This window comes from Papio anubis, chromosome 20 (genome assembly GCF_008728515.1).
Source record: "Papio anubis isolate 15944 chromosome 20, Panubis1.0, whole genome shotgun sequence".
NCBI classification, from domain to species: Eukaryota; Metazoa; Chordata; class Mammalia; order Primates; family Cercopithecidae; genus Papio; species Papio anubis.
Window position 1 is genome coordinate 28,769,256 of NC_044995.1, and position 72,089 is coordinate 28,841,344.

Here is a 72,089-nt window from a genome sequence, read left to right on the forward strand (position 1 = left end):
ATTTTAACATATCACTGGGCCTTATATGCAGGTGATGTGAATCTCCTCTCCTGCTTTGCCACTGCCCACAGTGGGCATTTTGACATATAACTGAGCCCCACACCCAGGTTATGTGACTCTTCTGTCTGTGTCTGGCCCATATCGGCCCTTGTGACAAGTTGCTTGGTCTAACACCCAGGTTGTGTAACTCTTATGCCCTGGCCCTGCCTACAGAGAGCATTATGAGGTATCTCTGTGTCCACCACAGAAGTGATGTGACGCTCTTCTCTTGACTGTTCCCATCTTTTCCCATCTTTATAGGTTCTGCCTACAAAGAAAACTGTAACATATTGCTGCACTCAACACCAAGATGATGTTACTTTTTTGGCTCTGCTCTCAAAACGTACTGTGATATATTACTCATCCTACCACCAAGGTGATGTGAATTTCCTGCCTGGTCCCTGTCCACAAGGGGCAATGTGATATATCTCTGGGCTCATCAACCACTTGATGTGACTCTGCTCTCTTGCCTGAGCATTGCCCAAAAAGAGACTGAGACATACCTGTGAATCCGGAGCTTAGGTAATATGACTCTTCTCTCCTGCCTGGTCCATGAGTAAAAAAGAGAGAGTGACGTATTGCTTAGTCCAGCACACAGGTTGTGTGATACTTCTTTGCCTCTGTCCAAACAAGTAACTGTGACATAACTCAGGTTTTGTTACCTAAATGATGTGACTGTCCTCTTTTTCCTGGGGTCTGTCCACAGTGAAGGTTGTGGTAAATGGCTCGGCCCAGCACGTATGTGATATAACTCTACCCTCATGCCTGGGACCTGTCCACTGGGGTGATTGCAACATATAGCTGGGCCCAGCTTCTAGATTATGTGACTCTCTTCTTTTTCCTGAGTTCTACCCACGGCGGGTATTGTGAGATATTTCTGGGCCCCTCACCTAAGTGATGTGATTCTCTTGCCTGTACCCTCCCCTGAGCAGGTATTGTGACACATTGCTGAACCCAGCACCTAGGTGATGTGACTCTCCTCTACTACTCAAGCTTTGCCCAAAAAATGATTGCATAGCTGGGCTCAACAAATAAATGAAGTAACTGTTGTCTCATGCCCCAGCCCTGCATACTTTATATATTGTGACATATTTCTGGGTCCAACACCTAGGCTATGTGACTATCCTGCAGGGGTCCTGCCCACAAAACTATTATAACACGTATTTTCATTCATCACCTAGGTGATGTAGCTTTTCTTTCTGCCTGGGCCCTGCCAAAATAGAAAATTATAATATATCATTGGACCCAGTACCTAGGTGATGTGACTCTCCTTTTTTTGCCTAGGCTGTGCATAATTTGGGTATTGTGACGTATCATTGGACCCAAACCCTAGCGGACAGAAGGCTTCAGTCTGGACCCTGCCCACAGGAGCCTTGTGACATGTCTCTGCATCCATCACCTATGAGATATGACTCTCCTCTTCTGCCTGCATCATGTCCACAGGAAAGACTGTAATATATCCCTAGTTAAGCAACCAAGTAATGCATTTTGACTGCCTGGGTCTTTCATACAAGGCATTGTGACATATCTCTGATAACACCTACTATCTGATGTTACTCTTCTCTTATACCTGGGTTTGACCCATGTAAAAGATTGTGACATATCTTTTGGCCCAGCAATTAGGTAATGTGACTCTGCTGTTCTGCTTGGGCCATGACCAAATAAATGAGAGTGACTTACCACTAGGCCCAACACACAAGTGATGTAATTCTTCGGCCTGGTCTCTGCCTAAAGAGGTCATTGTGATGTGTCTCTGGGCCTATCACCATGGGGATTTTGACATATCACTTTACCCAGCACCTACGTGATGTGACACTCTTCTCCCTAATGGACTTGCCCACTAGGGTGATTGTGTCATAGAACTGAGTCCAGCTTCTAGGTAATAGGACTTCCTTCATTTTTGTGAATACCAAAAAGTGGAATTGCTACATATCTCTGAGATTCTCACCAATGTGACTCTCTTTCCAGGGCCCTCTTCTCAGGGGCTATTGTGATATATTGCTATATTCCAAACCTAGGTAATGTGATTCTTTTTTACTGCCTGAGCTTTGCCCAATAAGTGATTGAGATGTATTGGTGGGCCTAGCACCTAAGTGATGTGACTCTCCTCTCTTTCTAAAGTGTTGCAGACCTTGTAATATATCGCTGAGTCCAACACCTAGAAGATGCAAATTTTCTGCACAAGCCCTGCCCACAGGGAAGTAATGACAAATATTTTCATTCATTACCTAGATGATGTGACTCTTCTCTTCTACCTGGGCCCTGCCAAAAAAAAGAAAAAGAAGAAAAGAAAACAAAAAAAGGTTATTGTAACATATCACTGGATTAAGCGCCTAGGTAATATAACTCTTCTTTTTTGCCTGGGTGCTGCGTATGCTGGGTATTGTGACTTAATACTGCTCCTAACTTACCATGAATGAGAGACTCCTGCCTGGGCTGTGCCCACCAGAGGCCTTGTGACATATCTTTGCATCCATCACCTAAGACATATGACTCTCCTCCTCTGCGTTCATGCTGCTTAAAGGAAAGATTGCTACATATCGTGAAACCCAGAAACCAGGTGATGTGTCTTTCATGCCTGAGTATTACCCAAAGGTCACAGTGTGACATTGTCACTGAGCCCTGAATCTGAGTGATGTGTTGCTGTTGTCTTTGCCCTGCTTTCAGTGGGGAATTGTAACATATCCTTGGCTGAGAACCCAGGTGATGTGTCTCTTTTGTCTGGTCCCTCCTTTCAGAAAAGATTGTCACATATCCCTGGCCCAGCACTTAGGTGACGTGACTCTTCTGTTTGCTCCCTACACGTAGGTAGGGTTTTGACATATATATAGGCTCAGTAAACAGGTGCAATAATGACTCTAATATTTTGAACCAGCCAAGAGGACAAATACTGTCTGTTGTAGCTGTGTATGAAAATGGGTAAGATCCTGGATTTCCTTTCTGTATGAAGGTTATAACAGGTTAACACTCTCTCACATATTTTTTCTCACATATTGTATAAAGCCCTTGGGTGGTAGAGAGAGTGGAGTGTCATCACAAGGCCCAGCATGCAGATGAGATTGTGTTTCTTGTGTACTCACCCTGACAACCATTAGGATTGTCACCCTCACACGTGGACAAAGCCCACCAGTGAGGAACTTAATCTCACACATGGATGCAGTCCACAGTTAAAATTGTGACATTCATTTGTGAATTTCTATCCAGAGTTGTGATGATGACTCATTTTTAAACCCAGCTCTGGCAGGTTAAAAACTCTCCTATCTGGACCTTGCCAATTAGAAAGATGTTGACTGTCATACCTGGGCTTAAAGCTACAGACACTATCACGGGTCCATACCAGCGCAAAGGATTTAGAGGAAATTGTGACTCCCATGCATACCATATAAAGCCCTTGGGTGATACAGAACATGTCTTAACATGACCCTGAACAAATGTAAGATTGTGACACTTTTACACACACACAGCAAACAGTAAAGATGATCATCCTTTCACAGCCCACTGTTGAAGTTCTGAATCTCATACCTGAAGACAGTCAAAAGTTGGAAAATCGACTATCATAAGTGGATCTTGTCCACAGACTGATTGGTGTCTCTCAGACAAAAATCTAGCACACCTGTGAGACTGTGATTCTATTAAGGGAACACAGTACACAGAAAAATGTGAGACTCTCATGAGTGGATTCAGTCCATTGTAGAGACTGTGGATCACGTATATAGAAGCAACATACAGGAGGCATTGACTCTCGTACCTAGAACTTGGACATGTGTGGAATTTTTAATCTCATTCTTGGACTTCCTTACAGGTGTGAAATATGCCTCTTCCCAGCACCCAAGTTATTTGACTCTCCTTGTTTGGGCCCAGCCCGCAGAAGGGATTGTGACATATCACTGAACCCTGCAGCTAGGTGATGCGACTCTCCTGCATGGGTCCTGCCCACAAGGTTATTAGGATGTGACTTTTTGATCATCCCCTAGCTGTTTCAGATTTCCTCTTCTGCCTTGACCATCCCAATAAAAAGTGTTGTGACACATCACTGGAGCCAGCACTAGGTAATGTGGCTTTGCTGATTGGACCTAGCCACAGAAGACATTCTGACATATTGTTTGGCCCAGCAACCAGCTGAAGGGACTCTGCTGCCTTAGTCCTGCTTTCAGGAGGGGATTGTAACATATCCCTGGCTGAAAACACAGGTACTGTGACTCTCCTATGTGAATCTGATCCACAGGTATGTTGATGACTTTAAGACCAATATTCAGCACACCTGCGAGGCTGTAACTCACTCAGCTAAAACAGGACACAGGAAGGATTGTGCCTCTCATGCACAGATCCAGTTTATTGTTGAGATAAACTTATGTACTAAGACCCAGCATACGTAAGGCGTTAACTCACATACTCAGAAACAAGACATGTGCTGGATTGTAAATATCATTTTATGACCTTCCTACAAGTGTAAATGTGATATATGCCTCTGGCCAGCACCTGAGTGATTTAACTTTCTAGCCTGGGCTCAGCCCACATACAGGATTGCGAGTTATCACTGGACCCAGCACCTAGTGATGTGGCCTTATTATCCTGCCTTGACAATGCCCACAGGGGACATTGTTGGGACTCACTTCTCCTGCCTGGTTCCAGCTCACAGTGGGGATTGTGACCTATGACTTATTCTGTTTCTCTTCTACCTCTGCTAGACCTATTAATCGATAGGAATCCCATCTGATAAGTCAATAATCAAAAAGTGTACTTTAATTTTCACACCTTATTGGTTGTTAGCTTTTTTACATGGAAACACACTCAGCATGATAGCAGTAAGAGCAGAAGTCATAAGATCTAACAATTATTAAGCACTAGCTACCGGCATCCTTTTTTTTTTTTTTTTTTTTCTTTTTTAATGCATCGTCTTTTTCATTCATTACAATTCTATGACAGAGGGATGTGGATGTAATTATTATCCTCAGGATTCACATGAGAAAAGAGGGACCCAGAGAGGGGGCCAGCTATTAGAACTCAAACAGTTAAGTTTGTCTCCAGGGCTGTGCTTCTGATCCCTGCCAGACTACCTACCATAGAGACACGATTCATTCACCAAACAAATGCTAACTGAAAACCTCCTGTGTGCAGAGTTCTCCCTGTTAGGCACATCAAGGGAAAAGATGGGCACACCAAGGAAAAAGTGTAAGTGTGCCAGGACAGGGTTCTGGTTTCCAGAAATAAATCACAGCTAACCTATTCAACAGCTGATTTTAGCTAATATTTGAGGACATAAGTTAGACCTTCCCTTGTGTGATGATCAGGAATGGAGACTGGTGTTCTGTGGACTGAGGGGCTTGCAGAGGTCGTGTTAGTACATGAACTGACTGACTTGGATTTGTGTGGCCTTAAAGAGGGGGAGTTCAACAAGACACTAAAGCAGAATGCTGGCAGACTGAGACCCACTGGGAAAGTAGAGTGAAACCCTGAACAAAGCCTATCAAGGATCAAATTTTTACTATGTTCTCATTGGAAAGGATAGTGTGTGAAAAACAGGTGGTCTTTCACATGGGGGGAAATATTCCAGAAGTGAAAAAGGGTGGGCATGGACTCTGCGATCTGCTGGTCTGTGTGGTGGGTAGTGGGGGACTTTCTTATCTCTTGAAACCTTTTTTGTGGACACCCACTTTTAACCTCACTGAAAGTGCTGAGCCCTGTTCAAGGATTCATAGGAAGCCTACTTTTGAAGAGATTTGAAGCTGTAAACTCGTAAGTGTTTGGGAAATTTAGTTTTGCTTTGGGTAGGGCCAACGCCTTGAGAATAGGTCTATTGGTTTGTTATAATAGGTTATTGTTACTTTACATAATAAAGAAACTCGAAGTTTTGCCTCAGAATTTGCATTGGGATGATCCTAAGAAGTTCATAACATATGATATGAGCCAAGGAAGGGCAACAATTGAATTGACTTGACTACACACCTAATTTAAAGATTTGTCCAAGATCAACTGTGATAGCCTCTGGGAGGTATGATTTCTTTGTTGTTCTGCTTTTTAAGCAGGAGCCATATGTACTGGAGGACAGTGAGAGGAAGACCTTCTGTCTTTTTTGAATGTGTTTGAGATGGGGTCACCAGTGTGCCTAAGTTCTTTCATGAGGGTACCTGAGCAAGTTATGAAATTGGCAAATCTTGCATTGTGATAGGCACTTGAGGGTCTGTTTCCTGTTTCTTTCTACCTGTGGATAAGGACTATTTTGAAACTAGGAATAAATAGAGAATTGAAGTCATGCATGTTACCAGCTCAATTTTAACTGACTTATCTTCTGTATTTACTACTAGTATTATCAGTTATTTTTCTCATGACTTTGGTAGAGTTTCAGCAAAACAATAGTGAAAAGCAATCTGGATGAGTAGACCAGCATTCTGGCTTCTTTCTTTTCTCATCTGTTGAATATCACTTTCAGCAAGCTTGCATTGGGAACCATTTTTTGACACCCACACCTGGTACCAGGCTCTAGAACTACAATGATGGGTATAATACGGTTCTAGTTCTAAAATTCACCAGTGCCTCACAACCAGCAAGAACAAGTGGAGAATCGACAAGTGAGAAATTGCAGTGGAAAGAAAAGGTGATACCCTCAAATATGCAGGTTTTTCATGTGTAGAAGAAGAATGCGGGAAAGAATAAATGCAAATTTGGGCAAAAAAGCAGTTTAAGTACAGGACTTGAAGTATTAAAATATGAGACTTATATGAGCGCAGGATAGGACAAGAAGTAGAGTGTGACAAGAGAATATCATTTGGGAGTGTTGTGTAGCGTTGACATGATAAAAGACGTTTGGCCTTAGGAAAATGGATGGGGACTCAGCTGTGTAGGCTGTTATGAGCCATCAAATGGGATTTGGAGGCAGGCTGTAATGTGAGCAGCTCTGTGTTTTAGAGAGAACACTGCTAACCTTTTAGAAAGTTTAAGCTTGAAAAAAGACACTGTGTTCAGCTAGGTGATGTGACTCTACTCTTTTTCGTTACCAATATCCACAGGGGCATTGTGACGTACTGGTAGGCCTTGCCCCCAGGTGATGTGAGTCTCCTGTTCTGCCTTGGTAATGTTTATAGGAAGCATGGTGACAAATCACTGGACACAACACCGAAGTGATATCACTTTTTGCCTTATCCCTGCTTCTAAAGGCACTATTACAAATTGCTTGGACTATTACCAAGGTGATTTGAGTTTCTTGCTTGGATCATCCCCACAGTAGGCATTGTGACATAACACCTGGAAAATGTGACTCCTCACTTCTGCCTGTGCCCAGACCACAGAAAGAATTGTGACATATCACTGGATCCAGAAACCAGATGATGTGTTTCTTTTGCCTGGAACTTTGTCAGAAAAAGCATTGTAACATATCTCTGCGTCTCTTAGCTAGGTGATGTGACTCACTGTCCTGCCTGGGGTCTTCACTCAGAGGGTATTGTGACATATTGCTGAACCAAGCTTTTAGGTGATGCGACTCTCTCAACATCTTGGACTCTGACCAATAAGGAATTTTTATGTGTTGATGTGCTCCACACCTAGGTGATGTGACTCTCCTCTCCTGCCTGGGCCCTGCATACATTGTGTGTTGCGACATATTGCATGTTATCACACCTAGGTGATAACTACTATCTCACGTAAGTCCTGCTCACAAAGGCATTTTAATATATTTTTTGTGTCTATTTCCTATGTGATGTGTCTCTCCTCTTCTGCCTGGGTCTTACAAAAAGTGGGGGTTGTGACATATTACTGGACACAAACTCTAGGTAACATGACACTCCTCTTTTGTCTGGGCCCTGGATATTTAGGATATTGTGACCCATTTTTGCACTAAACATCTAGAAAATAAAAGGCTCCTGCCTGGGCCCTGACCATAGAAGACCTGTGACATATCACTACATCTATCACTTAGGAAATGTGACTCTCCTCTTCTGTCTGCACCCCGTGCACAGGGGAGATGGTGACATATCACTGAGCCCGGTAAGCATGTGATGAAACTCTCCTCTCCTGCCTGGGCCCCACGTATATTGTGCATTGTGAAATATGGCTGGGTCCAACATCTAGGTGATGTGACTGTCCTGCATGGGTCTGCCCACAAGGTTATTAAGATGTGTCTTTTTCTTCATCACCTAGGTGTTTCAAATTTCCTCTTCTCCCTGAGCCATGCTAAAAGCATTGTGACACATCACTGGAGCCAGCACTTGGTCATGTGCCTTTGCTGATTGGGCCTAGCCACAGAAGACACTATGACACATCGTTAGGCCTGGCAACAAGGTGAAGGGACTCTGATGCCTTAGTTCTGCTTTCAGGAGGGGATTATAACATCTCTGGCTAAAAACACAGGTACTGTGACTCTCTTGCCTGGTCCCTACTCTCAGAACAAATTATGACGTAATTCCAGCCCAGCAACAATATGATGTGACTCTCCCACCGGGTCACTGCCCTCAGAGAAGGTTGTAAATATCTCTGATACAGCACCCAGGTGATGTGATTCTCCTGCTCACTCCCTCCTTACCCAGTTGTGGGATTGTCACATATGTCTTCATTCAGTTTACAGGTGTCATAATGACTCTTACAACTTGAGCCAGCCAGTATGAAAGATACTGTCTGTCTTAGCTACTGATATGCCCTGGTCTCCTGCAGTATGCTCAGGCTTACTGGGATTGAGAAATTCCAGCCTGGTAAATTTTGGTCAGACTGGTTATCTGTTCTTGAACCCCGTTTCCTATTAAAATGTTTATCAAGACAATATGTGCACAGCGGAACATAGATCCTCATCAGTAATTCTAATTTTGCCTTTGCCTTGTGATCTTTATTGCCCTTTGAAGCATGTGATCTTTGTGACCTACTCCCTGTTCGTGCATCCTTTCCCCCCCCTCCTTTTTTAAAAAAGTTATACTTTAAGTTCTAGGGTACATGTGCACAACATGCAGGATTGTTACATATGTATACATGTGCCATGTTGGTGTGCTGCACCCATTAACTTGTCATTTACATTAGGTATATCTCCTAACGCTATCCCTTCGCCCTCCCCCTCTCCCCTCCCCCGCTCCCTCCTTCCCCCTCTCCCCTCCCGCCTCCCCACAATAGGCCCTAGTGTGTGATGTTCCCCTTCCTGTGTCCAAGTGATCTCATTGTTCAGTTCCCACCTATCAGTGAGAACATGCAGTGTTTGGTTTTCTGTTCTTGCGATAGTTTGCTGAGAATGATGGTTTCCAGCTGCATCCATGTCCCTACAAAGGGCACGAACTCATCCTTTTTTATGGCTGCATACCATTCCATGGTGTGTATGTGCCACATTTTCTTAATCCAGTCTGTCACTGATGGACATTTGGGTTGATTCCAAGTCTTTGCTATTGTGAATAGTGCCGCAATAAACATACGTGTGCATGTGTCTTTATAGCAGCATGACTTACAATCTTTTAGGTATATCCCCTCCCCTTTTAAAATCCCCAATAAAAACTTGTTGGTTTTGCGGCTCAGGGAAAATCACCGACCTACCAATATGTGGTGTTACCCCGGAGGCCCAGCTGTAAAATTCATCTCTTTGTACTCTTTCTCTTTATTTCTCAGACCGACTGACACTTAAGGAAAATAGAAAGAACCTATGTTAAAATATTGAGGCCTGGTTCCTCCAATAGTCATCTTCCCACATGAACACAGCCCATTGTTAAGGCTCTGGATTTCACAACCAAAAGCAGTCAAACGTTGGAAAATTGACTCTCATATGTGAATCTGATCCACAGGTAGGTTGATGACTCTAAGACCAATATTCAGCACACCTTTGAGGCTGTAACTTCACTCAGATAAAACAGCACACAGGAAGGAATGTTCCTCTCATGCACAGATCCAGTTTATTGTTGAGATGAACTCATGTACTTACACCTAAGATACATGAGGTGTTAACTACATACTTAGCAACAGGACATGTGCTGGATTGTAAATATCATTTTATGACCTTCCTACAGGTGTAAATGTGATATATGCCTCTGGCCAGCACCTGAGTGATTTGATCTGTAGTCTGGGCCCAGCCCACATACAGGATTGTGACTTATTGTTGAACCCAGCACCTAGGTAATATGACCCTATTATCCTGCCTTGACACTGTCCAAAGGGGACATTGTTGGGACTCACTTCTCCTGCCTGGTTCCTGCTCACAGAGGGGATTGTGACCTATGACTGACCCAGCACCGAGCTGATGTGACTCTTCTTCTTCTTTTTCTGTTCTTGCCTCAGGGGACATTGTGATGTATCACTGGTCCCAGAAGCCCAGGAGATGTGTATCTCCTTCATGTTCCTTGCTAATAGAGAACATTGTGATTTACTGCTGGGCTCGGCATCCAGGTGAGGTGACTTTGCTGCCCGTGTCCTGCTTTCAGGAGGGGATTGTAACATATCTCTGGCCCAGGTGAGATTGTGACACTCTTATGCACACAAAGCTCATAGTAAAGATTTCCATTCTTGCACATGAACTCAGCTTACTGCTGAGGTTCTGAATCTCACATTAGGAGGAAGTTAAAAGTTGGATAATTGACTCTCATACTTGGATGTAATTCCCAGGTGGGTTGGTGAATTTCAGACTAAGATTCAACTTACCTGTGAGGCTATTACTCCATGAATAAGATATGGTCCAAAGAAGGGATTGAAGTTCTCAGGCACAGATTCAGTCCACTGTTTATATTGGGAATTTTGTACTTAGACCCAACATACAAGAGGTGTTTGCGCTCATACCCAGAATAGGGACATGTGTAAGATTTTCAGTCTTATCCTTGAACCTACCTACAGCTCTGATTGTGACATGCACTTCTTCCAAGCACTTGAGTGAGGATGTCACAATAAAGACATATACCCTAGGTGTTAGGTCCAGGAATGTCACATGAAATTGTGACATATTTCTGCACCTAGCACCTAGAGTATATGTTTTTTATTCTTTTGTCTTGACATTGCCCAAATTGCATCTTGTGATGTATTTCTAGGTCTAAAACCCAGGTGATGTAAGTCTCCTGCCTAGATTCTGCCTACAAGGGGAATTGTGACATATTTCTGGACCCATAATCTCTTTGATGCTACTCTCCTCTCTTACTTGGTATTTGCCAGCAGGTGACATTGTGACATATCTCTGGCCCAGCACCTAGATAATGTGACTCTCCTTTTTCCTGGGCTCTGATCACAGATCTCTGATACACAGAAGGGAGCATAAATTATCCCTGGACACAGCCCATAGGAGATGTGACTATTCTACCTGATTCTTGTCCATAAGGACAAGAGATAAATACATTGTGATGTATCTCTGTGACCATCAACTGGATTATGTGATGCACCTTTATTTCTGGAGACCTGTCCACAGTGTGAGTTGTGACATATCACTTGGCACAGTGTCTGTGTTATGTGACCCTCCTCTCATACCTGGGCCCTGCTCACTGAGGTTGTTGTAACATATGACTGGCCCCAGCCCCTAGGTTATTTTTCTCTTCTCTTCCTGAGCCTTACCCACAGGAGGCATTTTGACATATTGCTGGAACCCTCCTGAAGCGATGTGATTCTTCTGCCTGGGACCTTTTTCAGGGTGTATTGTGCCATATTTTTGGGTCCAGCAGCAAGGATTACCTCTACTGCTTGGGCTTTGCCCTAGAGGAGATTGTAATGTATTGCTGGGAGCAGTACCTAGGGGATGTGACTGTCCTCTCCTTTCTGGGCTCTGCATACATTCTGTATTACAAAATATGCAGCACTTGTGTGGTGCAGCCCTCCCCCTGTGTTTGAGCTCTTCCCACTAGAGTGATTGTGACATACAGATCAGCCCACTTATTAGGTTATGTAACTTCCCTCTTCATTCTGTTCTTTACCCACACAGAGAATTGTGACATATTTCTAGACCTCTCATGTACAAGATGCTACCCTTTTACCTGGGTCATCCTCTCAGGGGTCATTGCAAGGTATTGCTGGACCTAAAGCCTAGGTGGTGTGACTCTCCTCTGCTGCTTAGCCTTTGCTCGAGGAATAATTGTAATGTTTTCATGGATCCAAGACCTAAATGATGTGACTATCATCTCTTGCCTGAGCCCTGAATACATTGTGTATTGTGACATATGGCTATGTCCAACATCTAGATGTTAAGACTCTCTTGCATGGGCCCTGCCAACAGAAGGCATTATGACGTATCTCCGGCTGCATCAATTATTTGATGTGACTCTGCTGTTTTACGTGGACTTTGCCCATAGAAGACATATTTCTGGGCCAAGCAGCTAGGTGTTGTGACTCTTCTCTTTCGCCTGTGCCAGGCCCACAGAAGGAATAATGAACTATCACTGGGCCCAGCACACAAGCAATGTCATTCCTCTGCCTGGTTATTGCTCACAAGGGCCATGGTGACGTATCTCTGGGCTCATGACCTACATGATTTGATTCTCATTTTCTTTGTTGGACCTGTCCACAGTGGAAATTATGACATATTGCTTGCTGCAGCACCTACATAATATTACTCTCCACTTTTGCTGAGCCCTGCCCACTGGTGTGATTGTGACAGATAAGTGAGCACTGACCCTACATTATGTGATGCATCTCTTTTTTTCTAGCCCTACTGCCAGGGACATTGCCCCATATTTCTTCACCTCACCAAGGTGATGTGACACTTCTGCCTAGGCCTTTCTCTCAGGAAGTATTGTGACAAATTGTTGTACCTGGTACCTAAGTAATGTGACTCTTCTCTACTGATTGGGCTCTGCTCAAGGAGGCATTGCGATGTATCCCTGGACACAGGACTTAGGGGATGTTACTCTCCTCTCCTGCCTGGGCCCAGTACACATTGGGTATAGTAATATATGGCTGGACCCAACAAGTAGGTGATGTGACTGTTTTCCATGAGCCTTGAAGACAGGGGTATTAGATGATACTGTTTATTCATCACCTAGGAGATGTGACACATTTTTGTTGCCTGGGACCTGCCAAATAAGATTGTGATATACCGTTTGACCCGGCATCGAGGCAAGGTGAGTCTCTCTCTTTTTTTGTTTGTTTGTTTTTCTTGGCCTGGTCCCCACATGTTTTGGGTTTTGTGACATATCACTGGGCCCAATACCTAGAAAGTAGAAGGCTCCTGCCTGGGGCTGTCCACAGTGGACCTGGTGACATATCTCTGCATTCATCATCTGAGAGATGTGGCTGTCTTCTTCTGCCTGCACACTGCCTACAGGAAAGACAGTGACATATTGCTGGCCTCAGCAAACAGATGATGAGTCTCTTGTAATTGGGCCTTGCCCACAGAAAGCATTTTGACACATCACTGGGCCCATTACCGAGGTAAGGTGACTCTGCAGCCTGCACCCTGCTTTCAGGAGGGGATTGTAACATATTCCTGGCTGAGTACCCAGGTGATGTGACTCTTCTGCCTGGTCCCTTGTGTCAGAGAATATTGTGACATATTCCTGGCCCAGAACACAGGTGATGTGACCCTCCTGTTTGCTTCCTACACACAGTTAAGACTGTGACAAATATCTTGGTCCAGCCAGCAGTTGCAATGGTGACTGTCATACCACACACCAGCTAATAGAAAAGACACTGTCTTTTTTAGCTGGAATTAGAGAAACAGGTAAGATCCCATGTGTCCTCTTTTATGAAGGTATAGAAAATTACCACTTTCTCACACACTGTATAAAGCCCTAGTGTGGAAAAAAATGTCATCACAGACCCCAGCATCCAAATGAGTTTGTGTTTCTCATCCTACTATCCATCAGGATTTTCACCCTTCCACATGGACAGAGCCCACAGGTGAGATCCTGAATCTCACAGGTTGACACAGTCCACAGCTGGAATTGTTTCTGTCATATGCTACAGTTGACAGTGACTCATTTCTAAACCTAGTTCATTGGTAGGTAAGGAAACTTTCATTTGGACCCAGCCAATTGGAGAGAAGTTGACTCTGAGACTAGAGGTTAGGATACAAATTATAACCATGGGTCCCACCAGCACGGAGGTCTCTGATCATATTGAGACTCTCATGCATAAAGCCCTCAGGTGCTACAAAGAGTTTCCTGACAAGGCACAGCCCAGGTGAGATTTTAACACTTGTATGCACATCCAGTTGACAATATTGCCATACTGCCACATGAACACGGCCAACTTTTGAGGTTCTGAATGTCACATTTGGAGATGGTCAAAACGTGAAAGAGTGACTGTTACATGTGGATCCAGTGCACAGGTGGGCTGGTGACTCTCAGATCAAGATTCAGCCCACCTGTGAGGCTGTGACTCTACTAAGGAGGTTTAGTGCACTGAAGAAAGCGAGCTTCTCATGCAAAGGCCAAGTCCATTAAGATTGTGACTTGGCCAGACGTGATGGCTCACACCTATAATCCTAACACTTTGGGAGGCTAAGGCAGATAGATCACCTGAGGTCAAGAGTTTGAAACAAGACTGACCAATATGGTAAAACCCCGTCTCTACTAAAGATACAAAAATTAACTGGACATGATGGCATGAGCCTGTAGTGCCAGCTTCTCAGGAGGCTGAGACAGGAGAATCACTTGAACCTGGGAGGCGGAGGTTGCAGTGAGCCAAGATCATGCCACTGCACTCCAGCCTGGGTGACAGAGTGACATCCCATCTCAAAAAAAAAAAAAAAAAAAAAGATTGTGACTCATGTACTTAGACTTAACATAGAGGAGATGTTGACTCCCATACTTAGAACTGGTTCATATGCAAGAATTTTGATTTTATGTCTGTATCATTCTGCATCTGAGATTGTGTGACATATGCCTCTATCCAGCAACTAAGTGATTTGACCCTTCTGCCTGTGCCCATCCCACAGATGGAATTTTGACATCTTGCTAAACCCAGCACCTTCATGATGGGACGCTAGTCCACTGCCTTGGCACTGCCCACAGACAGCACTGTGACATATCACTGTCACTAGGCCTTATATCCAGTTAATGTGAGTCTACCCTTGTCTTTTGTCACGGTGCACAGAAGGCATTGTGATGTAGCACTGGGCCCCACACCCAGGTTATGTGATTCTCCTGCCTGTACCCTGCCCAAATGACCCATTGTGATATATTACTGGGTCCAAAACCCAGGTGATGTAACTCTCCTGCCTGGGCCCTGCCTTCAGGAGGCATTGTGACATCTCTGCACCCATTAGCCAGGTGATGTGACTCACTTCTGCCTGATCTCTGCTCACAGGGAATATTGTGACCCATCACTGGGCCCAGCATTGAGTTGATGTGAATCTTCTATTCTTTGTAGGTTCTGCCTGCAGGAGAGTTGTGATGTGTCTCTGGACCCAACAATAAGGTGATGTTACCCTTTTGCCTTGGTCCTGACTTCAGAAAGCTTTGTGACATATTGCTGGGCTCAGCATCAAGATGATGTGAGTCTCTTCCCTGGACCTTGCCCACAGGGGGGCCCTGTGACATATCTCTAAGTTAATGAACTATTTGCTGTGACTCTTCTCATTTACTTGGGCTTTGCCATTAGAAGAGATGGTGACATGTCTCTGATTCCAGCACCTAGGTGTTGTGACTCTCCTCGTTTGCCTGTGCTATGCCCACAACAGTTAGAGTGAATTATCCCTAAGCCCTACACATAGGCGATGTCCTTCTACTGCCTGGCCATTGCCCACAGGGGTCACTGCAACGTATCTCTGGGCCCATTACCTAGATGGTGTAATTCTCCTTATTTTTCTGCTTCGGTCCCCAGTGGGGATTGTGGCATATCCCTTCAACCAATATTTATGTGATGTGATTCTCCTCTCATGCCTGGACTCTGACATCTGTTGTAATTTTGACATAGAGCTGGTCTCATCTGTCTAGATTATGTGACAGGTTATGCGACTCTTTCTTTTCTCCTAAGCCCTACATACAGAAAGAGTTGGTACATATCTCTTGGCCCCTCACCAAAAATGATGGAATTCTTATTCTTGGGCCCTTTCTTCAGTGAGTATTGTGACATGTTGATGGACTCAGCACCTAGGTGAGGTAACTCTCTTCTACTTCTTGGGCTCTGACCAAGGAGGTATTGTGATGTATCACTGAGCCCAGCACATAGGTAATGTTATTCTTTTCTCCTGCCTGAGCTCAGTATAAATTGTGTACTGTGATATATGACCTATCTTAACAACGATGAGACGCACCTCCTCTGCAAGAGCCCTGCCCACAGGGGTATTACACCATAATTTTTTAACATATCACTTGGCCCAGCACCTATGTGATGTGACTCCTTTATCCCAGACCCCAAATATTTGGTGTATTGTGAAATAACGTCAGGTCCAACACCTAGAAAATAAGAGGTTCCTGCCTGGGAACTGCCCATAGGGGGCCTTGTGATATATATCTGCATACGCTACCTAGGAAATGTGATTCTTATTTTCTGCCTGGATCCTCCAACAGAAAAGATTATGACGTATCACTGGACCCTGCAACAAGGTGATGAGGCCCTTTTGACAGGGTCTTGAATACATAGATCATTGTGACATATTGCTGAGCCCTGAGAGAAGATTGTGACATACATCTGGCCCCATACCCAGGTAATATTACTCTCCTGCTTACTCCTAAACCAGAGGGGTATTGTGACATATATCTTGGCCCATCTCACAGGTGTGATGATGACTGTCATATCTTGAACTAGCCAATAAGAAAGATAACTAGGCTTAGGGAAAAGGTAAGATCCTGGGTGTCCTCTTTGTATGAAGATCACAGAGGTTTACCACTCTCTTGCATATTGTGTAAAGCCCTCAAGTGGTACAGAGAGTGTCATCACAAGTCCAAGGACACACGAGATATTGTGTTTCTGGTATACACACTCTGCCAATCCTTAAAATAGTCATCCTCACACATGGACACAAGCCACTGGTGACATTCTGAATCTCACGCATAGACACAGTCTACAGATGGAATTGTGTCAGTCATATGTTAACGTCTGGCCACATATGAGATTAGTGACCCATTCCTAAACCCAGCTCATAGGCAGATGAGTACTTTTCTATTTAGACCCAGCCAACTGGGGAAGTGTTGACTCTCACACCTGAGCTTAGAATTACACATACAATCATGGGTCCATATCAGCATAAAGGTCTTAATACAGATTGCAACTCTCATGCATATCATATTGTACTAGTTCATTTTCACACTGCTATAAAGAACTCCTCAAGACCAGGAAATTTATGTAGAAAAGAGGTTTAATTGACTCACAGTTCCACATGGCTGAGAAGGCCTCAGGAAATATATAATCATGGCAGAAGGGGAAGCAGGGACCTTCTTCACAAGGTGGCAGGAGGGAGAAAGTGATGAAGGAGGAACTTCCAACACTTAAAGAACCATCAGATCTCCTGAGAACTCACTCACTTTCACAAAAACAGCATGGGGGAAACTGCCCCATGATCCAATTACCTTCCTCCCTTGACACGTGGAGATTACAATTGTAGATGAGATTTGGGTGAGGACATAGAGCCAAACCATGTATCTCATAACTTCTTTGAGTGGTACAGAGAGTGCACTAACAGAGCCCAGCTCAAAGGTGAGATTGTAACACTAGTAAGAGACACAGTCAAGAGTAAAGATTGTTGTCCTCTCACATGACCATGGCCCGCTGTTGAGGTTTTGAATCTTATATCTAGAGGCAGTCAAGAGTTGCAATGGTGACTCTCATACATGGATTTGTTATGCATGGATTTGGTGACTCTCAAACCATCATTTAGCACACGTGTCAGGCTGTGACTTTTCTAAGGGGACACAATACCCAAAAAACATTGAGAAGCTGCTGCACAGATCCAGTTCACAGTTGAGATTGTGACTCGTGTACTTCGCACAACATACAAGACATGTTGACTCTCAGACCTAGAACCAGGACATGTGAGGGACTGATAATCTCATCCCTGGATTTTTCTGAAGGTGAGATTTTGACATACACCTCTGTCAAATACCTGATTTGACTCTCCTGCCTGGGCTCAGTTCACAAATAGAATCATGATATATTGTTGGACCCAGCACCCTGGTGAGATGACTCTATTCTCAAGCCTTGGTGCTTCTTACAGAAGGCATTGTGATATACCACTGGGACTTGCACTCAGGTGATATAAGTTTTCTCTCCTACCTTGGTGTTGCCCACAAAGGGCATTCTGACATATTGCTCATTTTAACACCCAGGTGATGTGACTCTTCTGCCTGGGCCCAGCCTAAAGGGGGGATGGTGACATCTCTCTGCACTCATCACCCAGGTAATGTACTCTTGCCTGGTTTCTGCTCACAGGAGGGAAGGTGACATATCTCTGGGCTCAGCACCTAGCTAACGTGACACTTCTCTTCTTCCTAGGTTCTGCCCACAGGGGAGATTTTTACACATATGCTGGGCCCAGCTTTAAGATGTTACTCATTTTCCTTGGCCCTGTCTTCAGAAGGCAATGTGACCTATTGCTGGGCCCAGGACCAAGGTGATGTGACTTTCTTGCCTCGACTCTGTCAAGAGGAAACATCATGACGTATCTCTGGGTCCATAAAATATTTGATGTGTCTTTCTTTTCTTACCAGGGTTTTGCTTATAGAAGAGATTGTTACATATCTCTGTGCCCAGCATCTAAATGATGTGACTCTCCTCATCTGCCTGGGCCATGTCCACAGATGAAAACTTGACTTTTCCCTGGGCCCAGCACACAGGCAATCTGATTTATTTCTCCTAGTCTATTTCTACAGGGGGCATTGTGAAGTATCTCTTAGCCCATCAACTATTTGATGTAAATCTCTTCTATTACCTGGGCTTTGCCCATAGGGGATGTTGTAACATATCTCATGGCCCAGCATGTAGGAGATGACACTTTTCTCTGATTGTTACATATTGCTTTGCTCAGCACCTACTTGATGTGACCCTCCTCTCATGCATTGTCCCTGCCCCTTGGGGTGATTGTGACGTATAGCTGGCGGTAGCCCCTAGGTTATGTCACTTTCCTCTTCTTCCTGAGCCCTACCTACAGAAGGCATTGTGCCATATCTCTGGGGCTCTAACTTAGGTGATGTGGCTCTCCTGCTTTGGTCCTCCTCTCAGAAAGTATTGTGGTGTATTGCTGGACCTAGAACCTCGGTGATGTGACTCTCCTCTACTGTTTGAACTCTGCCCAAGAAGAGATTGCGATGTATCACTGGGCCCAGCACCCTGCTCTCTCCTAAGCACTACATATATTGTGTCTGGAGACATATGGCTGGATCCAAAACCAAAATAATGCAACTCTTTTGCATTGACAATGTCCGCAGGTGTATTACCACATATCTTTTCCTTTAGCTCTGAAATTATCTGGATCTTTGTGCCCATCTTTCCTATTGAGTTTAAACTTTAATCCAAAAGCCATGAAAATAGTCATCATTACTAAACACCACAAATTGATAACTTTTTTCATCTCCTTCTCCTTTTCTCTTCCTCCTTTCCATCTTCTCTGTTCCTCTTCCTCTTCTGCTCCTCCTCTCATCCTTCTCCTCTCTCCTCCTCCTCTCTACTCTTCCCCTCCTCCCCTCCTCCCCCTTTTTCTCCTCTTTGTCTCCTCCTCTTCCTCTTCTCATCTTCTCCTCTTTCTCTCTTCCTCCTCCTCTCCTTTTCTTCCTCTCTTCTTTCTCTCCTCCTCCTTCTCTCCTTTCCTCCTCTACTCCTCCTCCTTCTCCTTTCCCCCCTCTTCCTTTTCTTTTTCTCTTCCTCCTTCTCCCCTTCTCCTTCTCCTCCTCTCCTCCTCCTCCACTCTTCCTCCCACTTCTCCTCTTCTCCTCCTCTCCTCTTTTCCATTTCCTCTTCCTCCTCCTCTCTTCCTCCTCCTCTTCCACTGGTCCTCCTCCATTTCTCCTCTCCTCCTCCTCTCATTTTATCCTTCCCATTTCGTCCCTCCTTCATTCTATAACTGTTTCCATCACTCCACTCATTATTTGTCATCATTTATATATCATCATCATTTCTCATCTCATTTCTTAACTCCTTCCTCCTCTTCTTCTCCTACTCATTCCCTCCTTCCTCCTCTTCCTCATTCCCTCCATCTTTCCTCCCTGATCCTTCAGCCTCCTTCCTCCACTCCTCTTCTCCTCTCTTCCTTTCCTTTTCTTTCTCCTCCTCTCCTCCTCCTTCTCTTCCTCATCCTTTCCTTCTTCTCTCCTTTTCTCCTCCTACTCCTCCTTCTCGTCTCCTCCTCATGCAATTTCTCTCCTCCTCCTTCTCTTCCTCCCTCCTCCTTCTTTCCTCTTCCTGTCTTCACTGCTTCTCCACATCATCCATGTCTGTGGTCATCGCTCATCTTCCATCCTCATCATCATCATTATATCATATCTTCATCTCCTTTATTTCTCCTGTCATCCTCCTGTCTCCGGCTCTGCTCATCATCGACGCTTAATATATGCGGTTCCACTGATCATCATCATCTTCATCATCATTATCATCACATCATCGTGCATCATTACCATCGTATGTAATCGTAATGTTCATCATTTAATAAATGTCATAAAGTCGCCGCGGTATCATCATCGGCCATTTTATCGGCGCTTGTTTCCATGGCATGGCCTGGTACCGACAAATTTCGACAATAATGTCCGTCATCATCATTTTGTCATGTCATCGTACAACCATGCTCAGTCATCACATCATTGGCTGAAACCATCATCGCCAAACATCATCCTCTGTTCATCATTTTCCGGGTTTCAATCATCATCATCATCATCTGTCATTATGTCATCATCATCATCATGTTCCATTCTTCTCCTCATCATCACGCATCACATCATCATTTCTGTCATCATTTCCTGTTTACGCCCATCATCGTGTTTTGTCATCATCATCATCGTTCATCATGGTAGTTATCTCCTGCCTCCCTCTCTTCTTCCTCTTCCTCCTTCTTCCTCTTCTCCTCCTCCTTCCTCTCCATCTCCTTTCCTACTTCTCCTTTTCTTCTCCTCTTCCTCTCCTCCATCCTCCCCTATCTTCCTCCTTCTTCTCCTTCTCTCCTTCTTCCCTGTTTATTTCCTCCTCTGCTCCTCCTCTCATCTTCCTCCTCCCCTCTTCTTCCTTCCCTCCTCCTCCTCCTCTCTTCCTTCTTTTCTCCCTCTTCTCCTTCTGCTCTTCTCCTTCTCCCCTCCTCCTTTTTCTCCTCATCCTCCCCTCTTCTGCTCCTCTCTTCCTCTCTCCTCCTTCTCCTCTCCTCCTTCTCATCTCTTCCTTACTCCCTCTCTCCTTTTCCTCTTCGTCCTTCTCCTCCCATCCTCCTTCTCCTCTTCCTCTCCTACTCCTCTTCCTCCTTCCCTCCTTTTACTCTCCTCCTCCTTCTAGTCCTCCTCTTTTTGCTATCATATATTTTCATCCCTCCTCCTTCTTTCCTCCTCTCCTTCTCCTCTCCTTGTCCACTTCCTTCCTCCTCTCTTCCTCCATTCCCATTGTCCCCCCTCCATTTTTCCTCCACTTTCTCTGTTCTATCTTTCTCTTTCCACCCTCTCTACTCTTGTTCTTCTTGTTTCTCCTCCCTTTTTCTGTCTTCCTTTTCCTCTTCTCCTTTACTTCTCCCCTTCTTTTTTCCTCTGCCCTATCTCCACTCCTCCACTGCTACTCCTCCTCTTACAGAGCCACTGCCCATGCCAGTCAGCATCCAGCACACATAGTGGCAGCCTCTGCAGCGCTGCGCTAGCAAGACGTGATGTGCATCAATATTAGCTTGTGGAGGGTAGGAATCCGGCCCAACCCCGGCGGCAGAGTTTGTTTGTTTATTTATTTATTTATTTATTTATTTATTTATTTATTTAATGAGAAAGGGTCTTGCTCTATCACCTAGGTTGAAGTGCAGTGGCACAAGATTATGACTCACTGTAGTCTCAAGAGTTCATCTCACCTCAGCCTCCTGAGTAGCTGGGAATACAGGCGTGGCCCATCACACCTGACTAAATGTTTTTTATAGTGACGGGGTCTCACCGCATTGTCCAGGCTGATCTGAAATTTCTGGGCGCAAGTGCTCCACCTGCCTTGGCCTCCCGGAATAATGGGGTGAATTCATTTGTTATAGTACCGCCAGGACTCGGAAGGTGCAGCCTTGAATGCCAGAAACATCTTCCCGACGCTGCTCACCATCTTCTGCCCTCTGTCTCCCAGCATCCTTCCCCTGTGGAATGAGGAACTTTCCTCCTGTGGTCTTTCCAGGCCCTTTCTGGCAGGGAAGCCTGGAAACTAGAGCTTCTGCTTTCCCCTGAAGCCGCAAAGCACTGGGGGTGCCAGCCATGAGGTGGCCTCCCGGGGTGCTCTCGCCAGGGTATTTGGTAGAAGCCCCTGCCGCACGCTACTCTGTGGATTTGATCTTCCTGGGCAGAGGACACTGGCATCGAGGGGGCAGCAGGCACCCTTCCACCCTGGCCTTTTCCTGGCTGGCGGTTGTGGTGTGGCCGACTACCACCTAAGGCGCTCAGGAAAGAAGGGTGCCAGGGCCTTACCATGGGGGCGCCTATCGTTCCTCTCCCTTCTGTTGGAGGGGATCCATCCAACAGATGGGATCCATCAGTGTGGCGTGCACCTTCCTTGCGTGAGTCGGGGGCTGGGAGCCAGGAGCCACTGTGAGTCCAGGAAAAAGGCAAGGGGGGCTTCTCCCGCTGGAACCATTTGTGGCTAGTTCCAGTGCTTCCCTTCCTCCTCCCACATCAGCCCTCATCATACTGTGGCTTCCTCTGCCCCCAGCACCAGCCTCGCCTAGATCCCCTCCCCACATCCCACTCGCGTCTCTTAGGAAATCGCAACCCTAATGTTTGCTAAGGAGCAGGGGAGGTCCTTCCCTTTGCCAACGCCCTCCCTGGGAAGCGGCGCGTTTTCTGGGCCGAGGGCACATCGAGGATGTGCCCTGCTCCCTGGCCAAGGATGAGGACGGGGCGCGGCGTCCGATTCCACTGCCTGGTGGGACCACTTCCTTTCCAGGCAGGGCGGAGACATGCAGTGCGCGGGGACCCAGCTCGGCGCAGAACGCGCTGGCCATTGGGCGACTTGGTAGCGGCCCCGTGCCCTGGCCACCCTCCTCAACGCTGCATCCCTGAAAGGATATAATGAGGAGGAAAGACTTTTTTCCTGCTCAGCGGATTTGTCCTCCCTCTCTCCTTACTGGTTAGGAGGTAGAACACGAGCCCAGATCCGGGGCAGCAGTTCACACTCCATTACAAAACTCTACGCAGCTTCCAAGCTAGCAACAGCACACATTGGGGGAACGTTGGAGGGATTTTCTTCTTCTTTTGTGGGTGGTAATGTTAGTGGTTATGGAGAGAGAGAGAAGGGTGAATAAAAAGTGTAACTATTTGGTAGGTTGAAAAACCTGTCTGGGATTTTCATTAATAAAAAGTTGAACCCTCATTCTTGTTTATGAGTTTAGATTTAAGTTTAGCCCTTTCAAAGTCAATGGAAACAGTTTTCCTGTTAGGTAAGAAAGCTGAAAATAGTAAGACACTTTTGTCTGGAGGAAACAAAAATGATCTCTGTAAAGGCAAGATTGCCAGTGCATCCCCATATATTTGAGAGTTTTTTCCTTTTTTAGAAATGTAGTGGTCTCTGAACCTAGGCACAATGATGCTGAAGTATATTTAATAGAAGTGGAAGGTGAGAAAAAGTGAATTGCAAAAAGAAGAATGTGATTTTGCTTTCATTTTTTTACACCCGTGAAAAGCATTCTGTAGATTTGATGCTTTTTCAAGTAGGCAGGTATCGTTTCTAAACCATATTTTAATCAGGGAGTCTGTTAGAGACCAAAGTCTTGGCTAAAATCTCTTTGGAAACACACACAAAAGAACGCTTAGTTCTGTGCTGCCTTCAAGAGTCCCAGAACTTCTGCAGGAATGGGTATGAATTCCTTGAAAAAGAACTTGTGCTCCGTTTCAGATAAACGAAGCTGCACTGTCTTATCAGTCTGAAAAATATTTCTGGCCGGGCACGGTGGCTCACGCCTGTAATCCCAGCACTTTGGGAAGCTGAGGTGGGCGGATCATGAGGTCAGGAAATCAAGACCATCCTGAGTAACACGGTGAAACCCCGTCTCTACTAAAAAATGAAGAAGAAGAAAAGAAGGAGAAGGAGAAGAAGGAGAAGGAGGAGAAGGAGAAGGAAAGAAAGAAGAAGATAGCGGGGCATGACGGCGGGAGCCTGTAGTCCCAGCTACTCGGGAGGCTGAGACAGGAGATTGGCGTGAACTCAGGAGGCGGAGCTTGCAGTGAGCGGAGTTCGCGCCACTGCACTCCAGCCTGGATGAGAGAGAGATAGTCCGTCTCAAAAAAAAAAAGAAAGAAAAAAAGAAAGAAAGAAACAAAATTGCTACACTGGCTGTATATTAGGATATCTTGTTTTTAAAGGATTTGCTGGATGTATGAAACTTTTAAGAAATGAAATGCTACTGATGCTTATGGATATATGGACTATCATTCTCTGGGGTTTTTTACATGCCGCTCTATTTCTCATCAGAAATTCAGACTCTAAGCCTTTAGTGTGGCAAACACGTGTTTGTTATGTGATGGTAAACATTCATCTCACTAAGTTGGTAAAGGTGGTACATTCATACCTAACTTGTTACACCATCCAAGTGATTGTTTGATGAATGGGTTTTCTATTTTATGTTACTTCAGGCAGATTCCGGAGGTCTTATTTGCATCTGACACAAGTACAGCATGTTAAAGAAGAAAAAAAACAAACTTCACCTTATTATTCCTGCATTAGATCAAAAGCTGTTTATTGGCTACCTGGTGTATGCCAGAACTGTACAACATAGGTGTCCTGGTAATAAATGTAGTTGCCATCCGGGCATGGTAGCTCGCACCTGTAGTCCCAGCATTTCGGGAGACTGAGGTGAGCAAATCCGCTGAGGCCAGCCCATGCCATCACCAGCCCCGGGTATGCCTGACCATTGAGGTCCAGGAAGTTAACTGTCTCCTGGACACTGGCGTGTCCTTCTCAGTCTTACTTTCCTGTTCCGGACAACTGTCCTCCAGATCTGTCGCTATCCAAGGGGTCATAGGACAGGCAGTCACTAGATACTTCTCCCAGCCACTAAGTTGTGACTGGGGAACTTTACTCTTTTCACATACCTTTCTAATTATGCCTGAAAGACCCACTCATTTGTTAGAGAGAGACATCCTAGCAAAAGCAGGAGCCACGATACACTAGAATTAGAATGAAAAAGGATAAATATATATACAAACTCTAAGTATGTTTACCTAGACCTCCATGCCCCCACAGCAATATGGAGAAAAAGGGAATTCCTAACTTCCGAGGGAACACCTATCAAACATCAGGAAGCCATTAGGCCCCAAAATTCTCCTTACCTCTGAGCCTACATCCTCCAATCCCTGCCTAAAGATAATTTTATAGGGAAGGGGATTTGCTTGTGTCTCTCTAAGTGACAACCAGATGCCTATGTGGGTGCCCACCAAGCATCTAAAGATCTATCGTGAGCCACAGCATCTAGTGGACCTACCTGTACAGTGTGAATTGAAGGTTTGAAAAGCCTCAATTTGCTTTCTCTATACCTTCTGTTAATCAGAAAAGGTCTGTTTCTCATTATCAGTGGCCTCCCAGCCACAACGACAAAAGTTTTTGCTTCTGTTTCAGTAGATTTACTAAAGTAGGGGTGAGGGTATGCCTTTGCTTTTGCAGGAGATGAACAAACCATGTGGACGCCCTCAAGATGTGTATGACCATTGAATGGGAGACTGGAGGGACACATGGATCCCAACCATGGACCGGATTTCCCCAATATGAGCCATGAAACAATTGAATCTGAATGTGAAGATGGAATGAGGACCGACTGGAGTCATGATGATTAATGGACCAATGCTTTCTGACTCAGCTCCTCTCTGCCTTGAATACAAGAAATGCTGATAGTTAGGCAGGAATATCATCACCCCTATACAGCACGAAGAAGTTACAGAAGATGGACCTTCATCCTTCTGCAACGCCTGGGATTAAGGGTCCTCTTGTAAAAGGGAAAGGGGAGATTTATAGGAGCATTCAAACCAGAGCGACTCCAGTTTGGATAAGGGCTAAGAAAAATAAAGCTGGATCACCAACCATCAATTAAGGGCTGCAAAAACCTGCAATCGCCTTGCTCAATTAAAAGAGGCCACCTTTTATGCTGGTAATGATAGCTAGTAATAATGATAGTAATAATGATACCTTCTTTTACAAAAACAGAAGGGGAGCATGTTCAGAAAAAGCTGAATGTTGGGAGGGAAGCTGAGGCAGGGCTTGCATAATGTCCTCTGGAATGTGTCTAGACTTGCTGGCTCCTTCTGGCCTTCCTAGGCTCCTATTCCCATTATCTCAAGTAGCAGAACATATTCCATATAAATATTAAACCGTCGCAGCTATAGATCATGTACCTGATCTTTTGACCTCCACATTCTCACCACCTATTTCTTTGATGGATTAGCAATAAACACCATGGGCTAAAGAGAGCTCAGGGCCTTCGCAGCCTCCACAATAGCGATGGCCCCTTGGTGTCCCACTTTTTTCTCTCTCAGTCTTTTTCTCAATCCTTTGACTCAGCCGAACTTTGTCACCCCCAAGATGTAGTGTTAGGTCTGATCACCCCAACATAAAGTTTGGCCTTTTTGTATGGGAGAGGAATGGAGGATACCAGGAAGAAGGTGACCCGTGGAAGTGACATTTGAGCTAGTATCTGAAGAATAGGTGAGAGAAGGAAAAAGAATGCTTCAGAGAACAGCGTGGATATTGGTGCCTCAGTGAGATTGGAATGCTGGATTAAGCATTGTATATGAACAGGGAATGTTTCCTACTCTTTAAAGAGTTATGTATATGTTTTCCATGATTTTAGCTATTTCTCTACTTGTAATGTGTTTTAGTTGGTTAAAAATTATGGCACAGATGAAGCAAGAAAAGTACTTATGTAACTGAGAAACCAATGTTATATTTTTAACTATGAAAATAATTAAATGCCTTTCTCTTATTCTTTTCCTTCTTTTCTTTTATTGATACTAAAAGGCAAAGATTTCTTGTAGATAACCTGAGCTTTTGTATGGTTTTCAGATGAGATGTACACCTACATGTTAAGAGTGTTGAAGTTTGTGTTTGATCTAGGGATGCTTTATCTATTTGACCTGTAAGCATAGGATTCATGAGAAGAGACTTTGGGTAGGAACAAAGCTAGGACTGTCACCATGGCTTAAGCACATCAGAACAGTTCTGATGCTACTTAGAAGGATTAAAACTCCTTTTGTAGCCAGATTTTTCAACTCATTTCATAATTGAAACCACATAAAGAACATGAGTGGTCTTGTGATACCCTTCATGTCTTGGAGATGTATCAATATTTTGCGTCACCAGTAATCTGTGAAAATAAAGTTTATTTAGTAAACAGAAGTTGCTGTTTACCTATTGTATGCTAGGCTCTTCACTAGATATGTCAGTGCCCAAGAAAAAGATTTATTTTACTCCTTTCCCAAAGAGTGAAACTTATTTCCACAGAGTATGTGTCTAGTCAGCATTTAACTACTAATGATGACAGACTTACTCCCTACTCCTCGGTAGTTCTTGGGTTTCTACTATATTCACTTTTTTTCATAGTAAAGTATTTTTGAAACAAAATAGACAGTGATGTGTTTTCTGCTGAGTTGGTGCCCACTGGAAACTGTAATGCAGCATGCTGTTCTGTGCTTTATGCAACTCAGGGAGACAGTGTGCAGTCTGACCCCAGAGAGTTCCATCAGGGCATGCTTTGACTGCTCAGTGAGTGGCCATCTCCTACTTTGAGATTTCTGCTCCTGAGAAAAAAATATCTGTCTCACTTGGCTGCACAGTCATCTTCTGAGTTGGGCCACCATCTTCTAAGACAATCACACATGAAAATCTTATTGGGATGCTCATTTTGTGTAACTCCTGTCTCTGATGTCATCCATATGGGTCACCAAAATCTCAGGTGAACCACACTTCTCCAAAGATGGTTCTCTTGTACAGTATCAATTCTGACAGATGTAACCTGAACATCTCTTTGGGCTCCAGGTAGCACTTGTTTCTCTGTTTTGGGGAGATCATAATTTTTCATCTCTTGCTTGGAAGCATAGATATTTCTGTATCACCACACCATAAATATCATTAGGACAGACACCACACTTTATTCCATTGTTGTATGGCATAAGATAAACTGAATAGAAAGAAATAAAACTTTAAAAATCCCTCCCTACTCTTACTTTTTAAACTTGAAATAGCTTGGTGGGGGGTGCGAGCAAGATGGCCAAATAGGGATAGCTCCAGCCTCCAGCTCACAGCGCGAGCGACACAGAAGACGGGTGATTTCTGCTTTTTCAACTGAGGTACTGGGTTCATCTCACTGGGGAGTGCCAGACAATCGCTGCTGGTAAGCTGCTGCAGCCCGACCAGCCACAGATGAAGCAGGGTGAGGCATCACCTCACCTGGGAAGCGCAAGGGGGAAGGGAATCCCTTTAGAAACTGAGACACACAACACCTGGAAAATCAGGTAACTCCCACCCTAATACTGCGCTTTACCAAGGGTCTTAGCAAATCACACAGTGGGAGATTATATCCCACATGTGGCCGGGAGGGTCCCACGCCCACAGAGCCTCCCTCATTGCTAGCACAGCAGTCTGAGATCTAACTGCAAGCCAGCAGTGAGGCTGGAGGAGGGGTGCCTGCCATTGCTGAGACTTAAGTAGGTAAACAAAGCCTCCGGGAAGAAATTCAAAAAAATAAGAGCGCATCTCCCCCTCCAAAGGAACACAGCTCATTGCCAGCAACGGATCAAAGCTGGACGGAGAATGACTTTGACGAGATGAGAGAAGAAAGCTTCAGTCCATCAAACTGCTCAGAGCTAAAGGAGGAATTACGTACCCAGCGCAAAGAAACTAAAAATCTTGAAAAAAGACTGGAAGAATTGATAACCAGAATAATTAATGCAGAGAATGCCACAAACGAATGGACAGAGATGAAAACCATGACACGAGAAATACATGACAAATGCACAAGCTTCAGTAACCGACTCGATCAACTGGAAGAAAGAGTATCAGCAATTGAGGATCAAATGAATGAAATAGGCGAGAAGAAATCTAAAGAAAAGAAAGAAATAGACAAAGTCTGCAAGAAGTATGGGATTATATAAAAAGACCAAATCTCGTCTGATTAGGTGCCTGAAGTGAGGAAAATGGAACCAAGTTGGAAAACCTCTTCAGGAACCTCATCCGGGAGAACTTCCCAACCGGCGGGTGACCATTCAGAGGTCAGGAAATACAGAGAATGCAAGATGCTCCTCAGGAAGAGCAACTCCAAGATACACATAATTGCCAGATTCACCAAAAGAAGTTGAAATGAAGGAAACAATCTTAAGGGCAGCAGAGAGAGAAAGGTCGGGTTACCCAAAAGGGAAGCCCGTAGACTAACAACAGATCTCTCATAGAAACTCTGCAAGCCAAGAAGAGTGGGGCCAATATTCAACATTCTTAAGAAAAAGAATTTTAACCTGAATTTCCATATCCAGTCAAACTAGGTTTCATAGAGTGAGAGGAGAAATAAAATCCTTTACAGATAAGCAATCTTAGAGATTTTTGTCACAACCAGGCCTGCCTTACAAGGGAGACCCTGGAAGGAAGCACTAAACATGGAAAGGAACAACCGGTTACCAGCCATTGCAAACATGCCAAAATGTAAAGACCATGAGGCTAGGAAGAAACATCAACTAGCGAGCAAAATAACAAATAACCAGTTAATATCATAATGGCAGGATCAGTACACATAACAATAGCAGCAAATGTAAATGGACTAAATGCTCCAATTAAAAAGACACAGACGGCAAACTGGATAAAGAGTCAAGATTACCAGGAGAAAGCCCATCTCCTACATAGAAGAGACATACATAGGCAAAATAAAGGATGGAGGAAGATCTACCAAGCAAATGGAGAACAAAAAAGCAGGGGTTGCAATCCTGGTTTCTGATAAAACAGACTTTAAACCATCCCAAAGATCAAAAAGAGACAAAAAGAGCCCACCATTACATAATGAGTAAAGGGATCAATTCAGCAGAAGGAGCCCCAAACTTATCACAAATATCTATGCACCCAATACCAGGAGCACTCAGATTCATAAAAGCAAGTCAACAAGAGACTTACAAAGACTTAGACTCACATACAATAATAATGGGGAGACTTCCAGCACCCCACTGTAACATTAGACAGATCAGCGAGACAGAAAGTTAACAAGGATATCAGGAATTGAACTCATCTCTGCACCAGCCGGACCTAATAGACATCTACAGAACTCTCACCCCAAATCCAACAGAATATACAATCTTCTCAGCACCACATGCTTATTCCAAAATTGACCACATAATTGGAGTAAAGAAGCACTCCTCAGCAAATGTACAAGAACAGAAATTATAACAAACTGTCTCTCAGACCACAGTGCAATCAAGCTAGAATCAGGACTGAAACTCAAAACAAGACACTCAGCTACATGGAAACTGAATAACACCTCCTGAATGACTACTGGGTATGGAATGAAATGAAGGCAGAAATAAAGATGTTCTTTGAAACCAAATGGAACAAAAGATACAACATACCAGACTCTCTGGGACACATTTAAAAGCAGTGTGTAAGGGGAAATTTATATGCATGCCCACAAGAGAAAGCAGGAAAGATCAAAATTGACACTCTAACATTGCAATTAGGGACTTCAGAGAAACAGAGCAAACGCACATTCAAAGCTAGCAGAAGGCAAAAATAACTAAGATCAGGCAGAACTGAAGGAGATAGAGACACAAAAATCCCTCAAAATCCAATGGATGGGAGTTGGTTTTTGAAAGATCAACAAATTGATAGACTAGCTAGCAAGACTAATAAAAGAGAAAAGAGAAGAATTAAATAGGCATAATAAAAATGATAAAGGATATCACCACGACCCACAGAAATACAAACCATCAGAGAATACTATAAACACCTCTACACAAATAAACTAGAAAATCAAAAGAAATGGATAATTTCCTGGACATACACTCCCAAAGGTAAACCAGGAAGAAGCTGAATCCTGAATAGATATGCTTAGGCTCTGAAATTGGGGCAATAGATTAATAAACACTAGCCAAAAAGTCCAGGTTAGAATGGATTCACAGCTAGTTGGCTGCCAGAGGTACAAGGAGAGCTGGTACCATTCCTTCTGAAACTATTCCAATCAAAAGAAATAGGAAAAAAGAGAGATCCTCCCTAACTCATTTTATGAGGCCAACATCATCCTGATACCAAAAGCCTGGCAGAGAGACACAGCCAAAAAGGGAATTTTAGACCAATATCCCTGATGAACATCGATGCAAAATCCTCCAATAAAATATTAGCAAACGGATTAGCAACCACATCAAAAGCATCCACCATGATCAAGTGGGCTTCATCCCTGGGATGTGCAAGGATGGTTCAACATACACAAATCAATAAATGTAATCGAAAAGCATATAGAGCGAGACCAAAGACAAAAATCACATGATTATCTCAATGGGTAAGAAAAGGCTTTTGACAAAATTCAGCAGCCCTTCATGCTAAAAGCGCTCAAAGCAAATTTGAGTATTGATGGGCATTATCTGAAATCATAAGAGCTATTTATGACAAATTACACAGCCAATATCATACTGAATGGTAAAACTGGAAAAATTCCCTTTGAAAACTGGCACAAGACAGGGATGCCCTCTCACCACTCCTATTCAACATAGTGTTGGAAGTTCTGGCTGTAATCAGGCAGAGAAAGAAATCAAAGGGTATTCAGTTAGGAAAGAAAGAAGTCAAATTGTCCCTCTTTGCGGTGACATGATTGTATATTTAGAAACCCGTCTCTCAGCCCAAAAATCTCCTTAAGCTGATAGAAACTTCAGCCCGAAGTCTCAGGATACAAAATTAATGTGCAAAAATCACAAGCATTCTTGCTTGTACACCAGTAACAGACAAACAGAGGCAAATCATGAATGAGCTTCCATTCACAATTGCTTCAAAGAGAATAAAATACCTAGAGTCAACACAAGGGATGTAAGGACCTCTTCAAGAGAACCTGAAGCCACTGCTCAGTGAAATGAGCGACATAAACAAATGGAAGAACATACCATGTTCATGGATAGGAAAGAATCAATATTGTGAAAATACACCCCAAGGTTATTTATAGATTCAATGCCATCCCCATCAAGCTACCAATGACTTTCTTCACAGAGATTGGAAAAAACAGCTTTAGGATTCGTATGGAGACCAAAAAGGCCTTAAACACCTTGCAAGACAATCCTAAGTCAAAAGAACAAAGCTGGAGGCATCAGCTACCTGACTGAAGAAAGCTATGCTACAAGGCTACAGTAACCAAAACAGCATGATACTGGTACCAAAACAGAGATATAGACCAATGGAACAGAACAGAGTCCTCAAGTAATATCACATCTACAGCCATCTGATCTTTGACAAACCTGAGAGAAACAAGAAATGGGAAAAAGGATTCCCTATTTAATAAATGGTGCTGGGAAAATTGGCTATTATAAGTAGAAACTGAAACTGGATCCTTTCCTTACTCCTTATCTGAAAAATTAATTCAAGATGGATTAAGAGACTTAAAATGTTAGACCCTAATACCATAAAACCTAGAAGAAAACCTAGGTAATACCATTCAGGGACATAGGCATGGGCAAGGACTTCATGTCACCTGCAAGCAATGGCAACAAAGCAAAAATTGACAAATGGGATCTCATTAAACTAAAGAGCTTCTGCTGCAGCAACAGAAACTACCATCAGAGTGAACAGGCAACCTACAGGATCTGAGAAAATTTTACGAAATCTACTCATCTGACAAGGGCTAATATCCAGAACCTACAAGAACTCAACAAATTTACAAGAAAAACAAAACAACCCCATCAAAAAGTGGGCAAAGGATAGAGGCCAGACATTTCTCAAAGAGGACATTGAACAATACAGCCAACAGGCACATGAAAAAAATGCTCATCCTCCCACTGGCCATCAGAGAAATGCAAATCAAAACCACAATGAGATACCATCTCACACCAGTTAGAGATGGCGATCATTAAAAGTCAGGAAACAACAGGTGCTGAGAGGATGTGGAGAAATAGAGACACTTTTACACTGTTGGTGGGATTGTATACTAGTTCAACCATTATGAAATAGTATGGCAATTCCTCAAGGACCTAGAACTAGAAACCACCATATTGCTCCATTGCACAAGGTATATACCCAAGATTCTAAATCATATACTGCTATAAGACACATGCACCGCGTGTATGTTTATTGTGGCACTATTCACAATAGCAAAGACTTGGAATCAACCCAAATGTCCATCAGTGACAGACTGGATTAAAAATGTGGCACATATACACCATGGAATACTATGCAGCCATAAAAAAGGAGGAGTTGTGTGTGTCCTTTGTAGGGACATGATGCAGCTGGAAACTATCATTCTCAACCAGACTATCACAAGAACAGAAAATCAAACACCATGTTCTCACTCATAGGTGGGGTGAACAGTGAGAGATCACCTGGACTCGGGAAGGAGACATCACACGGGGCCTATCACGGGGAGGAGGGATGGGGGAGGGATTGCATTGGGAGTTATACCGGATGTAAATGACGAGTTGATGGGTGCTGACGAGTTGATGGGTGAAGCACACCAACACGGCACAAGTATACCTATGTAACAAACCAGCACGTTATGCACATGTACCCTAGAACTTAAAGTATAATTAAAAAAAAAAAAAAACCTTTAAAAAAAAAAACAAATATAAGAAGCACAAAGAACAGCTGGGAAATTAATAGCAAAAAGATCTTCACCTTAGCATATTGTCATCAGGTTATCCAAAGTTAAGACAAAAAAATCTTAAGAGCTGTGAGAGAGAACCAGGTAACCTATAAAAGAAAACCTATCAGATTAACAGCAGATTTCTCAGCAGAAACCTTATAAGTTAGAAGGGATTGGAGCCCCAACTACAGCCTCCTCAAACAAAACAATTATTAGTCAAGAATTTTCCATGCCATGAAACTAAGCATCATATATAAGGAAAGATACAGTCATTTTCAGACAAACAAATATTGAGATAATTCACCATTACCAAGCCCCTAATAGAAAATCTGCTAAGAGAAACTCTAGTTCATAAAACAAATCCTGGAAACATATCCAAACAGAATCTCTTTACAGCATAAATCAAACAGGATTTATAAAACAGAAATACAAGACAAAAAACAAAAGTGACAAACAAAAAAAAGGCCAGGTGCAGTGGTCCACACCTATAATCTCAGCACTTTTGGGGGCTATGGCGGGCGGATCACAAGGTCAGGAGTTCAGGACCAGCCTGGCCAATATGGTGAATCCCCGTCTCTACTAAGTACCAAAAAATTAGCCGTGCGTGGTTGGGGGCACCTCTACTCCCAGCTACTTGGGAGCCTGACGCAGGAGAATCGCTTGAACCTGGGAGGCGGAGGTTGCAGTGAACCAAGATGGCGCCACTGCACTCCTGCCTGGGTGACAGAGTGAGATTCCATTTCCACAAAACAAAACACCAAAGTATGCAGGCAACAAAGAGCATAATGAACGCAGTGGTACCTCACATTTCAATACTAACATTGAATGTAAATGGCCTAAATGCTCCACTTAAAACAGAACTGCAGAATGGATAAGAACTAACCAACCAACTATCTGCTATCTTCAGGAGACTCACCTAGCACATAAGGACTCACATAAACTTAGAGGGGTGGAAAAAGGCGCTTCATGCAAATGGACACCAAAAACAAGCAGGGGTAGCTATTCTTATATAAGACAAAACAAACTTTAAAGTAACAGTGGTTAAAAGAGACAAGCAGGGGCATTAAATAATGGTAAATGGCTGGTCCAACAGGAAAACATCACAACCCTAAACATATATCCACCTAATACTGGAGGGCCAAATTTATAAAACAATTGATAACAGACCTAAGAAATGAGATAGACAGCAACAACGTAATAGTGGGGAACTTCAACTCCACTGACAGCACTAGACAGGCCATCAAGACAGAAAGTCAACCAAGAAAGAGTGGATTTAAACTATACCCTGGAAAAAAATGGACTTAACATACACAAAACATTTCATTCAACAACTACAGAACACAATTCTACTCAACAGTGTATGGAACTTTCTCCAAGACAGACTGTATGATAGGTTATAAAATAAGCCTCAACCATTTAAGAAAATTGAAATTATATCCAAGCACTCTCAGACCACAGTAGAATAAAACTGGAAATCAACTCCCAAAGGAAACTTCAAAACCACGTAAATATGCGGAAATTAAATAACCTGCTCCTGAATAAGCACTGGGGCAAAAACCAAATCAATATGAAAATTAAGAAATTCTTCAAACAGAATGACAATAATGACACAACCTATCAAAACCTCTGGGACACAGCTAAGGTGGTGCTAAGAGGAAAGTTCATAGCCCTAAATGCTTACATCAAAAAGTCTGAAAGAGCACAAACAGACAATCTTAGGTCACACCACAAGAAACTAGAGAAACAAGAACAAACTAAACCCAAACCCAGAAGAAAAAACAGAAAATAACCAAGATCAGAGCAGAACTAAATGAAATTGAAACAAAAAAATACAAAAGATAAATGAAACAAAAAGCTGCTTCTTTGAAAATATAAATAAAATTGATAGACCATTAGCAAGATTAACCAAGAAAAGAGAGAAAATCCAAATAACCTCACTGAGAAATGAAACAGGAGATAACTGACACCACTGAAATACAAAAAATCATTCAAGACTACTATGAACACCTCTACACACATAAATTAGAAAATCTAGAAGAGAAGAATAAATTCTTGTAAAAATACAACCCTCTTAGCTTAAATCAGGAAGAACTAGATACCCTGAACAGACCAATAACAAGCAGTGAGATTAAAATAGTAATTTAAAAAATTAGCAATAAAAAGTCCAAGAGCAGACAGATTCAAAGCAGAATTCTACCAGACATTCAAAGAATTGGTACCAATCTTCTTGACACTATTCCACCAGATAGAGAAATAAGGAACCCTCCCTAATTCATTCTATTAAGTCAGCATCACCCTAGTACCAAAATCAGGAAAAGACACAACTACGAAAGAAAACTGCAGGCCAATATCCTTGATAAACACTGATGCTAAAATCCTTAAAAAAATACTAGCTAACCGAATCCAACAACATGTCAAAAAGATAATCCACCATGACAAAGTGGGTTTCATAGCAGGAATGCAGGGATGGTCTGACACACACAAGTCAACAAATGTGATACACCACAAAAATAGAATTGAAAACAAAAATAGCATGATCATCTCAATAGACACAGAAAAAGCATTCGACAAAATCCAGCATCCCTTTGTAAGTAAAACTCTCAGCTTGGTCTGGCGCACGGTGGCTCACGCCTGTAACCCCAGCACTTTGGGAGGCGGAGGCAGGCAGATCACCTGACGTCAGGAGTTCAAGACCAGCCTGACCAATATGATGAAACCTCGTCTCTACTAAAAGTACAAAAATTAGCCGGGCATGGTGACATGTGCCTGTAATCTCAGCTACTTGGGAGGCTGAGACAGAAGAATCCTTTGAACCCAGAAGGCAGAGGTTGTGGTGAGCCAAGATCGTGCCATTGCACTCCAGCCTGGGCAACAAGAGTAAAACTCTGTCAAAACAAACAAACAAAACCTCTCAGGAAAGTTGGCATACAAAGAATAGCTTAAGGTAATAAAAGCTATCTACAACAAACCCACAGCCAACATAATACTGAATGAGGAAAAGTTGAAAGTATTCTGAGAATGGAAACAAGACTTGGATGCCCACTCTCACCAACATAGTCCTGGACGTCCTCTCCAACATAGTCCTGGACATCCTCCAGAGTTATCCAGAAAAAGAAAAAAAGGGCATCCAAGTCAGTAAACAGGAAGTCAAACTGTCCCTGGTTGCTGATGATATGAACATTTACCTCGAAAAGCCTAAGGACTCCTCCAGAAGGCTCCTACAACTGATAAAAGAATTCAGCAAAGTTTCTGGATACAAGATTAATGTACACAAATCAGTAGCTCTTTTATTCTTTTATTCACTAACAGAAACCAAATGGAGAATTAAATCAAGAACTCCCCTTTTACAATAGCTGAAAAAAAAGAAAAAGAAAAACTTAGGCATATACCTAATGAAGGAGTCAAAAGACCTCTAAAAGGAAAACTACAAAACACTACTGAAAGAAATCATAGATGACATCAACAAATGGAAACACATTCCATGCTCAAGGATGGGTAGAATCAATATTGTGAAAATGATCATACTGCCAAAAGCAATCTACGAATTCAGCACAACTCCCATCAAAATACTACCATCATTCTTCACAGTTAGAGAAAACAATTCTAAAATTCATATGGAACCAAAAAAGGGCCCACAGAGCCAAAGAAAAACTAAGCAAAAAACAAATCTGGAGGCACCACACTACCTGATTTCAAACTATACTACAAAATCATAGTGTCCAAAACAGCATGGTATTGGTATAAAAATAGACACACACACCAATGGAACAGAGAATCCAGAAATAAACTGAAATAATTACAGCCAAGTAATCTTCAAAAAAGTAAAAATACATAAAGTGGGGAAAAGACATTGATTTCAACAAATGGTGTTGGGATAATTGGCTAGCCACATATAGGAGAATAAAACCGGATCCTCATCTCTCACCTTATTAAAAAAAAAATCAACACAAGATGGATTAAGGACTTAAACCTAAGACCTGAAACTATAAAAATTCTGGAAGATAACAATGGAAAAACCCTTCTAGACATTGGCTAGGCAAAAATTTCATGACCAAAAACCCAAAAGCAAATGCAGTATAAACAAAGATAAATAGCTGGGACTTAATTAAAGAGCTTTTGCATGGCAAAAGGAACAGTAAACAGACAACTCACAGAGTGGGAGAAAATCTTCACAATCTATACATCTGACAAAGGACTAATATACAGAATCTACAAGGAACTCAAACAAATCAGTAAGAAAAAAAAATCAAAAACTGTGCTAAAGATAATTCTCAAAAGAAGATATACAAATGGACAACAAACATACGAAAAAATGCTCAACATCACTATTGATCAGGGAAATGAAAATCAAAACCACAATGCAAAACCACCTTATTCCTGCAAGAATAGTCATAATCAAAAGATCAAAAGACTGTAGATGTTGGCGTGGATGCGGTGATTAGGGAACACTTTGTAAAAAGTAAAGTAGAGGTTCCTCTTCAAAGTTTTTTCCCCTCATCTAATTAGGAATAAATGGTAACTTTTCTTAGAAGCAAAATTTATTCAAAGACCTGTACTCCTAAATATTTGCCCTGATATGCTTATAGTGGTCCACGCAAGCATTAGCCCGTTCCTCTTCCTTATTTAAAAGTAGTTTTACCTTTCTCAGCATTCCACAAGTTACTCACTCCTTTCTTTGTTCTCCTTTACCTTTGCCTCTTTTAAAAAGTTCTAAGTTGCTAGCTAATCAGGACAAATATAGAATGTGAGGTCCCATTCCAGCCAACGGAAACCGGACACAACAGTAGGGTGGAAGCGTCAGGTTATAAATGACCCTGTCTCCTTTGTTCATTGTACTTTCATGGCAAAACTGCTGGCGAGTGTGCACTTTCTGCAGGAAGTAAAAATGGCCTTATTAAACAAATTAAATTTATGTTCAAGTGCTACATTTCAAACAACTTCTACACTGCTGGTGGGAATGTAAACTAGTACAGCTGCAATGAAAAACAGTGTAGATATTCATTAAAGAACTAAAAGTAGAACTACCATTTGATCCAGCAATCCCACTACTGGGTATCTATCCAGAGAAAAACTAGTCATTATTTGAAAAAGATACTTGCACATGCATGTTTCTAGCAGCACAATCCGCAACTAAAAAAATCACAGAACCAACTGAAATGCCCAGCAATCAATGAGTGGATACACACACACACACACACACACACACCCCAGACTACTACTCAGCCACAAAAAGGAATGAATTAACAGCATTTGCAATGACCTGGATGAGACTGGAGACTGTAATTCTAAGTGAAGTAACTCAGGAATGGAAAACCAAACATCATATGTTCTCACTGATATGTGGGAGATAAGCTATGAGGACACAAAAGCATAAGAATTATACAATGAACTTTGGGGACTTTGGGGAAAGAGTGGCAGGGGGAGATAAAAGACAACTTATATGGTGGAGTGTATCTTGCTCAGATGATGGTTGCACCAGGATCTCACAGGTCACCACTTAAGAACTTATTCATCTAACCAAATACCACATGTACCCCAATAACTTAAGGAACAGCAAAATTAAAAATATATATATTCTTATAATTACAGACCAGCTCACATAATACTTCTAAAACTATTACACAGGTCAGGCATACTGGCTCACGCCTGTAATCCCAGGACTTTCAGAGGCCAACGTGGGTGGATCGCCTAAGGTCAGGAGTTGAAGACCAGCCTGACCAACATGGTGAAACCTCATCTCTACTAAAAATACAAAAATTAGCTGGGCATGGTGGCGGGCACCTGTAATCCCAGCTACTTGGGAGGCTGAGGCAGGAGAATTGCTTGAACATAAAAGGCAGAGATTACAGTGAGCTGAGATCGCACCATTGAACTTCAGCCTTGGTGACAGAGCAAGACTCTGTCTCAAAAATAAATAGATAAACAAACAAGCAAACAAGAAACCAAAAAAAACCACAAAGTTGTGGGTCTAGCACGAGTACCAGTCAAGTTAAAACATAGAATCCGCATGGGGAGATTCTGAATCATAAGCCCAAAGACTGTACAGTAATAAATTCAACACAAAGCAAATAGCATGAATTTGGTTTCAGCATTTTTGAAAATTTTTGTTTTCTAGTAAATTAGACACCTTATTAAAATAATTTATTTTGTTCCAATATTGCTTTTTGCTGCTAAAAACTTTCAAACCTGTACTCACACAAACATACTTACTCCATAATTTATTTACACCTAAGGTTTATCTTTAACAGATGTATATATATTTAATTTTATGTAAATCAATTCTAAGAGTCCATATGTGCTTGCGGGCAGAGGCCACACGTTCAAAGAAAAATATATTAAATTTTTTAAAAATATTTATTCAGAACTCAGAAATGTATGGATTTTACATGTTTGTATATAATTTTTTATTATGACCATAAAAATGACCCTGTAGTCAATAACAATTGTAAATTTAAAAATAACTAAAACAGTAGAATTGAATTGCTTGTAGTAAAAAGAATAAATGCTAGAGGTAATGGATATCTCATTTCCTCTAATGTGATTATTATATAGAGTATGCCTGCATCAAAATATACCATAAATGGCATACATATATACACATATTATGTATCCAGAAAAATTAAGAAAAATAAATTTAAATCTGAAAATAAGAATAAAAATTTAACCTATAGGAACAATATTCTTTAACTTATTGGCAATTTAAAGTCACTGGCAAAAAAGATTGCTAGAGATGACAGTCCATTATCTTACAAAAGTGTATTGTTATCATCTTTTACCTACACCCTTGAGTAAAGTGGAATAGGTTAATGTTAGTGGCATGAGAACACTTCATTGAATTCACAATAGTATTTAACATGTTAAAAAGTTGAATTGAAAAGCTAAGTTCACACATAATTTATAATTTAAAAATATACTGCATATTATTCCATAGAAGTACAATTAATAAAATAACATATAACTTAATTTTAACTAAAATTAAGAATATTTTTCATTCATAGTGAACACCTACCTCATGCATCACTCAATATTATAAGTTAACCACAAAGAGCCTCTCTAATTTTCATCATGCATCTTACATTTTAATGTCCTTATCTTTTCATAGAAAAGATCATAAATAATGCCTAATAAAAATCTCATATATTTTATGCAGCAACAATTAGTCACATGCTTTCACATGTGAATACACTAGGAATGATGAAACAGTATGAAGTAATTTAAGAGTTTAACACATTATTCACTTTTTTAAAAATGTATTTTTTTAAAAGTACTTTGAATGTAAAGTTATATACAAATAATGTTTACACAAATTGTAGTTTGTATTATTTTCTACTCAGCACTCTGATTTAGTGTAATGTCTAATGTTTGAGCACCCTAGATATTTCTACTGTGAATTGTTCCCTGATATATAGACTTAATTTTGGATTGAGTATCTTTCATATTTAATGCATCTACAAAAATATATTTTAGATGAACACCTCAGTGGTTTATAATTTGTAGTTTTTGAAAAAATGTTTTTCCAAATTCATTACACTTGCAGGGTTTTCTTCAATATAAACTCCCTGATGTTCAACACAATTTTAACAACTGCCTGAGGGTTTTTCTCTAGTACAAAATGTGTACAATAAGATCTGTGATGCAAGTAAAGATATTACAATCCTCTTCATATTTGTAATGCTTTTTCAAAATAAATACTCTTCTATACTTTAAAAACATATTTTCTGATCTTCTGAGAGTAGATTTTAATGTTTTTATTTAGTATGAACTCTATGATTTTGAGTAAGATGTGGGCAGGCATTAATGGCTTTTTTACTTTGCCTATATTTGTACATTTGTTCTGAAGTATAAATGCTTTCCTGTGCAATAAGGTGTGAGCATTGGTTCGAAGCCTGGCCACATTGTTCACACTGGTAGTTCTCCAGTATGAATTATCTTACCTACAATCAAGTGTGACAATCATTTAAAGGCTTTGTCACATCTTCACATTTCTAGGATTTTTCAGCAGAATGATTTTCTTTAAAGTTTGAGGTATTGGCAAAAGCATCAGCACCTCTCTCAGGTTTGTAGTTTCTCTCCAGTATGAATAATCTTATATCTACTAAGAATTGAGGACTTTCATAGGCTTTGGCACATTATTCATACTTGCAATATTTCTCTCCAATATGAGTTATCCTATCCGTGGTGAGGTAGGGCTGGTTAACAGCTTTGCCACATTTTCCCCATTTATAGGGTTGCTCTCCAGTATGAATTCTCTTATGTTTAGTGAGGGTTGAGGACCAGAAAAAGGCTTTGCCACATTCTTCACATTTGTAGGGTTTTACTCCAGTATGAATTACCTTATGTTTAGTAAAAGTTGAAGACCGGCTAAAAGATTTGCCACACTCTTCACATTTGTAGGGTTTCTCTCCAGTATGAATTCTCTTATGGTTAGTAAGGATTGAAGACTGCTTAAAGGCTTTGCCACATTTCTCACATTGGTAGGGTTTCTCTTCAGTATGAATTATCTTATGTTTAGTAAGAGTCGAGGACCAGTTAAAGGCTTTGCCACATTCTTCACATTTGTAGGGTTTCTCTCCAGTATGAATTATCTTATGCGTAGTAAGGGTTGAGGATTGGCTAAAAGCTTTGCCACATTCTTTACATTTGTAGGGTTTCTCTCCAGTGTGCATCCTCTTATGTCTAGTTAGGGTTGAGGACCATATAAATGTCTTGCCACATTCTTCACATTTGTAGGGTTTCTCCCTAGTATGAATTCTCTTATGTTTAGTAAGGGTTGAGGACCAGATAAAAGCTTTGCCACATTCTTCACACTTGTAAGGTTTCTCTCCAGTATGAATTATCTTATGTGTAGTAAGATTTGAGGGTCGATTAAAAGCTTCACCACATTCTTCACATTTGTAGAGTTTCTCTCCAGCATGAATTATTTCATGTGTAGTAAGGGTTGAGAGTTGCTTAGAAGCTTTGCCATACTCTTCACATTTGCAGGGTTTCTCTTCAGTATAAATTTTCCTATGATTAGTAAGGGTTGAGGACCAATTAAAGGTTTTTCCACATTCTTTACATTTGTAGGACATCTCTCTATGATAAATGCTTTTGTGTTGGGTTTTATGTGAAAGCATGCAAAATGATTTGACACATTTTTTACCTTTAGAAGATTTCTTTTCAGTATGTCTTATCTTATGTCTGTTTGAATTTAAAAATTTAAATAAGACTTTCAAATATTTTTCACTTTGAAATACTTTGCTCTGGGCAGTTGTGAAACACTGGTTATGTCCATTATAACCTTCTTTGTTCACCTTACACTCATCCACACTTTTATAGCCTTTTCTTAACTGTAAATTCTCAGGTCCATATTTTTCATATCTTCTCGGTATTACTTTTTGAAAAGAATCATCCATGCCCTTCTCTGGCCAAAGGTCTTGAGCAAAAAGAGGACATATACCTGAAAAAATAATTAAATAAATAAATTACTCCATTTACTAGACTCAGATGAATATAGTTTTAAAATCTTACCTATAAAATTATACAAACTACATAAACAAGATGGCACTGCAAAATACCACAGGCCCTAATTCTTTCATAGACATAAATGTAACAAAAACATACAGACCAAAACACATCTGTGGAAAAGTTATAAATGAGTCAAGTGTGTGCAGTGTCCCAGGTGAGCACAATGCAAAAGAAACACGTGGAAGAAAAAGAAAAGTCTGTTAAATTTACTAAACACATCTTTTCCTGGTTCCCACTATAACATAGTGCCTTTACAACTAAATTGCCAACTCTTGGTTTCTGTTTTAAAAGAAAGGTAAAATACTGGCACATTCATTGTCATTTCTGGCTTTTAGTGGTTTTTCCTGACACTGGTTTCTGTCTCTCATGACATAAAGTACTGAAAGACATGGTGGTATATTTTGGAATGAGAGTTTGAGTCTGCTGAGACCAAAGAAAAATGTTACATACAGCAGCAGACAGACTGCAGTGCCACAGAAATGGAACAGGTGTAGCAAGTGATGACTGACTCTACAAAGTAACATGAGTAAACTCTCTTAACTAAAGAATAAACACAAAATTTCAGACAACACATATCCTAAGAACATGTTTAAGGAACTCTCATAATCAACAGCCAAGAAAATTGTTTTCAGAATATGCCAGGACAAAGCTACATTATAAAGATTTTGACAAGAAGATTTTTTTAATGTCCAAATCTCAATCAAAGATTATAATATATACAAAATAGGACAATACAATACCACCAAAAATATAAAATTTTCTGAAAGAAACCATAAAAAAGATGTATACATTAATTTTAATATTTGGTAATAAACTGATTAAAATAGGAACAGAGACAACTATGGAAAATTAGAAAAATGAGGATGAGAATAAAAAATATTTAAGATATCAAAAAACAGAAATTGTGGAGATAAAATATACACCAAAAAACTGACAGATCCTGAAAGTAAAAAAAAAAAAAAAGATGTAAAAATAAAAAAGCTCAACAAACTAGAATAACAAAAAGATATTTATTACAAACACATACATGAGCACAATTTCAAAAGTCACAGACAAAAAGATTATCTTTGAAGCTGCAAGATAAAACTGATGTGCCAGGTCAGGCACGGTGACTCACACCTGTAATCCAGGCACTTTGGGAGGCTGAGGTGGGCTGATCACCTGAGGTCAGGAGTTTGAGACCAACCTGACCAACAAGGCGAAACCCCATCTCTACTAAAACTACAAAAATTAGCCAGGCGTGGTGGTGTATGCCTGTAATCCCAGCTACTCAGGAAACTGAGGCTGGAGAACCACCTGAACCCCGTAAGTGGAGATTGCAGTGAGCTCATGTCACACCACTACACTCCAGCCTGGCTGAGGGATACAGTGAGACGCTGTCTCCACAAAAAAAAAAAAAGAAAGAAAAAAAAAAGAAAAGAAAAGAAGTGATGTGCCATTTACAAACATACTCTTATGAGATAATCAGCGAACTGTTAACAAAAATTTTGCAGGCCATAAGGGAACTGTGTGATGTAGTCATGAAAAAATTGTGGAAAAAAAAAAATAGCTTCAATTAATTGAGAATAATACCATCAGTGAATCTGTCCTCCCAAATAAAAAAAGTAAACACCTTCCAAAGTAACCAAATTCTAAAAAAGTATATTGGAAGTGCATATGCCCTACAGATAAAAGGTGCTGAAAACAGTTCATTCTACTGAAAATAACATGATTTTTAAAAAATAATAATATAAAAATACATGATTTTCTAGGAAAAAATATGCAAATACACAAAAGTAGAATTTCTTAGCATTACCCTAGTGGTGCAGAAAACATTTTTAATTATTCTCTGAAATTTGAAGGATAAAAGCATATAAATCATCATAAATATTCATTAATGAATATACAATATAAAAAGATACCATTAACAACATCAATGACAAATTTGAGGGAAGGTGTAATAAGAACAAATTTTTGTATAAAACTTAAGTTTATTTACCAGATTAAAATATGTTGTTGTATCTTTTAGAGGTTATATGTAATACTCCAAGGTACCACAAAAATATTTGTATAAATACACAAAACAAAATAAGTGAAAGCCTATCAATACAAATATCAAAAAGACACAAAGAAAGATGGAAAGAGAATAAAAGACAAAGACGCAAGAATCAAATAAAATACTTAATAAAGTAACAATCTATTTCAGAAAATTATTTAAATATATATAAAATTAACTTTTAAATTGAGACATACTTTCAATAAATAATTTTATTAAAATATTTTAAAGACCGAGATTCATCTTGCCTTTCTACAAGAGTCAGTTGAAATCTAATGATAAAAAAAGACTGGAAGAGGTAGGAAGAAAGTGGACATTCCATGAAAATATTAATCAAATGAGAGCAGAAACAGTCAAAATAATCTTACACAAGCTACATCTTAAGTGAAAAATTATTTTATAAAATGTATTTGAAATTGAAACTCCAAAGAAACAAAGAAGGACATCAAAAAATAATAGATTTATTCACTGGGAACCTATGAAAAATTTGTGTGTGAGTGTGTGTGCATGTGTGTGTGTCTCACATTAGGGTTCCAAATATATAGAGCAAATATTGACAGAATGGAAGAAACACACAGAAAGCAATATAATTATAGCAAGATATTTTAATACCACACTTACTGTAATAAAAATAAAACAAGAAAGAATGTTCATAAGCAAACAGACTACTTAAAGGCAGTATAAAACAATTATTCCAGAGTTATGGAGAACACTCCTCAACAACATCAGAATACACACCCTTCTCAATAGCTCATACATTTTCCTTGATAAACCACATCTTAAGCCAAAAAGGAAGTCTTACCAAAATTTTTAAAAGTAAACTTCTATGAACTACTTTCTATGAGTAAAAGGGAGTATGAGTATCCAACAATAAGAGAGAAAAACTGAAAAATTTACAAATATATAGAAATTAAACAACACACCCTTGAGTGTGCTTTTATACAAAGGTTGAAATAGTTAATATTGTGAAAAGGTCCATCCTGCTCAATGCAATCCACAGACTTAACGCAATGTTTTTCAAATTTCTCATTGCATTTTTGAAGAAACAGGAAGAGCAACCCTAAAAGTATACAGAATCGCAAGAGACAATAAAGTACCCAACAATCTTCAAAAAATAAAAGGAACAATGCTGCAGGCATTAAAGTTCTTGATTAAAACACACTACAAAGCTACAGAATTAAAACAATTTGGTATAAGTATAAAGGTGAAAAAGTAGACTAATAAAATAGAATGCAGCACATATATAAACGTTCACATATATGGTCATATAAGGAGTCATTTACATACTCATAATTACTGCAGCATTGTTACTGCAAGCCAATAGGTAAAAGAAATGCAAATTTCTTTCACCAAATCATTCAGTAGACATAATTTGAAATATAAAAATTCTGAAATATTACTCAGTCTTCAAAAAGCAGGAAATATTGTACCAACTGTAAAGATAAATGTTGATGGTATTATGCAAAATGAAATGAGTTACACTCTTAGAAACAAAGAACAGAGTGGTGTTCACAAAGTGCCATAAAACAGAAAAAATTGGGGCAGGCGTGGTGGCTCACACCTGTAATCCGAGCACTTTGAGAGACCCAAGTGGGTGGATCACCTAAAGTCAGGAGTTTAAAACGAGCCTGGCCAACATGGTGAAACCCTATCTCTAATAAAAATACAAAAATTAGCCAGGCATGATGGTAGGCACCTGTAATCTGAGCTACTCAGGAGGCTGAGGCACGAGAATCACTTGAACCTGGGAGGTGGAGGTTGCAGCGAGCTGAGATGGCACCACTGCACTTCAGCCTGGGTGACAGAGCAAGACTCCACCTCAAAAAAGAAAAAAAAAAAAAAAAAAGAAACAATTGGTAATCAGTATGTATTAAGATTTAGCTTTGCAAGATAAAAACATTTTAGCAATGTGTTGCATGGCAATGTCAAGATAATTAATATGACTAAACTGAATATTTAAAAATATTTTGTGGTAAATTTTGTTATTTTTTTGACAAGTAAACAATAATACCCAAAAGAGATACAAAGTTATGATAGTTATAAATTATATTCAAATCCAAGTGTTTCTCCCAACAAAAATCATATAGACTCATAAATAGGATGTTGAAATTACAAGAATTTTATGAGTACTCATCTACACAGGATTAGAAAACCATTCACAACAAACCTAAACGACAAATATACAAGTAATTAAAACAACAACAACAACAACAAGGGTAGCCAGGTGCAGTGGCTCATGCCTGTAATCACTTTGGGAGGCTGAAAAGGGAGGATCAAGAGGTCAAGAGTTTGAGACCAGTCTGGCCAACGTGGTAAACTGTCTCTACTAAAAATATAAAAATTAGCCAGGCGTGGTGGTGGGCACCTGTAATCCCAGCTACTCGGGAGGCTGAGGCAGGAAAATCACTTGAACCTGGAAGGCAGAGGTTGCAGTGACCCGAGATCATGCCACCACACTCCAGCCTGGTCAACAAGAGCAAAACTTTGTCTCGGAAAAAAACAAAAAACAAAACAACAACAACAACAAAAAACAAGGATAACATTTACACAGGCAAACAAACATAGAAATAATTCCACTGGAAAAAGACATATGGCTGATTCCTATTTGATTTTTCTCCACATTGTCTTAAATTGTACAAAGTTAAATATTGTCAAGCACAATTATGATATATACTACAAAATCAAAACACAAATAACAGATGTGCGGTGGCATACACTAGAATATATAACACAACAATATAAAATTGCAAAACAAAATTAAAACATGGAATGTAAAACTTAATTAGATACCATCAAGTAGATCAATAAACTCATTAAGGGAATCTTAGAAGAAGGATATGGGAAAAAAATAATACAGTGGTTACTTGAAGATAAAGGGTGAGAACTTCCCAAATTTTGATGTAATAAAAGAAAAAAATTGTAACCAAGAATATTTGATTTAAATTTATTTCCCTTTAAGAATAAGATGAAAATTTAAAATTTCCAAAATAAAAGGTGAGGGAGCTCATCACCTGTAGCACAGTTCTACAAAAAAATGCTACATGGTGGCCAGACACTGTGGCTTATACCTGTAATTCTACAGTTTTAGGAGGCCAAAGCTGTCACAACACTAAAGACCAGGAGATTCAGATCAGCCTGAGTAATACAGCAGAGACTCTGCATGCCGGGCGCGGTGGCTCACGCCTGTAATCCCAGCACTTTGGGAGGCTGAGGAGGGAGGATCACAAGGTCAGGAGATCGAGACCATCCTGGTGAACACGGTGAAACCCCGTTTCTACTAAAAATACAAAAAATTAGCCAGGCGTGGTGGTGGGCGCCTGTAGTCCCAGGTACTCCAGAGGCTGAGGCAGAATGGTGTGAACCCGGGAGGCGGAGGTTGCAGTGAGCTGAGATCGCGCCACTGCACTCCAGCCTGGGTGACAGAGTCAGACTTTGTCTCAAAAAAAAAAAAGAAAAAAGAAATGGGCCGGGCGCAGTGGCTCACACCTGTAATCCCAGCACTTTGGGAGGCCGAGGCAGGTGGATCACAAGGTCAGGAGATCGAGACCATCCTGGCTAACATGGTGAAACCCTGTTTCTACTAAAAATACAAAATAAAAACAAAATTAGCTGGGCGTAGTGGGGGGCGCCTGTAGTCCAAGCTACTCGGGAGGCTGAGGCAGGAGAATGGCATGAACCCAGGAGGCGAAGCTTGCAGTGAGCCGAGAATGCACCACTGCACTCCAGCCTAGGCAACAGAGGGAGACTCCGTCTCAACAACAACAAAAACGACAAAAAAGAAGGTAAAATGAGTCAATTTTGTTTAAAAATAAAATAATACTGGACAGCATCATAAAACCATACATAAAAATAAAGCTCTCTATTAAATGTAAACATGCAAATGTATAAATCTTTACTATCATGATGACGCATAAAACCCTTAAGAGCTCTTCTGTAGAATATTCAAAACAATAAAAATCTGCATAAATGTTAATACACAAAATAAATTTTAATATTAATAAACTGAAAAATATAGAGGTATAATTTTTATATTCAATTGAAGTTGTCATGAGATTAAAATAGATTGTTTTAATTTTTAGATGTTTTATGTGAACTCCATTTTTAACATGATATGGTTTAGCCGTGTCCCAACCCAAGACTCATCTTTAATTTCCATGTGTTGTGGGAGGGACGTGGTAGCAGGTAATTGAATCATGGGGGCAGATCTTTTCTGTGCTGTTCTCATGATAGTGAATAAGTCTCATGAAATCTGAAGGCTTTATAAGGCAGTTTTCCTGCACAAGCTGTCTTTCTTTTGTCTGCCACCATGTGGGACATGCCTTTCACTTTCCACCATGATTGTGATGACTCCTCAGTCACACGAAACTGTAAGACCAATAAACCTCTTTCTTTTGTAAATTGCCCAGTCTGAGGTACGTCTTTATCAGCAGCATGAAAACAGACTAATACACAAGATGATTATGAAGATAATATTTCTAGAAACTATGCAAAACAAAATTTAAAAAATAATTCAAGCTTGTCACTACACAATTAAAAGGCAATAAAACAGTAAATAAGGAAAAATATACCACTCAAACACATAAAACAATAGCAATAAAACTAGTAATTTCATTTTAAGAAATAATTTTAAATATAAATTAATTAAACTACTTAATAAAAAGAAATGTAGGCTGGGCGCGGTGGCTCAAGCCTGTAATCCCAGCACTTTGGGAGGCCAAGACGGGCGGATCACAAGGTCAGGAGATCGAGACCATCCTGGCTAATCCGGTGAAACCCCGTCTCTACTAAAAAAAAAAATACAAAAAACTAGCCGGGCGAGGTGGTGGGCGCCTGTAGTCCCAGCTACTTGGGAGGCTGAGGCAGGAGAATGGCGTGAACCAGGGAGGCGGAGCTTGCAGTGAGCTGAGATCTGGCCACTGCACTCCAGTCTGGGCAACAGAGCGAGACTCCGTCTCAAAAAAAAAAGAAATGTAATATTAGGACTTTGGGAGATTAAGGTGGGCTGATCACTGGATCTCAGAAGTTTGAGACCAGCCTCAGCAATGTGGTAAAACCCTGTCTCAACCAAAAATACAAAAAAATTGGCAGGGCATGATGCTACACACTTATAACCCAGCTACCTGAGAGGCTGAAATTAGAGAATTTTCTGAGTTTGGGAGGTTGAGGCTGCAGTGAGCCATGATCACAACACTGCAAACCAGCCTGGTTGAGAGAGTGCGACCCTATCTCAAGAACAAACGAATAAGGCTGGGCATCAGCCTGTACTCCCAGCACTTTGGGAGGGTGAGGCAGGTAGATCACCTGAGGAGTTCGAGACCAGCCTGGCCAATATGGTGAAACCCCGTCTCTACTAAAAACACAAAATTTCACCAGGCATGGTCGCACACACATGTGGTCCCAGCTGCTCAGGAGGCTGAGACAGGAGAATCACTTGAACCTAGGAGGCAGATGTTGCAGTGAGCCGAGATTGTGTCACTGCACTCTAGCCTGGCCAACAGAGTGAGGCTTCGTCTCAAAACAAATTAAAAAAATTAAAAAAATTAAAGTATGATTATTTCCTTAAACGATATGTGGAAAAATCTTTTAATTAGACATAAGAAGATAACGTTTTTTTGTTTTTTGAGTCAGAATCTCACTCTGTTGCCCAGGTTGGATGGAGTACAGTGGCATGGTCTCTCCTCACTCCAACCTCTGTCTCCTGGATTTAAGTTATTCTCCTGGCTTAGCCTCTCGAGTAGCTGGGATTATAGGCACCCACCACCATGCCTGGCTAATTTTTTGTATTTTTAGTAGAAACAGGGTTTCACCATATTGGCCAGGCTGGTCTCAAACTCCTGACTTCATGATCCACCTCCCTCAGCCTCCCAAAGCACTAGGATTACAGGTGTGAGGTGCCGCTCCAGGCTGCATAACTTCTTCATCATTTAAAAATATACAGGGGAAACACATGACAATAATCTTGGCGCCACTTTCTTAGATACAACATTAAATGCATAAGCAACAAAGAAAAAAACAGAAAAATCTACACTACACTTGAAAATTTCTGCACATCTAAGTAAACATTTAATAGAGGAATAGGACCTCATGGAAAATGGGTGAGAATATTTACAAATCACATGTGATAGGAGTCAATATTCAAAAAATATAAACAACTTTTAAAACTAAACAATAAATTTGAATGAATTTATTTAGAAATAGGCAAATAATTGAAATACATTTTCATCAAAAAACACAAATAAAAAAATTTAAAAGGACACACAAAATTTCTCATTTCTAGAGAAATGCATAAAAATTACAATGAAAAAAAATTCCCTCACACCCATTTAAATGGCCACTATCAATTTTTTAAAAACACCAAATCTGCTGATGATGCAATAAAACCCTTGGCCAGGCAAGGTGGCTCACGCTCGTAGTCCCAGAACTTCGGGAGGCTGATGCAGGCAGATTTCAAGGTCAGGAGTTTAAGACCAGCCTGACCAACATGGTGAAACCCCATCTCTACTAAAAATACAAAAATTGGCTAGATGTGGTGGCACGTGCCTGTAATCCCAGCTACTCAGGAGGCTGAGGCAGGAGAATTGCTTGAACCTGGGAGGTGGAGGTTGCAGCGAGTCAAGATCATGCCACTAAACTCCAGCCTGGGTGACAAAGGGAGACTCCATCTCAAAAAAAAAAAAAAAGAAATCCATGTGAATTTTTGGTAGAAAACTAGGATGCACATATTATTTTATAATGTTATAAATGTACTTCAAATAAAAATAAAACTATTATCAAATACAGCAATTACATTTATGAATCTATACCTAAAATATGCAACAAAAGATCTTGAAGACATGTTTGATACAATGGAATATTAATCAGCCTTAAAAAAAAATCTTGTCACATTTAAAGATACACTTTGAGAATATTATGTCCACTGAAATAAACCAGTTATGAAATGATGGATGTTATGATTTTACTTATATGAAATATATAAAATAGTCACACTCATAAAAACAGAAAGTGGAAGCTTGTTTTTCAAGGGCTGGAGAGAACATAAAACAAGTAAATGTTATTTAATGGATATTGAGTTTTAGTTTTAGAAGACGTAAAATTTCTAGAAGTCTTTTGCATAACAATGTGAATATAGTTAACATGCCTGAAATATACAGGTTTTTGTTGTTTGTTGTTTTTTTTTTTTTTGAAACAGGGTCTCAATCTGTAACCCAAGATTGAATGCAATGGCACAATTATGGCTAACTGCAACCTCACAATCCCAGGCTCAAGTAATCCTGCCCCTCAATCTCTAAAGTAGCTGGGACTTGGCCGGGCGCGGTGGCTCAAGCCTGTAATCCCAGCACTTTGGGAGGCTGAGACGGGCGGATCACGAGGTCAGGAGATCGAGACCATCCTGGTTAACACGGTGAAACCCCGTCTCTACTAAAAAATACAAAAAAACTAGCCAGGCGACATGGCAGGCGCCTGTAGTCCCAGCTACTCGGGAGGCTGAGGCAGGAGAATGGCGTAAACCCAGGAGGCGGAGCTTGCAGTGAGCTGAGATCTGGCCACTGCATTCAGGCCTGGGTGGCAGAGCGAGACTCCGTCTCAAAAAAAAAAGTAGCTGGGACCACAGGTGTACACCACCATGCCTGGCTATTTTTTAGGAAAAAAAAAAAAAAATGTTTGTGGAGAGGGTGTCTCCATATTTTGCCCAGGTTTGTCTCAAACTTTTAGGCTCAAGCAATCCTCCTGTCCTGGCCTCTCAAAATCCTGGTTTTAAAGATGTGAGCCACCACCATGCCTGGCCCTGATATGTACATTTAAATAGATTTAAGAACGTAAATTATATGTTAAGTGTTTTTACAACAAATATTTTTTTTTAAACTGGAAAAAATACAATATACATCTTTTTAAAAATTATCTTCAAATCACCAAAGTGTTTTTCTCACACAAAAGAAATACATATTTATCATTAAACACATGGTGAAAATAAGACTATTTCCAAGGCTACTCACTTAGACAAGATAAAACTAACATTGAAAATGAGCTAAGAGGCCGGGCACGGTGGCTCATGCCTGTAATCCCAGCACTTTGGGAGGCCAAGGCAAGCTGATTACCTGAGGTCAAGAGTTTGACACCAGCCTGACCAACATGGCAAACCCCATCTCTACTAAAAATAAATAAATAAATAAATAAATACAAAATTAGCCGGGGATGGTGGCACATGCCTGTAATCCCAGCTACTCAGGAGACTGAGGCTGGAGAATCACTTGAACCCGAGAAGCAGAGGTTGCAGTGAGCCAAGATCACACACTGCACTCTAGCCTTGGCAACAAGAGCAAAACTCTGTCTGAAAACAAAAAGAAAAGAAAAAGAAAATGAGCTAAGAAAGAATATATACAATATATACAAGTAAACTATAACCAAATTTGGGTCATATTTGTAGCTATAAACACACACATATCATCTGACTGTGACAGACATATGGCTCATTTATCTTTTAATTAAACCAGACACTGACTTAAAGTATACAGAATTGTAAATTGTCTAAAATTATAATGCATGAAATCAATAGACAAAATAAACTGATATTAAGAAACTTGCACTAAAAAAAAACACTAATATAGAACCGTAAGACAATAATGAAAGAAATGTTTACTCATAAAATCTAGTTGGCAACAATAATGTACATTAACAAATAATTTGTCTAGATAACTGCAATGTTTGGCTGTAACTGTGCATTCAGGGAAGGCAGGCGTTTTAAATTACTGGCATCTGTTATGTGGTAATAAAATTTTAGACAAAATGCAGTAAAATCGTAAATAGGAGATGCTAATGAGAAACTTTTAATAGATAAGCATTTAACAGATAAGATAGTCAATTTTTGTTTTAAATATGTTATTTTACACAAAAAAAAAACTACTGTAGTCCAAGTTTAGAAGCAAAGAATAGTCTTACATTGCTAAATTATGTATATATTTAGCAGAATATGGTTAGAGCCTCACATATAAAACAAATATTGGGGGAATAAATTATGTTATTATTTAGATACAGGCTGATAAAAGTGGTTGAAATTTCTATAATTCCTTTTCTTTTGAGATGGAGTCTCCGCTCTGTCTCCCAGGCTAGAGTGCAGTGACACAATCTTGGCTCACCGCAACCTCCACCTCCCAGGTTCAAGTGATTCTCCTGCCTCAGCTTCGCTAGTAGCTGGGACTACACGTGCGTGCTGCCATGCCCAGCTAATTTTTTGTATTTTTAGTAGGGATGGGGTTTCATAGTGTTAGCCAGGATGGTCTCGATCTCCTGACCTCGTGATCTACCCGCCTCAGTCTCCCAAAGTGCTGGGATTACAGGCATGAGCCACTGTACCCGGCTCTATAATTCCTTTTTGCCTGCCTGCATACTAATTATCTAATTTAACTCAGGCACAACATGTATATTCTAGTATATTGCCCTAAATGTCTGAATCTAAAATTACAGACATATTTGAAGTAGAAAATAGTAAAAATTTATATGGAGAGTGACATTAATAAGATAAAAAATTAAAGGTGCCCTATTTGCTTATTCTCCAACAGCAAGAAAATCTGTCAGCCATTGCTGACAAAAATGCCTTTATGAGAGAACCAGGCATCATGGTTCACACCTGTAATGACAGCTACACGGTACATAAAAGTTGGAGAATTGCTTTCAGTCAAAATATTAAGACCTGCCTGGGTTATGTTACAAGACCCTAGCTCAAAAATAAGTGCCTTTAAAAGAACTCTGAGATCCAGGAAAGGAGTTGTGAAACTCTGCTAAAGCGCAAGATTGAAGGTAATCCTTTTTAGAAGGCAGGCCCTCATTCAGGTGGCAAACTACAGAACTACTGTTTCTGGCTACAGACAAGAAATTGTTCCACCGAACTTGGTTCCCCTGAGAATTTTAAACTTACTCTGTAAATGTCCCAAACTCTTCCCAGTCACAGTGTGGGGGAGGTCCTGCCTTTCCAGAGGCCTGGAGAAAGATACCCATTTATAGCCATGCTGGCAGGCCTACAGACCTTGACTTTTACTGTGGTCCCTGGAGCAGTTCCATGACTCAATTCCAGCTCCCTGAGCCATAGCTCATGGCCAGTTTTGCCTATGTAGAAACCCAAAGCTACCTGGGAAAATCCGCTCTTGTACTTGTCATCCACATCCTGATATAAAACCCACCATACGCAGGCCTGACTGCAGAAACCTGCCCTTGGGTCTGCCCTGCAGAGCAAAGTCCTGAAGGATATTCACTCTGTCCAAAAATTAAATGAGAATTACAACTATCCACGCTCCTTTTAACAAGACAACTAAAGGTGGACCCTTGTGCAAACTCAGCAGTCTTAAGGCCAAGCTACAACCCCTCTTTACTACAAACCCAGAGGGCATTTTATCACTCTGCGGGCCCAACAAAAATACATTTTTACTTTCTGAAACCAGTTTGTAAAAACTTGAAGAGGTGTTTGCTCCTTCAAAAAAAAATTTTTTTTTTGAGACGGAGTCTCCCTCTGTTGCCCAGGCTGGAGTACAGTGGCGCGATCTCGGCTCACTGTAAGCTCCGCCTCCCAGGTTCACGCCATTCTCCTGCGTCAGCCTCCCGAGTAGCTGGGACTACAGGCACCCGCCACCACGCCCAGCTAATTTTTTGTATTTTTAGTACAGACGGGGTTTCACAGTGTTAGCCAGGATGGTCTCCATCTCCTGACCTCATGATCCACCCGCCTCGGCCTCCCAAAGTGCTGGGATTACAGGTGTGAGCCACTGCGCCCGGCTGCTCCTTCAAATTTAGACACTAATGCAAAACTAGCTTCTATTTTAACACAGCACTCGAAGTATATAGAAGACAAAATAGTCAAAAGAAAAACTTAAAGTCATTGAAATTGAAGACCAATAAGTAAAATGTTGCTGTTTGTAGATCATGTAATCACATATATAGATATAAATATAGTATATTAAAACCTGTTTAAACTAATGAATACACTCAGTTAATTAGCAAAATATAAAATTAACATGCAAGTATAAGTGATGGTTCCATACACTTAAAACAAACTATCTGATAAAATAGAGGAAAAAAACAATCTTACATACAATAGCAATGAAATAATCAATTTTAGAACAAATTTAAACAAGGAGTTCATAAATCTTTTAAGTGAAAGATACATCAATGAACAAAATTAGAGGACACAAATAAATTTTAAAATATTTTATTTCTATTGAAAGAATAAGTATTGTGAAACTGCCATATTATCCAAAGTGACCTGTAGATTCAATGAACTCCCTATCAAAATTCCAGTGTTTTTCTTCACAGTAATAAAAAATACAATCCTAAAATATACATGAAACTACAATAAACTTTGAATAGCCAAAGCAATCTTGAGGAAAAAAAAGGAAGCAGAAGGACATCCTACTTTATAATTTCAAACTAGATTTCAAGACTACAGTAATGAAAACTGGGATGAAATGTGCAGGAAAAAAAAAAAAACCAATAGAACAGAAACTACTACTGTCACACATTTCAGACGTGATGCAAAAAGAGAACTTAAAAAACAGTTTAACAGAGTATCTCAAAATTATGGAGATATGTGTCTGTCCACAAAACAAGAAAAAAGAAGTCAGATTTACACTCTTTTTGTATGCCATGAACAGTACTTTGGCTGTCACTGTAAACTTGAAGGAAGATCATTGAAGGGAAAGTAGAATTCTTAGATTTTATAGGCATAAGTAGAAGATGCCCCTATGTAAGAGTATAATTTAAAAAAAAAATCTTTAGGCTTCCCAGAAACTGTTTCCTTTGAAACACAGCTTCCCAAATTAAAGAGTGGCTTTCTTCTTGACTTTGGACCTCTCAACCATGTCATCTGTTGTATTCATTCTTACCTACCTGGGGACTCATCCACCATCTCATGTCGCGTCATATTCCAGGGCTCTTTTCCTTGCTCCAGACAGGTGATCAGGTCTGGCTTAGAGACGGCAATACCTGTTTTATTAAAAATAACTAACATGAATCTTGCTCATATTCTCCAATTACCAACTTAGTAATGTGCTCAGTAAAGAGGATATAATAGAATATTCTAACAACTTTATTCCAATATACTAATTTATAAAAGAGATTTTTAAATATTCAGAAAATATTTTAATTTTTTAGGTTCTTAATTTCACTGCCTGGTACTACTGAATCAAATTTAGTGATGCCAATTAGATTTTAAGGTATAACAATATTTCATGCCACTAAACTTCTGAAATTAGCCTTAATCTAAAGTGCAGGACACAGATCAGCTCAGGAATGAGGAAAGTTCAGGTCAAGATGAAACATCTTGAAGAAATTCTTTTCTCAAGACAAATCCCCAGTATTTTCTTGAAAACAGAAATCTGAAAGCATAAATTACCAGAAAACATTCTACAAAAGAGAAATGAAAGCTTTAGTTTATATTAGGAATTTTGTATTAAAGTTATCCTCACCCAGGAAGGCCAGGTTTCTGTAGTTCTCTAACATCACATTTCTATATAAATTCTGCTGTGCAATGTCTAGGTGTTGCCACTCCTCCAGAGAGAATTCTATGGCCACATCCCTAAATGTCAACAGTCCCTGGAAAACACACACAAACACACATATTTACAAAGTGGCTATGGGCAGAAGTTTTCATGTGATTCAAGGTAAAATTAGAGTAAACAGAACTGATTCTGACTTATAAGAGTGATTGAAATTATCCAATAAAATAATTGTCAACACAAACATTTTCTAATGTATTCTCTAACTCTGAGAAAAGACAGTGGAAAAATATTCACAACATCAGTGTATATATGATAATTGTCTGGATGATAAAACATAAAATTGAAGGCATAAACACTAACATACATTTTTGAGTGCTATATTTACATAATACAGAATGAGTTATGTATATTTTTCAGAGGAAAAAGACATAGTTCTTTATATTTTTCAGACAAAATAGACAAGTTAGAAGGTTCACTCAAATTTTAATGTATACAATAAACTGGACATCTTGTTAATGCAGATTTTTTTTTTAGGAGATCTGAAATAAAGTCTGAGTTACTGAATCTCTGCCAAGCTCACCAGTAATGCCAATGTTTTGGCCCCAAAAGACTATTTTGTCAAACATCCAGTAAGTGGAACAGCCTGTGTTTTTTTGTTTGTTTGTTTCAGTTTTTCTAGCCTGTAAACAAAGATGAGAGCTTTCATTTACCAAAGAAAAATAAATGCAAAGAAAATCTAAAAAAAAACAACAAAAAAAAAAGGCAGCCAGATTAAATGTGATAGTTTATGCACATCAGTTCCCATAAAGATGCTTAATGATGAAGAGAAAAATAACTCTATAGTGAAAAAAATCTGTAAGAGAGCTTATTGAGTTATTAACATCAATATCAACTGCACTAGGACAAGTTTTTATAGTGTGCTGATGCACCCAGAAGGACACAGCATCACTACTGAGATATTATCCCCACTAAAGTAAATTACAGTCTGAATTTAAGCATAAGAAAACATCAGTTTTATGGAAAGTTCAAGATACAGATCTTTCATGTTCTGCAATTTTTAATAGTGATTTTAAGTAGTCTTTCTATGGCACCCTAATAAGGAGGTCTCTCTTGATAATTTTTTCAGAACTTTCTGGGTAATAAATGCCATCCTGTTTAAATAAGCATTTTCTTAATTGTGTAATGCATACAGATAATAAAGAACACAGATAGAACCTCAACATTACACGTTCTACATCTTTACTAAGAACCCCAGGGTTTCCCCATAGAAATATTGAGTATCCACACCTCTCCATGTTCAACAGCCACAAGGAGAACATTTTTAATATTGCACACCACAAATTCATGGTGAGAATTCTGCATGGCATGTAAGAAGCCATGATGTAGAGAAGGCTCTGGTATATAGAAAAATTTTTCAGACACGCTTAACTATCATAAACATTTTTAAAAGTAGTTAAGATAAACTCATTAGGGAGAAAAAACACAGGTATAGAAGTGAAGATTTGCAAGTACTAAATGCATGGCATTCCAAAAAGCAGAGTAGACACAGCTCTCGATCTAAGACACGTTTAGCTGAAGAAAAGTCACTTTTTCTCTTTCTCCTCCTCCTTTAGAATTCTTTCTCAGATGAGATTTTCTGGACTAATTACACCTGCATCTTGAGAATATGCCTTTAAAATTCTGAGCACCACGTGTTCACTTGTTACCATCACACGCAAAGTCAGAAGGCCCAAGACAGAAAAAGTCTACCCGTTTCTGTCCTTTATAACAATAAAGATTCAGGAACAATGAGCTGCTCCACAGAGATAAAAATTTAAGTTTCTCTTTTTTATGTCCCCATGTGCTCTCCCCTGTTACAAACACCGGCAGTTTCTGCTACAGTAATAGAAATATTGAATCCCAGCACTTTGGGAGGCCAAGGCAGGTGGACACCTGAGGTCAGGAGTTCGAGGCCAGCCTGGCCAACAGGGTGAAACCCCATCTCTATCAAAAATACAAAAATTAGCTGGGCATGGTGGCAGGCACCTGTAATCCCAGCTACTCAGGAGGCTGAGGCAGGAGAATCACTTGAACCCGGGAGGCGGAGGTTGCAGTGAGCCGAGATCGTGCCATTCATAAAACTCCAGCCTGGGTGAGACAGCGAGACTCCATCTCAAAAAAAGGGCAAGAAATATTGGCCACAGTGTCCTGTCCTTATCAAACCCAAACAGAATAGATTCCTGGACCATTCTTTAGTGCAAAGGTGGAACTTAACTCTGATGAATGTATCTTGAACTCCACGAATTTGATTCTGGCACCTGAGAGTCACATGAGGCACTTAATTAAAACAAATAGATGCTTTCACCCAGAACAGAAACTGTGAAAAGGGTACAAGTAAAGAGACTTCTGTGAATTGGTCATGAGATTCTAATTAGAAGCCTGAGCTTATAACCACTTACCTAAGCATTGTCACTCTAGCTTTAATGAGCTTATAAATCACTTAGTAAACATGGCCCCACTCTATGTAATGTGATTCTGCAGGTTTGGAAATGGACCATAAATGGGTGTTCTAAACAAGTCTTCTGTCAATGCTGGTGTCACTCTCTCTGGGTTCATTATTAGCATTAGTTAGAAAAATGAGGCACAGCACAGAGCTCCTTACACTCAGCAGTTTTGTAACAACACAAATACTTCTGATGCAAATGAAGACAACCATTCTCTATCTTAAAGTATCGTATTATTTTCTGGCTCTTTAAAGTTTACAGAGAAAACAGAAAGCAGCAACCTCTGAGTAAGTCTGCATTTGGAAAACAACATGTGCACATGTCCTAATGCAATGTTTATTAAGCAGGTACTATGTGATCAATAGGATGTTACAAAGCACTGTGATAGCACATTATTTGATTCTAATAACACTCTGTGAGTTGATACTAAGTGTCCAATAAGTCCAAGGATTTAGAATAAAGACCCAGCATTTTTATTTCCTCTTCTGTTTATCTTTCATTGATTTTTTTTAAATGCACAGAATAAAATCTAAATGCAGACAGTTGAGAAGGATACAAATAGAGTTTAATGAAATGTAGATGAATTTTTACTGTGTTTATATTTGCTATTTTGTGACTTGTGAATCAACTACTATATCTGCAGGAACAGAAAACAAGCTGCTAAATGGAATGTCTCTGTAAACACTGGTTTTAATATAAAATTAATAAATTAAGACCCTATAATACATGTTATATTTTCTATTTATCTGCCACTGGGTTTCAGAAAATTGTGAGCACCAACTCTAAAAAGGCAACAGGATTCATCAGCCAAAACTCTGATCTCTTCTAGTTAGTTGTGTGAGGCAAGACTCCAGGGTAGGGAAAGACCTAAATAAGGCCTTCAAAAAGGGTGAATCTGAACAGGGCTGGGGGAGGGTGTAGAGCTGATGTAAAATTCTGTTCTTTATGCCACTGGGGAGTATTTTTATTTCTGTTTCTTTTTTTAAGCTTACCTAAAAGAAAAAAAAAACAAAACTTAAATCTCAGAGTTTGTGTAATTTTATCTTTTTTTAGCCTCACTGCCCTGTCAATTTTTTATCACATACTAATAAGCAATTTAAACAAATCCCTTAAGGTTTTCTAGAATAATTTTTAGAAGATAAGTATTCTTAGCAAGGCAAAAAAAAAAAATAACTTTGTTTATTAATATATGTTCAGGTATAGACATCAGAAGTCACAATATAAAGAAAATGGCCCAAATAAAGCCCAAATTTTTGCACACATCTATTTATTGTACCCACCATATGATGCATAATTAAATCATTTATCCAGTTGCTAGTCTGGACTAAAAGTTCCTGCATGGTAGGGACCATGACTGCTTCATCTATTTTTCTAATGACTATGTGAAATGGAAGCAATTAGTTTATCTGTTTGAGTCTGCAGACCTCCTCCTTGTTTTTCACCCAAGTATCAGGGAACTGGAGAAACTCTCATCTGGGTACCAACCAAAGACATCTCTTGAACAATCACAGGATGATTCATTTCGTTTCTACTAAGACAGAAGCAAAATTAACCACTCTTGTCAGCCTGACACAATTCTGTTCTGGAGATTCTCAAATGTCTCAAAGATGCCTAGGTGATTGTGAGAGCATTTCCAGTGACTCTGGGCTGACGGTTCAATAATAAGCCAGCAGGAGAGACTCAGGCTGATTCTAAATAGAAAATGGAAGTACCCTGGTGGAGCTCCAGAACCTGGATCACCTGTCCTGATTAGCTAGCTTTTGGGTATGTAGAAGTGCAAGAATACTCTAGCATCACATTCTCCAGGTAGGTATAGTTGTGCTCAGGGATCTGGCTACTTTGTGGCCTTGATCTCTCACTCCTAAGATGCTTGTTTACACTTAGAGATTCTGTCATCAGATTCTATTTACACCTGGAGCCTCTCACATAACTAGCAGGTGAACACACAAGATGTGAAAAGGTCAAAGAGCCACACTCTCAAAGGAGGGATCTGAAATGTCTATGTTGACATCTCACAATGCAGAAAATGCCTCCTGCTAGTTTTCTGTACATTCTCAATCTAAAGTCGGACCCTGTTTCATAAAAAAAGAAACAGAAATAAAAAGGCAGAGACCAGACCTTATTTGCAGATTCTAAATAAAATAAACATCACTCTGCATTTTTGGCTGTTACAGAAAGTGCAATACAATCAAAAGATCTACTCATAGAGGCTGCTCTTGAAAATTCTAAGTAATATTTTACCTTAAAAAAGGCTGATACAGGTTGCGTCCCATGGCTCATGCCTGTAATTCCAGCACTTTGGGAGGCCGAGGCAGGTAGATCCCCTGAGGTCGAAGATCACCTGAGGTCAGGAGTTTGAGACCAGCCTGACCAACATGGAGAAACACCATCTCTACTAAAAATACAAAATTAGCTGGGGAAGGTGGCCCATGCCTGTAATCCCAGCTACTTGGGAGGCAGAGGTAGGAGAACCATTTGAACTCAGGAGGCAGAGGTTGCGGTGAGCCAAGATCAAGCTATTGTACTCCAGCCTGGGCAACTAGAGCAAAACTCCGTCTAAAAAAAAAAAAAGCTGACACAACATGACTATAAGTAGATGGTTTATTTGGGCCAAGTTTAAGTATTGTAACTTGAGAAGAAATATTCAAGATGCCTGGAATTTACACTTTGATTAGTAGCAGTTACAAGTGGATTTGCGAAGGCAAAAAAAAAAAGAGACACATACAAACTTGTTTGTCAAAAATTCTTGTTTAAATAAGTAATTTTAATTATTGATTGACTGTACACTAAGGGTAAGGGTATACAATATAGTGTCCAGTGTGTCATTATTAATTTAACTTACACCTACTTGTGGCAATAATGAACAGTTTCAAGAGATGAATACATAGTTAAAAGAAGGGAGAAAGATGTAATTGTGCTCTTATTTTAATGTCTCTCTGAGTTTCATAAGTAAAAATAGTTGCATTCTCAAACAAAAGTTTTGGATTTTTTTTTTTTTTTTTCCAAATTTCAAGACCTAGATTTAGAATTTAGAGCTGCAGACTTAGGCCCCAGATGGGTGGAGTAGCAGCAGTTGTTACCTGCAATTGTGAGCATTTTAGCGAGAGAAGGAAAAGAGAAGTGGAGATTCTCATGTCTCCATATCAACTCATTGTACACCGTTACTATGATTAGGTTTCTGGGCTCCATGGTCTCTGAATCAGTTTCAGTTCTGAAGATACAAGAGTCACTGAATGAAGTAAAATGATTAATATCTGCTCTATAAAGTTTGCAGAAATCTGGTCTAGCCACTCTAGATACCAAATAGGCAGAGATACAATTCTGCCTGCATATTTAGGTGACAACATGCACTTTACAGCATAATTGTGAGTTGACTGGAAGACTACGAGGGAAAGTCCCCTCTACAGTAAAGCTTGGTTGGCACCTTATGTGTTTATGTCTGGTAATTCTACACAGCGTTTGGAAAATATAATTTTTAAAAAATTATCTTTAGCCCCAGAGAAACCACAATCATATAACAGAAAGAAAACTTTCATTACACAATTAAATCTGAATGTCACATATATTAGTCAGTCTACTTAAGAGATTGAAAAGACAGAAAGACAGTTACCATAATTAGTTCACAAGCAGAAGATTTTACAGCACCATGTCATACATAGTTCATCCTAAATTCACCTGGTCACTGGGGAGGCCATCCATGTATGCTAATTGGTTATATTCAATGACAAAATAAGCTTTTCACATCTTCATGACAGAAGGCAGTTTTGCAACTTCAAGCCAGGTAACTGTTTAAGGTAGACTTTCAATCTTCTACAATAGTGATTGAATAGGGTGCTATCCTTTTGGCTACTTGCATTTTAAATCAGTGGCTCTCTACTCCCTGAGGACTGGGCTAGAGCACTCTTGCTCCCCCTCTTCTGGTGGCCAGTGTCCTCTTTTGTTTCCTACCATCTGCCACTGACGTACAGCCCACAGCACAGGGCTCACGGCTGGCAGTTCACATCTTAGGTGAATGCCAATTGTCACAGCAGCACTTCAGTATCACATCAAAGAGTGAAGCCTGGCTGGGCACGGTGGCTCATGCCTGTTATCCTAGCACTTTGGGAGGCCGAGACTGGTGGATCATGAGGTCAGGAGTTCGAGACCAGCCTGGCCAACATAGTGAAACCCCATCTCTACCAAAAAAAAAAAAAAATAGCTGGGCGTGCTGGTGGGCACCTGTAATTTCAGCTGCTTAGAGGCTGCAGCAGAAGAATCGCTTGAACCCAGGAGGCAGAGGTTGCAGGGAGCTGAGATCATGTCACTGCACTCCAGCTTGGGAGACAGGGCAAGACTTTGTCTCAAAAAAAACAAAAAAGAGTGAAGCCTGAGCTGCAGAAGGAGAGCCTACAGGCCTCTCGGGTAGAACTGCACCTTCACAATATGGTAATGAGAGCATTATTTAAGCCACAGTTTCTATTTATAATGGTTACATGGAAAAAATACTGCTGGATTTCCAGCATGCATCCAGATAAAGATAGCTCCAAGAGTTCTCACTGTGATAGCCCATGTCTTTCAGAGATATTATGGGATACTAATAGGGATTCTAAAACAGACATACAAAGCATTCAAAAGAAAAACAGCTCTCACTCCAACAAAGATTATACTGAGAGAAAAGGAAGTTAAAAGCCTCTTTAAAAAAAAACCTGACATTAGATATAAGATTGATCAAGTCAGCCAGAAAATATTCCTCTAAAAAGAATTTACCTCTAAATACCCAGAGTGCATAGCTACTCTCAGCATGAGTAATATGAGTATTATGAAGAAAGGGGGCATATTATCAGTGGAATTTTAAGTTTGTATTCATCTCTGCTGCTCTCATCTAGCCACTGAAGGCAGAATCTATATTGAAATATATTTGACAACTTCCACCAGTACTTTTGATAAAAAATTAAAATCTGACTGTGATAGTACAATGGAATATATGTGAGCCTGCAACATAGCTCACTAGAGTTATTACAGTTTTTGGGTGGCCACATCACTTGCCTTTATTTGTCCTGTAATAGCAGCATTCCAATTTGTGAAACGAAAGACACTAACATTATGCTTACTTATAATTATCCCTATTGGTTAAATTAATAAGCCTATCAGACTAACATCTACTGTAACAATTTGGTAGTAAATTTTCTTTGGATATTAAACATAAATATGTAAGTATGAATAATTTTAATGTACTACTCATAATGTATGTGGAATCTTTAAAATTTTTCTGTAACTATAATTCAGTTCGAAAACTACATTTCAAAAGTATGAGTCACAACACTAAAATAGCTATTTAAGGAATTCACTTAAAGTAAATATTATGGCTTTATTCATATTATTGTAGAAAATACTAGTGAATGTATATGAATGAGGCTGTCTACAAACACTGCACGTAACTATACTAATTGTACTGAAGTAATAAATAGAAACCAAGGTATGACAACAGACTCCACTGTTCAGTTTATAAACTGAACTTTTGTTTGTTTGCTTGTTTTTTTTATTTTATTTTTGAGACAGAGTTTTGCTTTTGCTGCCCAGGCTGGAGTGCAATGACATGATCTCAGCTTACCACAACCTCTGCCTCCCAGGTTCAAGCAACTATCCTGCCTCAGCCTCCCGAATACCTGGGATTACAGGCATGTGCCACCCTGCCCTGCTAATTTTGTATTTTTAGTAAAGATGGGGTTTCTCCATGTTGATCAGGCTGGTCTCAAACTCCCAACCTCAGGTGATCTGCCCACCTCAACCTCCCAAAATCCTGGGATTACAGGCATGAGCCACCACGTCCGGCCATAAACTAAACTCTTTTTGCTTTTGTAGTATAAATACTTCAGCCCGCAAACAATCACCATGGATAATCAGGTTTCTGTCAAACAGCTTACTCAGTATCTTTTAATCGTTATAATTCTGTATTGCTAAATTTTATCTATTTTTATGCTCAGCTTTTGTGTGCTCTTGGAATGAGCTTTACTCTGAACAAATCTGTGTCAACTTTAAAAGACTAAAAATCATAAGAATAATCTTTTGCCAAAGCAAAAACAAAGCCATTAATCTCAGGTCCCAGATAAAGACAATCCTGAGACAAAAAATATGACAAAAGGTTTATTTTGCTGTTAATATGACTTACATATATTTCAAAAACACAGGGATAAAAATCTACACATAATCTAAATGTTTTAAGAAAAGAGGTTTTAATATTTTCCCTTATTTTAATGTAGACTAAGCCTCTTATTTCTAATTTATATTTTGCTTTACAACAGACAGGTCTCTAAACATGTCCTTGAACTCTTGGACATCTGAATTTTGCACACTGTGTGCACATGTAAGAATGATTATGGGAGAAAAAGCAGAAGACAGAAAAGTGTTATATAAAATTCATGGGTTCACATGAATAAAGCAAGTTCTTAGAGACTTATGAAGAGTTTCAGATTCTGACACAATAATAGTGGGAGACTACAACATCCCACAGGCACTAATAGATAACTGAAGAAGACAATTAACAAAACATTAGGATCTAAACTCCACACTTGACCAAATAGTCCTTATAGACATCTACAGAAGTCTTCATCTAAAAATAACATAACATACATTGTTCTCATCATCATGTGGCACATACTCAAAAACTGACCACACAATCAGAAATAGAATAATCCTCAGCAAATTCAAAAATCTCAAAATTATACAAACCCAAACACAGCCCACAGCTGAACAGAAATATAGTTCAATAAAAATATAACAACTGATACAATTACATAAAAATTAAACAACCTGCACTTGAATAACTTTTTGGTAAATAATGATATTAAGGCAGAAACCAAGAAGTTCTTTTAAACAAATAAGAACCAAAGAACAGGCCAAGCACGGTGGCTCATACCTGTAATCCCAGCACTTTGGGAAGCTGAGGCAAGCAGATCACATGAGGTCAGCAGTTCGAGACCAGCCTGGCCAACATGGTGAAATCCTGTCTCTACTAAAATTACAAAAATTAGGCAGGCATGGTGACACACGCCTGTAATCCCAACTACTTGAAAGGCTGAGGTAAGAGAATGTTTGAACCCGAGAGGCGGAGGTTGCAATGAGTTAAGACTGTGCCATTGCATTTGGCCTGGGCAACAAGAGTAAAACTCCATCTCAAAAAAAAAAAGAACCAAAAAACACATCAGAATCTCTGCAATATAGCTAAGATGGCATTAAAGGGAAATTTATAGCATTTAATGCTCAAATCAAAAAGTTAGAAAGATCTTCATTTTACAACCTGACATCATCAATAAAAGAATGAAAGAAGCAAGAGCAAATCAATCCCTAAGGTAGCAGCAGACAAGAAATAACCAAAATCAGATCGAAACTGAGATTTAGACATAAAACTTCACAAAGTATAAAAAAATCCTGGAATTAAATCTATGAAAAAAATAAATAAACCACTAACTAGATTAATGCAGGAAAAAGGGATGACCCAAATAAACACAATTAGAAATAACAAAAGAGAGACATTACCACTGACCCACAAAAATAACTTGAAGTCTACTATGAACACCTCTGTGCACACAAACAAGACAATCTAGAAAAAATGAAAAAAGTATTGAACAAATACATCCTTCCAAGAATGAACAAAAAAGAAATGAAACCCCTAAATAGATGAATAAGAAGCTCAAAAATTGAATTAGTAATAAATAGCCTACCAACCAAATAAAGCCAAGGACCAGACAGATTCACAGCTGAATTCTATCAAATGTACAAAAAAGTGCTGATATTATTTCTACAGAAACTATTTTAAGCAATTAAGAAAAAGTAACTTCTTTCCAACTCATTATATAAGAACAGCATTATTCTGATACCAAAACCTGGCAGAGATAAAACAAAAACAAAAATAAATTCAGGCCAATATCTTTGAACATTGATGCAAAAATCTTCAACAAAACACTGACAAACCAAATCCGGCAGTATATCAAAAAGCTAACCCAGTATGATCAAGTAGAATTTATTCTGGGAATGCAAGGTTGGTTCAACATACACAAATCAATAAATGTGATTCATCACATAAACAAAACTAGACAGAAACCACAAGATTACCGCAATAGATGCAGAAAAGGCTTTCGATAAAATTTAAGATCTTTCATGTTAAAAACCCTCAACAACCTAGCCACTGAAGGTACATACTTTAAAATAGTAAGTTATCTATGACAAACCATCAGCAAACATACTGAATGGACAAAAACCTGAAAGTGGACAGGTGCAGTAGCTCATGCCTATAATTTCAGCAATTTGGGAGGCCAAGGCAGGTGGAACACCTGAGGTCAGGATTCCAAGATCAACCTGGCTAACATGGCAAAACCCTGTCTCCACTAAAAATACAAAAATTAGCCAGGTATGATGGCAGGTGCCTGTAATCCCAGCTACTCGAGAGGCTGAGCAAAGAGAATCACTTGAACCCAGAAGGTTGAGGCTGCAGAGGGCCGAGATTGTGCCACTGCACTCCAGCCTGGGAGACAAAGTGAGACTCTATCTCAAAAAGAAAAACAAACAAGCAAGCAAACAAAGCATTCCTCTTTGAAAACCGGCACAAGGCAAAGATGCCTTCTCTCAACACTACTATTCAACATAAAATTGGAAGTACTGGTTATAGTAATTAGGCAAAACTTTGGCAATTTGGCCAGGCACGGTGGCTCACGTCTGTAATCTCAGCACTTTGGCAGGCCAAGGCGGGCAGCTCACGAGGTCAGAAGTTCGAGACTAGCCTGGCCAACATGGTGAAACCTCGCCTCCACTAAAAATACAAAAATTAACCAGGCACAGTGGCAGATGCCTGTAATCCCAGCTACTCGGGAGGCTGAGGCAGGAGAATAGCTTGAACCTGGGAGGTGGAATTTGCGGTGAGCCAAGACTATGCCACTACACTCCAGCCTGGGTGACAGAGCGAGACTCCATCTCACAAAAATAAAAATAAAAATAAATAAAAGGCATTTAAACAGGAAGAGAGGAAGTCAAACAATCCCTATTTGCAGACAACATAATTCTCCATCTGGAAAACCATCTAGTCTTAGCAAAACAGCTCTTTAACTTGGCAGAAAAGCTCTTTCTTGGCAGAAAAACAACTTCAGTATCATTTCAGGATACAAAATAAGTGTACAAAAATTAGTAGTGCTCCTGTAAATCAACAACATCCAAGCCAAATATGAATCATAAACACAATTCCTTCACAACTGCTGCAAAAAGAATAAAATATCTACAAATACCAGGAAGGTGAAAGATCTCTATAAGAATTGCAAAACAATGCTTAAAGAAGTCAGAAAAGGCACAAATGGAAAACAACTTTATGCTCATAAACAGAAAAGATCAATATCCTAAAAATGGTCATAATGTCCCCCAAAATATTTACAGATTTATTGCTATTCTAATCAAATGACCAAAATATTTTTAACTAAAAAAAAAAAAAAAAAAAAAAAAAAAACTACTGTAAAATTCATATAAAACCAAAACAGAGTCTGAATAGCCAAGGTAATCATAAGCAAAAACAGCAAAGCTGAAGGCATTACATTACCTGTCTTCAAACTATACTGCAGAGCTACAGTAAACAAAGCAACATGGAACTGGTACAAAAACAAACTCATAGACCAATGTAACAGAATAGACAGTCCAGAAATAATGTCACACACTTACAACCATCTGATCTTCAACAAAGGTGACAATAGAAATGTGGAAACAATTCCCTATGCAATAAATGGTGGTGGAATAACTAGCTAACATTATGTAGAAGACTGAAACTGGACCCCTTTATTACACCATATACAAAAATCAACTCAAGATTAATTAAAGACTGAAATGTTTATTTTAACATTATAAAAAACCCTGGAAGATAACTTAGGAAATACCATTCTAGACATAGAATCTAGTAGAGATTTCATGATGAAGATACCAAAAGCAATTGCAAAAAAGCAAAAATTGACAAATTGGACCTAATTAAACTAAAGAGCTTCTTTACAGCAAAGGAAACTATCAACACAGTAAATAGACAACCTACAGAATAATAGGAAATATTTTCAAACTATGCTTCTAACAAAGGTCTAGTATCCAGAATCCATAAGAAACTTAAACAAGTTTACAAGAAAAAAAAGACCTCACTAAAAAGCAGACAAAAAAACATGAAAAAGATGCTTCTCAAAAGAAGACAAACATGTGGCTAACACACATATAATAAAATGCTTATCAATAATTATTGGAGAAATGCAAAGAAAAACCATGAGATACCATCTCACGCCAGTGAGAACGGTTATTAAGCCAAAAAATAGATTATGTCAAGGTTGCAGAGAAAAGGGAATACTTATACACTGCTGTTAAAAGGGTACATTGCGGTGGCTCAACCCTATATTCCCAGCACTTTGGGAGGCCGAGACGGGCGGATCACGAGGTCAGCAGATCGAGACCATCCTGGCTAACACGGTGAAACCCCGTCTCTACTAAAAAAATACAAAAAAAAAAAAAAAAAACTAGCTGGGCAAGGCGGCGGGCACCTGTAGTCCCAGCTACTCGGGAGGCTGAGGCAGGAGAGTGGTGTAAACCCGGGAGGCGGAGCTTGCAGTGAGCCAAGATCCGGCCACTGCACTCCAGCCTGGGCGACAGAGCGAGACTCCATCTCAAAAAAAAAAAACAAAAACAGAATTACCATTTCATCAAGCAACCTCATAATTGGGTATATACCCAAAGAAATATAAATTATTCTGTCATAAAGACACATGCACAAGGGTTCACTGCAGCACTATTCACAGTAGCAAAGACATGGAATCCACTTGAATGTCTATCAATGGTAGACTGAATAAAGAAAATATGGTATGATCAGGCACAATGACTCACGCCTGTAATCCCAGCACTCTGAGAGGCCAAGACAGGTGGATTGCCTGAGCTCAGGAGTTTGACACCAGCCTGAGCAACATGGAAAAAATCCCATCTCTAAAAAACTACAAAAACAAAAATTACCTAAGGCATGGTGCTGTATGCCTGTAGTCCCAGCTACTTGGAAGGCCAAGGTACAAGACAATTGCTTGGCCCAGCGTGATGGCTCACACCTGTAATCCCAGCACTTTGGGAGGCCGAGGCGATGGATCATCTGAGGTCAGGAGTTCAAGACCAGCCTGGCCAACATGGTGAAACCCCGTCTCTATTAAAAATACAAAAATTAGCCAGGCATGGTGGTGGGCGCCTGTAATCCCAGCTACTCGAGAGGCTGAGGCAGGAGAACTGCTTGAACCCAGGAGGCATAGGTTGAGGTGAGCCGAGATCACCCATTGCATTCCACCTTGGGCAATAAGATCAAAACTCCATTTAAAAAAAAAAAAATTAATCACATAGGAACACTTCTAAGAGGTACCAAGTTTCATCACATAAAATGTAGCATTAAACTCAAAAATCAAAATAACAGGATATTGGGCTGGGCGCAGTGGCTCACGCCTGTAATCCCAGCACTTTGGGAGGCTGAGATGGGCAGATCACTCAAGGTCAGGAGTTCGAGACTAGCCTGGCCAATACCGTGAAACTTCATCTCTACTGAAAATACAAAAACTAGCCAGGTGTGGTGACACATGCCTGTAGTCTCAGCTACTCAGGAGGCAGAGACAGGAGAATCACTTCAACCTGGGAACTGGAGGTTGCAGTGAGCTAAGATTGCACCATTGTACTCCAGCCTGGGTGTTGCAGTGCGACTGTTTATCTCAAAAACAATCAAACACACAAAAAAACACAGGATATAGAACAAAGATACTCACTATAAAAAATTTACC

At 40.1% G+C, this 72,089-nt stretch overlaps 1 protein-coding gene and 2 long non-coding RNA genes across 7 annotated transcripts; 1 reads left to right on the forward strand and 2 right to left on the reverse strand.

Moving 5' to 3' along the window:
- Positions 1 to 2,164: 2,164 nt before the first annotated feature.
- On the reverse strand, positions 2,165 to 3,655 carry LOC110742163. The gene is made up of 2 exons (XR_002519583.2): positions 2,451 to 3,655; positions 2,165 to 2,301 (listed from the first exon to the last, which is right to left on the reverse strand). It is a non-coding gene; the product is annotated as an uncharacterized LOC110742163 (long non-coding RNA).
- Position 3,656: 1 nt separating this feature from the next.
- Positions 3,657 to 18,528, forward strand: LOC108583250. Of its 5 annotated transcripts, none has more exons than XR_004180463.1 (12): positions 3,657 to 7,676; positions 8,173 to 8,382; positions 9,613 to 9,785; positions 10,008 to 10,113; positions 10,276 to 10,447; positions 11,213 to 13,028; positions 14,846 to 14,968; positions 15,280 to 15,403; positions 15,886 to 15,968; positions 16,422 to 16,558; positions 18,177 to 18,247; positions 18,343 to 18,528. It is a non-coding gene; the product is annotated as an uncharacterized LOC108583250 (long non-coding RNA). The 5 variants fall into 5 exon arrangements; XR_004180461.1 differs by having other exon boundaries at positions 12,951 to 13,028; XR_004180459.1 differs by lacking the exon at positions 14,846 to 14,968.
- A 21,476-nt stretch (positions 18,529 to 40,004) lies between these two features.
- LOC116271731 (zinc finger protein 254-like) lies at positions 40,005 to 59,789 on the reverse strand. The gene is made up of 3 exons (XM_031660308.1): positions 57,782 to 59,789; positions 57,204 to 57,299; positions 40,005 to 43,226 (listed from the first exon to the last, which is right to left on the reverse strand). The coding sequence occupies exons 1-3, from the start codon at positions 57,813 to 57,815 to the stop codon at positions 41,917 to 41,919; spliced, it is 1,440 nt and encodes a 479-aa protein (XP_031516168.1). The 5' UTR covers positions 57,816 to 59,789; the 3' UTR covers positions 40,005 to 41,916.
- Between the last annotated feature and the right edge of the window lie 12,300 nt (positions 59,790 to 72,089).

What these genes read in the sequence shown, in the direction of transcription:
- LOC116271731 (XM_031660308.1), bottom strand. Translation starts at nt 57,815, where the DNA reads ATGTTAGAGAACTACAGAAACCTGGCCTTCCTGG. An exon ending in CAGAAACCTGGCCTTCCTGG is followed by an intron (nt 57,300 to 57,781) that starts GTGAGGATAACT and finishes TTAATAAAACAG; the next exon opens with GTATTGCCGTCTCTAAGCCA. An exon ending in GATGGTGGATGAGTCCCCAG is followed by an intron (nt 43,227 to 57,203) that starts GTAGGTAAGAAT and finishes TTATTTTTTCAG; the next exon opens with GTATATGTCCTCTTTTTGCT.